The sequence below is a fragment of the Prionailurus bengalensis genome, chromosome A1 (genome assembly GCF_016509475.1).
Source record: "Prionailurus bengalensis isolate Pbe53 chromosome A1, Fcat_Pben_1.1_paternal_pri, whole genome shotgun sequence".
In the NCBI taxonomy this organism is placed as follows: Eukaryota; Metazoa; Chordata; class Mammalia; order Carnivora; family Felidae; genus Prionailurus; species Prionailurus bengalensis.
The window spans coordinates 96931127-97003215 of record NC_057343.1 but is presented as its reverse complement, the minus strand read 5'-3'; the positions used below and the strand labels follow the sequence as shown (position 1 = coordinate 97003215).

Here is a 72089-nt window from a genome sequence, read left to right as displayed (position 1 = left end):
TGTAGAGAAGCACCATTACCGCTAACCTCTTTACTTTCTTAGGGTGGTGAGGAATTTCTTTGTGTAGCCACACTCCTAAAGTAATTGCCCAAGGGTAAATCTGTTGATAGGACAATAAGATGATGTAGAGGGCCGAGTGCTCGCCTCTAAATTTTCCGTAAACCCGCTGAGCTGTGAAGACTAGATCTAATGTACTCTGTTGTGGCTTGAACCTCTGCTGGGAGTACATGATTAACAGTGTTGTGAAACAATGCTGACGAGGACTGTGGCCAAGAACCTCCCTGTAGTATATGGTAGCTAGACGAAGACTGGGCCTGCCGATGCCAAATCAACTGACGTGCTCTGTCAAAACTGCGAGTCAAGCTGTTTATTTGCCATTGGGGAGAGAAAATGACCTGAAGATTGCCTGGATTTTACTATTTATGACTGCCTCTCCTGGCACCGTGAGGACAGACTTCCTGCTGGAGTCTGTGTTTCAACCTTTTGTTCCCCTAGCTAATCGTTTTTGTTAACAGAGAAGTGATTAAAAACATGGCCTTTGAGGTCAGAATTCAGTCCCCATCACTTAGTTCTGTGCCCTCGCCCAGAGTATTTGAATGCTCAGTCTCAGTTTCCTCCTCTGTAAGTGGGTATCATCATAGTACCTCACTCTGAAGAGGAGAAGGTAATGAAGATAAAAGGGGAAAATATATGGAAAAGTCTTAAAATACTGGCTGGCACATAGCACTTAAAGTGAATATTAGTATTTGTACTATTAATATTACTAATAGCTCTTAATTCTATAAAACTACCTATAAACTTCAGTGAAAACTCCTTTTTATGAGCAATCATGTTGGAATTCTGCTTATCTTTACTTTCTTAGGATATTGAGCCCTCTTAAGAGGCTATAGCTCTGACCACAGTTGAGGCTTTAATTTCAAAATTAAAAATATATTATTAAAGTTAAAGTAAAAATTGGAGCACCTGGGTGGCTCAGTCGGTTGAGCATCCGACTTCGGTTCGGGTCATGATCTCGGGTTTGTGAGTTCGAGCCCCACGTCGGGCTCTGTGCTGACAGCTCAGAGCCTGGAGCCTGCTTAGAGTTCTGTGTCTCCCTCTCTCTGCCCCTCCCTCATTTGTGCGCTCTCTCTCTCTCTCTCTCTCTCAAAAATAAATAAACCCTAAGAAAATAAAAATGAAAAATAAAGTTAAAGGCAAAGTTAAATAAATAATCCCAAATGTACTGTTAGTACTTAACTCTAAAACTTTGGGGTCTTCAATTATATGTTTCTAGATATGGATTTTAATTTAAAATGTAACAACTTTACATGTGTCAGTATTAAGTACTTTTCCATTTACCGGAAGCCAATAGATTTGGGCTCTCCTTTAGCTTTGAAAAGAAGGTGTCCCAACTATAAAAATAGATGTTTTATATAGTTTGTCTTCAAATAAATTGTTCTTATTGCTTCATTTATTACAAATTAAAAAGTTTTATATCTCCCCTTTACATCTGCATGGATGAGAAATCATGTGTTCAAAATGCAGGGACATACCCCAAGCTTATGATGAAGAATAGGTCGAAATAGCCAGATATTTATTTATCTGCCAGCATGATCAGCATTTAACTGGGGATCCTAAATTAGTTTCCTCTTTTTTCTTTTCTTTTCTTTTCCCCATCAGAGATGGTTAACATTGAACCTCCCTCCTACGTGAGAGTCAGTGTAGCCATAATGTCCTTCTCCTGTTATGGTGTATGCACCCTAAATTTAGATGAGGAAATGCAGGTTGGCAAGCAGGTCTGGAACCTTAGAGGCCTTCACTAGGTCATTCCATTAGTCACAGAATCTGGCTGATTAAATTTTACTTAGGATTCTTGATTTAGTTGCACTTACCATGATGTGGGCAGTAAGGTCTTTGTTTTATTCCAAGAATATCTTTAAAACTATCACATATTTTGAGAAGAAAACCTCATCACAGTCCATCTTCCTTGCAAATGAATATGTGTCAGAATCATTACTGTAGTGACAGAACCTCCTAACCTTTTCTGAAAATAGAATTCTAGTTTAAAAAATTCGCTTTAATTTCCATATGTACTGACAGCATTTGGAACAGCCCTGGAATTTAGAATGGTTCTCAAACTAAGGAATGCTTGATATCTCTACCAATCACAGCAGCTTTGGAAAGGCATTTACCCAGGAGGGATATTAAATAAACAGCAAGTGGGGGTGCCCGGGTGGCTCAGTTGTTTAAGCGTCAGACTTCGGCTCTGGTCATGATTTCGCGGTTTGTGGATTTGAGCCCTGCATCGGGCTCTGTGCTGCTGGCTCAGAGCCTGGAGCATGCTTCAGATTCTGTGTCTCTCTATCTCTCCGCTCCTCCCCTTTTCATGTTCTCTATCTCTCTCTCAAAAATAAATAAACATTAAAAAAAATTAAACAGTAAGTGAATGTTCTAAATGTATTCATTTTAGAGGCACCTGGGTGGCTCAGTTGGTTAAGTGTCCCATTTCGGCAAAGATCACGACCTCATGGTTTGTGGGTATGAGCCATATAACAATGTTGTGGATCTCTAGTGTATCGTAAAATATTAGGCTACTATATAGTTCACACCAAAGGTAACTCTATTGTTATTCCCCAGAAAATGTACTCTCAGAAGTTGACTCATTAGTTACATCATTCATTCAATGATGATTTATTTAGTCTGACAAATTTGTTGAATTATTTTGTGTTCTGTAATTATAGTAGTGAACAAATACTGTTTCTTTCATTATGGAAATTCTTAGGGGAGGAGAAGAACCAAAAAAGTCAACACATCTCATGTCAGATGGCACAAAATGGAACGGGAAAAAAAGCAAAGGTTTCAGGAAATAGGAATATGAGAAGGGAAGGGGAGGGTGCTGTAATGAACATAGGTATGATCTCCACCAAGTACTATATGTTGGAGCCTAGACAGAAATGAGGAGGCTAGTTCACATTTAGGATATGCCGCTAGACAGGAGCATGATTGGCTTGATGAAGAACCAGTGATAAGGCTAAGTGTGGCTGAAGCAAAATGAGCAAGGGAGAAGCAATAGTGGATGAAGTGAAAGGGTTACAGGTGAAGGTGTTGCCATATTGGACCTTGAGGGAAATTATAAGGACTCTGGCTTCTACTTAGATTGACCTGCCAAACATTGGACGCTGTTGAACAAAGGAAGGAGATGACTTATCTTGTGTTTTAAAGGCATCGCTCTCATTGCTTTGGGAAACTACACTGAGGAAAATAGGGTGTGAAGAGAAGCTCAAGGCCAATTAGTAGTCCAAGTAAGATGAAAACCGAAAATTGTCCATTGGATTTAGCAGTGTGAAGAGCTTTTTGTGACCTTGACAAGAAAACCATCCCATGGCATTTGATACAAGCACACCCGGAAATGGGTTTTGGCATGCTGTATTAGGGATCAACTCCTGTGGATGGAAAAAAAGAAAGCAGGATAGAGGATGAATTTCAACTGTCATGCGTTTGAACTGTGAGGTAGGCTCCAAAAGCCTTGGGCCATTTTGTGGAGTGCTATGAACATGAAGGGAGTCTGAAGAGTGTTCTGCATTAAATATCTGGGTTTTTATGACCCAGAAAAAATCAGCCATGGGATTTGTGCCCACAAGGAGAGACACGTGCTTGGGTAAGGCAGCTCTCTGCAACTGAGGTAGCTAGGGGCGGGAGTCTATTTGTGCAATGATTCAGTAGCAAAAGAAAATGCCAGCACCAGACAGGGGGACGTTGCTGGACTGATGTTACTTTGGAGGTGAAAAAAAAATGGCATCTAGCTGACCTTTGTGCAAAGTAGTTATGATCAAAGTATAATCAAAGTGTGCATATAAGTCAATCTCTTTTTCCGATTTCGTATCTTTAGTGACATCAAGCTTATGTTTATTGGCGGAAAACTCACAGAGGAAATCTTAAGCCTATTTTTTGATACTCAGTTGAACAAGTCCTCTCTTTAGTGGGTGATTCTAGAAGTGTTTCCTTTCCAGATTCCTCAATGAATTATTCACTTCAACAACATGTAAAAATATCATGCTGCCATTATGCTTAAAACTTGATCGAACAGAAATGCATCAAGATGAACAATGTTTTTCTACTTGGTAAAGTTTGGTTCTTAAAGTTTCCTTAAATGCATAGCAGCAGCATCTTTTCCCCATAATGGGGAGTGAAATGTAGGTGGGCTTTAGGAGGGGAGATGTGCTAATAGAAAAATCCGGAGTGGAACAACACAGTAAAGGTCAGTGACTCCCACTGGGATGGCATTTATTTTCCTCACCACCTCACCTGCCATGGATCATGGTGGATACATGGACACAGCAAACTGAACAGAAACTAAGCATGTAACATACAAATCCTGTGTACATTAACTTTGCTATATCTTAGTTCATCGCTTCAAGTCTAAAACAGAGATATTACTAAAGCCTCCTAACTTTGTAGTGAACATGGCTTTAAAATTTATATTGGAAATAAAGAAAATGAGCAGTACTGTGTGTTTCTGTGCAGGCAACGGAAATTACTAAGAAACTTGTCTGTTGGACTGCTGTGTACTCTGGTTAAGCGGGTTGGTCAGGCAGGAGCAGTTTCTGGTAGAGTTAACTAATGTGGGCTTGTAAACTCTTGATAGGTTAGTGAGAAAGGACATAGAAATTTCTCGTGTGGCAGGCGCTGAATAATGCATTTAGCAGACAAATGAGAACAGCAATTGATGACCTCTGAATGTTTCTTCCAACCTTAGGATTCTCTTCAACACTGTCCCTGAAGCGCTGTTTGCTTGCTGAGAACTGAACCACTTTATTTCTCTATGCCTCATTTCTCTTCCTGATAAATTTGTGAATGTTCTTCTAACACATCTGGTGAAATGGTTGTAAGAAACCTATGCCTAAAAGACTATTTCCACCTAGTTTTGATTCAGCTAAGTTTTGTCAGCTGACACTAGAACACCCCCATAGTTTCTCAAGTCTCTTTCTCAAAATGTGAAAGAGGTTATAAATGTATCAAGAATTCATCAGTATTGCTTATCAGGGCCATGGCCAGAAAAAGAGGAATCATCAAACTCAGGCAGTAACAAAGAAACCACACAGAATTCACACTGGATTCCAGTGTCTTCTCCCTTTTTGTTCAAATCCATACTTACTTCCAATACTCAGCAACCACTCCATTTAGGGTGTTCCATTGCCAGAAACACTCTTTTTGCCATAAGTTGTGCAAATCACTCCCTCCCAATATACATTCTTCAGTTATTTCAGATTTCATCGATTTTTTTTCTCACAAATCCAATAAAGATTTATAGTTTGTAAAAGATTCTTCTAGATGTAATTACACAAGGACAGGTACCTCTCACAAGTGTTTGAATTGTCTTATTCCATCACCAACACCTAACTCAGTGTCTGCCATTCAAAGACTCTAGGTAAATGCCCTCCACATGCACTGATACAGTCATGAGTTTTCTAAAGGGATACTCTGTGCATCCTTAAAGGGTGCAATCCAGGTCTGGTCAAATATATGGCTTTTAAATCAACATGCACCCTTTTAGACCTTTAATCAATTATATTTCTAAGGATTGACTGCCGTTTGCATTTTTCAAAGAGCTTTGGCCTAGATAATTTGGATCAATTATCCTGAAAGTGAAATTGGCAGCCACTGTTTATTTATCTGGGAAGCTAGTGAAAAGGAATTAAAAAAAAAAAATTCCTCACAAAGGAATACAGTTTTTCCCTTTAACTTAATCTTAAAAGAGTTCAGAAACAAAATACAGCAAAAATAATTATCTGCTTGTTTAAGAAATACTCTTTGATGCTCCAGGGTTCTAAACAGTAAGCAAAGCCATTCGTTTAAAACTAAAATCTTGAAGAGAATTAACATAGATGATTGTATGCATATATGGACAAGGCACCTCTAAAAGAGTTTTGGGTATAATAGTGCATCTTAAAAACATGATACTACCAAAGTTAAAACACAAATGAGGAGACATACCAAATCCAGGACAGTAGCTCTTGAAGGGGAAGGACAGAGGGAAATGGGACTGGGGAAGTTTGTAAAGGGCAGTCCAACTAGATCTGTATGGTTTATTTCAAAAGAAAAGATCTGGAGCAAGTATGGCAAAAGGAGAATATTTATCAGCTTGAGGTTAATTACCAGATATGGAAACTTATATTTTTCCATGTATTCCTTGTATATTACTCTGAAGTTTTTGTTGAGTAAAACATTTACCATTCTGCTACTTTTCTGTAAGTTTCCTGTTTTGAAAGGTAATGGCTGTCTTTCATTGTAGACTGACACTTTGATAACAGTCACTTAAATCTCCCGAATGTGTATTAAACACCTAATATATACTTAGTTCCATGATAATAACATAGACCAGTAACTTACAAATTTCTACTTTCAAGAAGCTTATGGACTAGAAGGAGAATAAATCAATGAATTACCTAAATAAGAAGGACTCAAGGATTGTTAGGAATATTACTATCTGGAATAATAGGAACAGTGGAACGTGGTAAGGTGGGAATTCTGGAGAGGAGGAAGGCTGAAAACAAAAAAAAGCAAATAGGAAACTCAGTACAGGTTTGGGAAATACTGAATTACACAATTTAATTTAAATACTGGCACAGGTGTGGAAGCAGAAAGATCTGAAGCTGGCATGGTTGCTTGTGACATTAGGCACACATTTATCTACAAATTAGCGGAATTAAAAACTGGATTCTAACTTCCAAGTCACAGTAGGAAATAAAAGGAAATGAAAACTTGTTTCTAAGTTTTTTCCTTTTTTTTTTTTTTTTTTTTTTTTTGCTTTATAACATAGTTCACAGCTAAGGAGGAGCATGATACTCATAGTGGATTTTTTTAAATTTTATTTAAAAAATGTTAATGTTTATTTATTTTAGAGAGAGACAGACAGCGTGTGAGTGGGGGAGGGCAGACAGAAAGGGAGATACAGAATCCAAAGCAGCCTATCAGCTCAGAGCCGGATGCGGGGCTCAAACTCATGAGCTATGTGATCATGACCTAAACCAAAGTCTGAAGCTTAACCAAGCTACCCAGGCGCCCCCTGGTTTTTGCTGGCTACAGAGAAATAGGACAAAGATGAGTTTGGTGATCAACAAAAGTCACAAGTCATTCTGAAGTTATTACAGCTTCCCGGTTTTATGCATGAAATAAATTGGGAATGTAACATTTAAGGAAAGACTTAAAAATGCAAGTGTGAATTAACAGGAAGCCAATTTATGGCAAATTTTAATATATCCCTTTTAGTTCCTGCCAGGAAATAAAGCATGCAAAAAGGCTGTATTATAAGGTTTCTCAACGGATAAAAATGAGTATCTGTACCTTATAAAGATAGTTCATGCCTCTGTTCAAACACTGACTTGGTATAGATAAAATTGGAATAAAAGTTAACACATATCAAAGTCAGTCGAACAGAGAAGCTGATACTGGCAGCTGTAGCTCAGGACCAGTAAGACATTCTGCAATGATGAATGTTGTGTGCTTTCACTCTGCAATGATGTAGGTAGTAGACACGTGTGCCTACTGAATACTTCAAACGTGGCTAGTATAACGGAGGAATCGAATTTTTCATTTTATTTCGTTTTAATTGATTTATATGCAGTCACACGTACGGTAGTAGCTTATATACTAGATCACCCACCTCTAGCGTTTTCTGTGTTTACGTTTCCAAGTGTTTGAATTTTAAAATATATTCCGTCTATTGTTAATTTCAGGCTTTGCTGAAAGGCGGATTCAGGAGCCATGTGTGCTATTTCTGACATTAATAATAAATGAATGGGGGCACCTGGGTGGCTCATTCAGTTAAGTGTCCAACTTCAGCTCAGGTCATGATCTCACAGTTCATGAGGTGGAGCCCCACATAGGCTCTTTGCTGACAGCTCGGAGCCTGGAGCCTGCCTCTGATTCTGTGTCTCCCTCTCTCTCTGCCCCTGCTTGGCTCAGGCTCGCTCGCTCTCTCTCTCTCTCTCTCTCTCTCTCTCAAAAATAAATAAACATTAAAAAAATTTTTTTAATATAAAAAAAATAATGAAAGATTTATTTGTGGCCCTAAATTCCAGCCTTGTAAACATTCTTTGGAAGCATACAACTCATGTATATAAGGTTTTGTAATGTTAGTCAACAATAATAGCCCAATTGCTGAACACAGAGTAGATGGGATTGCAGAAAATTTTCATATTAACACTGTTGTGTTAAAAAGGATTTCTGGCTAGAGTCTGTAACAGGAACTGTGCATTTAAAAATGTTTGATTGGAAATAGTTTTAGTAGGTCACCAAAAAAGAATGAAATGGCGCTGGGTTAACGAAGCTAATAATAACTAAGATAGAGATCTTTTAACTAAAATGTTAATCTAATAGTAACCTGCGCGAAAGCTTCTTCGTTTTCTCCGAGCTAGTGAAAAATAATTTAAGGATTTAAACATATTATTTCTTCATTTATTAAATATATTGTACGGATATAAATGCATCTTTTAATCACCTGACTAAACAGAAAAGCAATGCATCATTTCAAATGCCCCGACATGTCTGAAACTGGAAATTCAGCTTAATAGCAGCACTGTTTAGCTCTGATTAGCTTTGGAAAGCAACAGGCAATTTATTATGACAGCAATTTAAAGGAACTCACTCAAGATTAGTATCCTAAACTGAACATGTAACACATTCCTCCTTGTAACACTTTTGGAATCATGTGTTCTTTTTCCAAAGAAACATAAACACGAATCTCAGCCATCAAGAAAATAAATGAACCAAATCATGCCAGTGACCCATACGCAAAGCTACTATCATAACAAATGAGTTTACATCATTGAGAAAAACCATAGACATTCAAATGTGGTCGGGAAAACAGAACAAAAGTGCAAACAGTATCCAAAAACTAGTGTGGGGATACTATTTCAGAACCATCAAAGGCAATTTGAGAAGATTTATTTTCTCAAGATGAAAACTAATTGTAAAAATTAAGTAATTCTGCTACAGGGAATTTGTACTTACTGTAAAAGTACCATGTCTAGAGTATTTTCTAAAGTGTGGAGCAAGTATAAATTCTAATTTTTCAGCAAGTCTTCTGAGGATAATAAATTGGAAACAACCTAGAGGTACCTTCATACTTATCATAGAGCTATCATATGTTACACTACTGAATGAGCATTAATGGTACCGTATAGTATGCTCAATTTCAGTTTTACTGTTTGACTTCTTTGACTAGACTAAGATTACATAGCAAACCCAAAAAAGTGGTAACTAACATTCTTTGGTTAGTATACAGGTTGGCATAGTAGTTTACATTAAACTCCTGGAAAATAGTTTACTTTTAGGAGAATTTAGGGAAGCAATTGGTTGTGTATTACACAATCATTTATTGATGTTATATTTAATATTCAAAATAAATATAATATTTTGTTTAAAGTTAACTAAAACCTGGAAACAAGGCACGGAATGGTTTTCTGTTCCTTCAGTGTCCTACTAAAGCACTGAATTATCAATCTAGGTCATCTGAATTTCTAAGAGAATGTGACTTACCGGACTTACTGTTGACTACTAATCAGCACCCAGATTCTGCAAAGTTAGAGATTAACTTGAGGAAAATAGATAACAGGCAAGTTGTTTTTCAGACAGGGTTGATGTCATTGATTTCTGTCTTTCAGAGAAGATAATCCCCAAGGTTATGATTTTAGTAATCATTTTTAAAATCCAAGCTATGTTTTTCCAAAACTTTTTCACTTATTATTTTATATCTTTTTTTTTTGCCCTCTTAAACCTTTATGGTCATTCTGTTGGTTCATTGTTAATGACTCAAACAACACTTGGACACATGCTCACCGGAATTCATATGACCGTTATCCTTTTAACATTTTGTTCCTGATCGCTGTTATATTTTGTTGATAAGATTTTTAAAAGCTAGCAGCATTCTTTGGAAGGCCTGGCAATATTTATCATTCAAAAAAACCCCACAAAAACCATAAGGTTATGTGATATTTGAGGCTGAGGTAAGCTGCGAAAGAGTATCATCTCTGTGTGAAATAGCTTATGAATCTCCACACACCATCTGTTCATCACAATCAATGCAATGACCATCAGACGTAAGAGGAGGCAAATCTGGAAACTTCCAATTTTGTAGTGTTTTTAAGCCATCATTATCATTAAGGCAAAATTCATTAAATTATCTGTTGTGTTGAGTCGTAGAAGATCAATTTAACATGGTTCTTGCCTCCTAGGAAAAACCAATTTAAATAGACACTAGTGATAAATTCAAGGGCAAAATGACATACATGTAAATTTATCACCATTCATCAACTAAATGAATGAGAGGAACGTTCATTTTAAAAACAAGAGACTATGTGTGGTCTCATTCCGAAGTTACAAACAATATTGTTTTTATTCATTCTGGGACTGAATTACAACTCCAAAATCTTGGAATTTGAATAAGAGATTTGACTGAAGACAGTTTTGTGATTTTTTTTTTTAAAGCTCTAATACAGCAGATCAGTGGCTGTGGTCGGGAATCTACTACTAAGCACTTGGTGGAGGAAACACTAAAGACTGTGAGTTGATTTCTGGACTTAACCCAAATAATATGTTACAGTCTTGTGTCAGTTATGTTATTCTTTTTCTATGTGACCTGCTTGTGAGTAGTGATAAAACTCTGCAACAGCCTTTGAAATACTTGTTTTGAAACCGAGATCTCGGTGCAAGGTGGGCTCATTCATACTGGGCTGTCATTGCTTCTAGACCCTTCCAAAGGCCAAAGCTAAGAGATTTAGCTGTGACTTGGTACTGATACTAAATCAGTGCATCCCCACAGGCTTCTCCCTTACCTTCTCCTGATGCATAGTTTTCTCCCCTTCTTGCATAGTGAGGACCATGACCATAAACCTTAGTGATGTTATTATTATTATTTTTTTCAAGAGAGAGCAAGTGGGGTTGGGGGAGGCAGAGAGAGAAGGAAAGAGAATCTTACACAGGTTCCACACTCAGCCATGGAGCCCAATGAAGGTACCGATCTAATGACCCTGAGATCATGACCTGAGCCGAAATCAAGAGTTGGATGCTCAATGTACTGAGCCACTCAGGCACCCCTGATGTTACTAATATGTATCTTCTCTTTTATTTCCCATTTAATCTGTCTAGGGATTTCTCTTTTTGCTCTGAAAGGATCCATTTTTCGTCATTTAAGGCTTGTGGCTCACATGAGGTAGAGAAGTGACATAAAAAGATCATGCTCTGGGCTGTAGTGTTTTTCCTCTTTTTAATTATTATTATTATTATTTTTTGATATTTAGGAATCCTGTATCTTCAGGTTATTCTGAAAGCACGATCTTCATATTTTTTTCCTTCTTTTCAGGGTATACTTGAGAGATATACAGGGGCCGCTATTTCCTTTGAGTATGTGGAAATCCAGGATGCAAATTTTAACCTATTCATTCAATGTTGGTTTAAGAATTTTTTTTTAAATTTTTTGTAATGTTTGTTTATTTTTGAGAGAGAGAGAGAGAGAGAGAGAGGCAGAGACAGAGGGAGACACAGAATCCGAAGCAGCCTCTGAGCTGTCAGCACAGAGCCTGATGTGGGGCTTGAACTTATATGACTGTAAGTGATGTCATGTCCTGAACCCGAAGTCAGACACTTAACTGACTGAGCCACCCAGGTGCCCCAAGGATATTTTAATATAAATTTATTACTAGTTACATTACTATAGTCATTTTATTAATAAATGCTTAAAAACACTTGAATTATTGTTGATTATTTTAAGAGTTTTAATGTTAGGAATAATGGTTATTTCTTTAACATAACAAATGATCTTTATCCCAGTCATCCTCACATACAATGACTCTAAACTCAGCATTTCCATTAATATCAGTAATAAGTTGAGTATACCTGCTAATGATATTACTATTTAATATTGCCTTAGAAGGTGTACAGAAAGCAATAAGTCCTGAACAGCTACAGAGGTATAAAAGTGAGGAAAAGTGTATTATTTCAAATATTATTTCAATATAATTGGAGAATCAATACCTTAAAAATTGTAATTGTTTAATGTAGTAGAAACACTATAAATACAGACATTCCATAGGCTTTATTAAAATTGTAACAACCCATTGGACATTTACTGAAAGATTTCTTCACAATAGCAAAACTACATTACACATATTCCAAAGAAAAGGAAAAATAAATATGATACCAAAAACAAACTAGCAGAAACTGAAAACAAAAAAAGAAGAAAATGAAACATATATATATCTATATATCTCAAAGTTGAAAAACTTAGTATTGTAATGTTATAAATCCTTCCTCATTAAATTTAAAATAATTTTGGTAAGTTAAAAACAAGGGGTGCCTGGGTGGCTCAGTTGATTAAGTATCTGACTGTTGATATCAGCTTAGGTCATGATCTCACAGTTCATGGGTTCAAGCCCCGTGTCAGGCTGTGAGCTGACAGTATGGAGCCTACTTGGGATTCTCTTTCTCCCCCTCCCCCCCCCCCCCGCATGCTCTCTCTCTGTCTCTCTCAAAAATAAACATTGAGGGGCGCCTGGGTGGCTCAGTCGGTTGAGCATCTGACCTCGGCTCAGGTCATGATCTCACAGTCTGTGAGTTCAAGCCCCGCATCGGGCTCTGTGCTGACAGCTCGGAGCTTGGAGCCTACTTCAGATTCTGTGTCTCTCCATCTCTCGGCCCCTCCCCTGCTCTGTGTCTCTCTGTCTCTCGATAATAAGCGTTAAAAAAAAATTAAAAAAAAACATCGAAACAAATTTAAAATAATTACTGATAGGTATATACTTACTGCCATTTTGTTAATTGTTTTACTGTTATATTTGTAGTTCTTCTTGTCTCTTTCTTCTTGATTTCTCCTTTGTGATTTGATGACTTTCTTTAATATTATGCTTGGATTCCTTTCCTTTATTTTTGTGCCCTACTGAAGTTTTCAGTTTGTTTACCATGAATTTCATATATAACATCCTAATTATACAACAGCCTACATTAAGTTGATAATTGCTTAAGTTTGAACGCATTCTAAAAGCACTTAGTTTTTATTCTTCCCTCCACAGTTTATGTATATGATGTCACACTTTACCTTTTTATTTTTTGTGTCCCTTGACTAATTTTTATAGATATGAGTAAGATTACTGCTTTTAACCTTTGTACCAGGTTTATAAGCAAATGATATACCACCTTTATTGTTGGTTTGTTCTCACCAGTGAACAATTTTCATTTCATAGTTATTTTAGTTCTAGTTATTGCCTTTTCTTTTTGCCATTTAAATGATTATGTGTTTGGGCGTGAAGCTCCTTGGGTTCGTCTTTATGAGGGTATTCTGTGCTACCTGGACCTGGATGTCTGCTTCCTTTTCCAGGTTAGGGAAGTCTTCAGTTACTAGTTCCTTTCAAATCAGTTTTCTGCCCCCTTCACTCTATCTTCTTTGGGGATCTCCACAGTGTGAATGGTATTATGCTTGATGTGGGTGGAGAGGTCACTTAACCTATCTTCATTTTTATTTTTTTATTTATTTTTAATTTTTTACTTTTCCCTATCTTCAGTTTTTAAATCCTTTTTTTTTTTCTTTTCTCTTCACCTTATTTGCTTTCCACTACCCTGTCTTCCAGATTGCTGACTCATTATCTGGCATCCTGTAATCTGCTGTTGATTCCCTCTGCTGTATTTTCCATTTCAGTTATTGTATGCTTCTGCTCTGAGTAATTATTGGCTATTTTTTTTTTTCTATCTCTGTTGATATTCTCAGTGAGCTCATCCATTCTTGTCTCAGGACTGGTGAGAATGGTTATGACCATTAGTTGGAAAGCTATATGAAGCAGGTTGTTGATCTCCATTTAGCCTGTGTTTCTGTCCTATTCTTTCATTTAGAACATACTCCTTTATCTCATTGCTTTGTCTGACTCTCTGTGTTTGTGACTGCATATTAGGTAGGTCAGCTCTGTCTCCTGGTGCCTTATGTAAAAGGCCTCTTGTGATGGCCAATAACAAAAGTGCTCCAAGGGTGTTGTCTGTGTGGGCTCCTGGCACCCACCTGTTGTGCCTGTGCCCTGACTGGGGCAGGCACACTGGTGGGTGGTGCTTGCTCCTGATTCCGCTTGCTGAGACGTCCTCCGGTAGCAACACGTTGGTGTGTTAGTGCATGGGGCTAACTCCTCCCCTGCACAGGGTATCCCTTACTTTGCAGGGCTCTAGCCCCTGCTAGGTGCCTGCTAGGTTTGGCGATATGGTAGTCACTCTCGGGGGACACTAGTGCCAACTGAGGCTCCCCCCCTGTGTGTGATAGGGCGGGAACCGCTTTCCAGGAGCACCTTCCAGTGCAAACAAATTGGGTGGTACCAGTCTACAGGGGAGTATCAGAGCTGGATAGGCAGATAGATGGAGAGTGTCAGAATGAACTCTCAGCAGCATGTGGCCAGCTAAGCAGAAGGCGGGCAAGAAAACACGGTAACTGCCAATACTTCCATTTGTGAGGAAACTCCTGCACATCCCTGCTCTTCTGGCATGTGTTCTAAAATTAATCCATAAATTTTCATGTATACCCTCGTTTGAAAACTGCCTCTTCTATTCTGGGTCTCAGACATAATGATGCAGTGTGCTTGTCCTTTAAGAGTGGGGACTTGGTTTCTTATCGCCTCCTGGCTCTCCAGGAGTGAAGCCCCACTAACATTCAAAGCTCCTGGAGCAAAGACTCACCAATATTCAAAGCCAGAAAATGTAAGGTCTCATTCTCCTGGTGCGGGTCCCCGTGGTAGTGCCTGAAGCAGGGCTTGATCACCTGGCCCCTTTAAGCCCGTGTTATCCCTCGTGCTTGTGGGTCACTATACTGGGTGTTTGGTTCCCAGATGTATCTCTGCCACTTCTTACCTTCTCCATGAGGGCCTTCTCTTTATGCCTCAAGTTGTGGAAGATCTGTTAGGCCAGCTCTCAGGTCATTTTCAGAATGATTTGTGTTACATGTAGTTGTTGCCTTGGTGTGTCTATGGGAGGTGGTGAGCTCAGGATCCTCCTACTCTGCCAGCTTCCCTTGCTCTCAATAATGTTACCTTTTCTTTGTTAATGTTTATTTACTTTTTTTTTTTTAATTTTTTTTTTCAACGTTTATTTATTTTTGGGACAGAGAGAGACAGAGCATGAACGGGGGATGGGCAGAGAGAGAGGGAGACACAGAATCGGAAACAGGCTCCAGGCTCTGAGCCATCAGCCCAGAGCCCGACGCGGGGCTCGAACTCCCGGACCGCGAGATCGTGACCTGGCTGAAGTCGGACGCTTAACCGACTGCGCCACCCAGGCGCCCCTGTTTATTTACTTTTGAGAGAGAGAGAGAGAGAGAGAGAGAGAGAGAGAGAGAGAGAATGAATGGGCGAGGGGCAGAGAGAGAGGGAGACAGAATCGGAACTGTCAGCACAGAACCTGATGCAGGGCTTGAAGCCACTGACCGCAAGATCATGACCTGAGCTGAAGTCAGACGCTCAACCCACTGAGCTACCCAGGTGCCCCAGTAATGTTACTTTTGAAAGTAAACTTTCAAAGTCCCCTTAATGATAATTTCAAAACACTGAGTGTAAAGGCAGTGCACATCAGTATATCTATCGATAATTATAGTAATAATAGAACTGAAAGCAAAAAAAAAAAAAAGAACATTAATTGTATTCTAGGTGATTAAGAATAACTTTGTGAATTAACATTCTAAAATAAATTGTATAATGTATGTTATCAGGAATACAACCAATAACTGATGTTTTATTTAAAAGAGTGATAAATGAATAGTGTCACATACTGTAAACACTTTACTAAGACAGGGGTTGAAATGGATCCTTAGAAGTTAATAAAGAGAAACACTGTGAGACCCTGGTCACTGGAGCCTTCTGGCAGACATCGCATTTCCGTAAGCAGCCTGTGCAATGAATGAGTGTTAAAGAGGCAATCTACTCTTTCAAGTACCTTAGCAGTAGAGTTAAGCGTATGAAGGCAATGGTGGAAAACATAGGGTAATAATCAAAAAGAGTTTTGAGCTTAGATGAAATGTTAGTGGAAAACCTCATGTAAGAGAAGGGAAAAGATAGGAGAAGGGCAATGTGATTGAGAAAATGAAGTTCTTGAGGAGAAAGAAGAAAATAATTGGGATGTCGATTATCTGTGAAGGAATTAAATAAGAAGTTGAATATCTCTGTCAAAATACCGAGGAAAGGGGATGAAATATTAAAAAAACCCCACACATACACATATTTCAGTTGGGGCCAAAATATTTTTCTGATATGTGTAACTTTCTTTATGAAATAACAGCAGCTTTGCTTAAAAGATAGTCCACTTTCTCCCACTAGTTGGTAATGCTGTAAGTTTCCAGTCATAAATATTCATACTATAAAAATAAATATCTGTTCACACTCATTAGGATTTCCAGAGCACTTAAAGTAGTATGTTGTATCATAAATGCAAAAATAGGAACCTTCTGCATTCATGGATGATGGGCTAATAATCCTATTTTTTCTTTTTTTTTTAATTAAAGCCACAGTTTTGAACTTGGATGTTTAAGCCATGTAGAAGTTCCCCTTCGCATCTTACCCTCCCCCCTTTTTTGTAACTACAAGTTGTAGGACTGTCTCCGATTCAGTGCTGTGGAAACACACCATTACCCCTTCGTAGTTGAACAACAAAGTGTTTTACAATGTAAAATATTGACAAGGTTTTGAGAAATGAGAACACTTGCATATTGTCATTTCAAGTAAAATTAGTGTAACTTCTCTGGACAATAATTTGAAATTCTTAGTAAAGTTAAAGACTGCACTTCATAGTTTTACTCAGCTTAATTTAAACATCCAGGAATAACAGTGTTCATTGTAGCATGGTTATATTAGCAAAGACATAGAAGCAGCTTAATTTTTACTAATAGGTGAATGGATAACTCTGGTTTATTCACTGGTGAAATGTTACATAGATATAAAAATGGCTTTATTACACAGAAATAACTGCCATAATGTAAAATAAAGAATCAAGTTGTAAAAGGATACAACATTATAGAATGAATATCTTATTTATGAGTATAAACATTAACTCAAAAAATATAAAAATATATATGGAAACTTTAGAGAGCAACTTGAGGGAAGTGAGTACTACCTGGCAAAAAGGGGCAAATGGTAAGGAGTGGAGCCTTAGCTACAACTGTAACTTTTATCAATTAGAAAATTCTTAAAAATAATAGAAAAGCTACTTGCATAAATCAAATACAGGTATTAATCACACACACAAATGCATTTAGTTGTGTAACTGCCCATGTACCAGACAGCTTAGACTAAAATTGTTGTCCACCAGTTGGGGACTTAAGAATTAATGAGCACTATAAAATATTTTTATAAGTAAGATTATTTATTTTAATGTTATTCATTTTTTGAGAGAGAGAGAGAGCACAAGCAGGGGAGGGGCTCAGAGAGAGAGGGAGACATAGAATCTGAAGCAGGCTCCACGCTCTGAGCCAGCAGCACAAAGGCCGAGGCAGGGCTTGAACCCAAGGACTGTGAGATCATGACGCCTAACTAACTGAGCCACCCAGGCACCCCAAGAATAAGTATTTATTAAGTAAAGTATTAGAAAAGATAAATGAGGCAGCCAAGTAGTCAGATATGAAAACAAACTCCACTCAGGGTCTGTCAAAGAACTCAGGAAGTGACCCTTATGTAAGAGTTAGGGTCTTGGAATTCACACTGAACTCAAAAGTTCAAAATTCTAGTGATGCAATGCAAATTAAATATTTTTGTGCTGTTATATAAAGAATTAGTGTTATTTATTAGAAATTATGGAGAGTTAATCACAAGCTACAAGAAAAACTGTCTGATGATTAGGGATACATCTATGTGAACATATTTGGAGATGGAGAATTTTTTATGTCCTAAAACATCAGTTCACTTGCCCAGTACTTGGAACCAGAGGTTAAGATTTGATAGAAAATGTAAACAAATAGTACCTAGGTACTCAAATATTTCAGAATGCTTTTCACTGAGGTTAATGAGTGTAGAGTCTGATTCATTAACTATAAAAATGGTAGTTCCATTTAGATAAAAAAATAATGGAAGGCAGAAGAAAAGGCGGGAAAGGAGGAGGAAAAAAAGCCATCTTTTTTTTAATGTTAAAAAAAGTGATGCTCTGAAGTGCTGATGTGTTCTATTTATTGCATTGGTTGGGCTTTCACAGTTGTGCTCAAATTTGTGATGATATATTGAGGTATCTCTTTATGATTTGTGCAGTCTTTGTACTTGTACTGTACTTGAACAAAAAAAGGACCTTTGTGGAATTTAAATTTTTGAAGTTCAGAGATCACATTGCCAGTCAAAGTCAAGTCGATAAAGTAGATGTTCTGGATAATACTGTAGATGTGAAAAGTCCCATGACCTCAAAAGTTATTAAATCTAATTTTTAGTCTTTGAGATTCATAGATGAAAAGCCCGACGTGAATAAGATAATGAGTCTATAAAGCTTCTCTGGTGGCTTAATGAATTCAAGGAGAGAAAGGACGTTTCATAGTTACTATTACTAAAATATTAATGCTAATATTTAATCAAGAACAGCAACTTTTTCCCCATAGTTTCCAATTTCTATTGATCATGGTGATGAGATGCTGTCTTTCCATTATTATCTGGACACAACTTGTCCATATGTTGCCCAAAAGCACTCACTTCTTGGCTCTGAGTAAACAGGAAATGATATTCAAATGAGGACTACAATATGGAAATGAAGCCTATTATACTTGCAGATGTGCAGACAGTAGAGAGCTACAAAAGTCCACCTAGAAGATTTGGATGTGAACTAATAACTATAATTACCAACGTGATACCTTTTGTGAAAGGCTTTATGAATTTTCATTTTATCTCCTTTCAGAACCACTTACCTTAAATATAACTTAGATTCCAGCCAGCTATGATGTATCATAGCCATTTTCAGGGGCATATCCCTAGCACACTTTTAATGGAGGGCAGGAGAGAAATTATTTTCTTGATAATTTACAGTGACTTGTACCAGGAATCTGCTTGGATAATCCTGTAGGCTACTTGTGCTGTGAACGTATGTGACTGATACCTGGGCTTCTTTCTAAAACTCTTGGTTTTTTTTGAGTGTCATAATCTTATAAGGCAATTAGGATCACTTAACCTTTTTTTTTAAGGAGATGTTAATTGAGAATTCTGGAAGGTAAGTAATATTCCAGCCCCCAAAACAAAACTGTTTCTACCATGAGCTACTCCTTGGCACCTCTTCCTGTACTTTTTTCTTTTAAGTAATGGCATGTTTAGTTTCTTAATCTGTAGGTTTAAATCCTAGGGACTTCTTTGAGTCATTATTCCTCAGACTCCATATTCTAGTTGTATAAAAATTACAAAGAACAAAAAATAAAGACAAATCACAGATATTTTAGTAAAAACCCCCACAGATCTCACAATGAGAAAAGCCTTTCTAAGTATAACATGAGATATTTAATCATAAATGAAAAGACTATTAAATTTTTTTTACTGGAGGGGCGCCTGGGTGGCTTATCGGGCTAAGCATCCTACTCTTGATTTTGGCTCAGGTCATGATCTCATGGTTGTGAGAATGAGCCCTCCATCAGGCTCTGCACTGGTCATAGAGCCTGCTGAAGATTCTCTCTCTCTCTCTCTCTCCCTCCCTCCCTCCCTCCCTCAAAAAAAATTTGACCATAAAAATTATAAATGTAAAAAAACAAGAATACATCTTTGTATAGCAACAACATCATATAAAAGTCAAGACAGAGATAAACCAGAAAAATATTATTATAAGGTGAAAAACTAATTATACCAATAAGAATAAACTCTCAAAATCAAGTAAAGAAAAAAAATTCTAATAAAAATAAGCAAAAGGCACGTACTAGGCTGATAGGGGAAGAGGAAATAGATATAGCCAAGTTTAAGTGAAAAAGAAATGCTCAATATCACAAGTAAAGAAATAAAATGAGACCTCAAGATTCATCTATCATAAAGAATTTAAAATGGTCATACAAAGTTTTGGGAAAAGCAAAGGGGAAGAGGCTTTACTAATTAAAGATTATTTTAAAATTAGATTAAAATATTCATGTTGTTTTTCTTCCCACTGAACAATTCTAGAGAGAGCATCCAAAGGGAAAGATTCGGACACAGTCATTGTTGGGGTGCCCGGAAGGCTCAGTCGGTTGAGCGTCCGACTTCGGTTCAGGTCATGATCTTGGGTTTGTGAGTTCGAGCCCCGTGTCGGGCTCTGTGCTGACAGCTCAGAGCCTGGAGCCTGCTTCAGATTCTATGTGTGTGTCTCTCTCTGCCCCTCCCACACTCACACTCTGTCTCTCTCTCCTTCAAAAATAAATAAACATTAAAAAAATTTTAAGACACAGTCATTGTCATAAACAACAAACAGGTCATGCATAATAGCAAAAAAGTGGCAACTATACAACTGTCTAGTAGTTGCAAAATGAAAGGAAACAAAAATCTTGTACCAAGATGTACAAGGCTGTGTGTTCTGCATTTGCTCATTGCTTCGGCTTTATGCCACTGTCCAGTCACCATCCACTGTCGTCTCAAGCTTTATGTCCTTTTAGTTCTCCAGAGGTGCTGTTTATTTTCTCATTCAATCCAACACTTTTATCTCTGCTTAGTAATTCAGCTTCATTCGCTTCTCACCACCCTCTATCCCATGCCCACTGCTCCTGAGCATTGATAGTAATTTAGGATTGCTCATTCCCTTTCTCATCCTGTATATTTCCCTGTTGTATTTCCAGTTCAATCAAGGCAGAATCCGTAGCGGAATTTCTGGGCTGCCTCCCTAGCATTTGCGACTGGCACCTTGTAGGCATTTAATAGTGCTTATTGAGTTAACTTTGTGAATTATTTTGTGTCTATACAATAGAATACACTTCATCCATTACAGTGAGGTCATAGCATATTTGATGACTTCAGTAATGGCTCTTGACATAGAGCTAACCAAAAGCAATTATCCCCTCACCCACTACACTTAATTTTTTCACTGAACTGTACTTGATACAATGTTACCTTGGTTTCAGGTGATCCAATGTAGTGTTTCAACAATTTTATGTTATGTTGTGTTCAACACAAGTGTAGCTACCATGTATCTCCATACACTGCTATTATAATACCTTTGACTCTATCCCCTGTGTTGTACCATTCATACCTATGACTTATACATTTCATAGTTAGAAGCCTGTAATTCCCACTCCCATTCACCCATTTGGCTCCTACCCACACCCCTGTTCCATCTGGTAACCACCACTTTGTTCTCTTAAGTTATAGCTCTGTTTTTGCCTTGTTTTGTTTTTTCAATTCCAGATATAAGTGCACTCATAGGGTATTTGTTTTTTTCTGCACAACTCACTTAGTATAAGGTCCACCCATGTTGTTGCAAATGGCAAGATCTCATTCTTTTTTATGGCTGAATAATATTCCATGGTGTGTGTGTGTGTGTGTGTGTGTGTGTGTGTGTGTGTGTGTGTATTACCTCTTCTTTATCCATTCATTTATTGCTGGAGTCTTGGGTTGCTTCCACATCTTGGTTATTATAAGTAATGTTGCATATATCTCTCTGAATTAGTGTTTTTTTTTTTTTTTTTTTACCCATATCCTTGCCAACACTGGTTATCTCTCCATGTCTGTTACTAGCCATTCTGACATGTATAAGGTGACAGCTCATTGTGGTTTTCACATACATTTCCCTGATGATTAATGATGTTGAGCATCTTTTCATGTGTTGGTTGCCCATCTCTATGTCTTCATTGGACAAATACCTAGTCAGGCGCTCAGCTCATTTTTCAATTGGATTACTTGTGGGTTTTATTTTGTTCTGTTCTGTTTTGGTATTGAGTTGTATGAATTCCTTCTATACTTTGGTTCAGGAGGCTGACTTTTTGTTTGTTGATGGTTTCCTTCACTGTTGAAAAGATTTTATTGGGGCACCTGGGTGGCTCAGTCGGTTGAGCATCCAACTTCGGCCCAGGTCATGATCTCACGGTCCGTGGGTTTGAGCCCCGCATCGGGCTCTGTGCTGACAGCTCGGAGCCCAGAGCCTGTTTCAGATTCTGTGTCTCCCTCTCTCTCAGACCCTCCCCTGTTCATGCTCTGTCTCTCTCTGTCTCAAAAATAAATAAACATTAAAAAAAATAAAAAAAAAGAAAAGCTTTTTATTTTGGTGTAGTCCTAATAGTTTATGTTTGTTTGTTTTTTCCTTTGCTTGAGGAGACATACCTAGAAAAATGTTCCTCAGGCCAATGTCAAAGATATCGCTGCTCTCATTACCCTTAATTCTTAACTTGCAAGACAACACTGCCTTGAGACCAGTAGGACTAACGGTAATTGTACCATCAGGATAATGGTTATGTCAGTGATTGCCAGAAGCTCAAGACTTCCAGTTATTTCATTATGCTCTGGATTCTAACATATTTCAGGCTTTTAATACCACCCTTTTTATTTTTTTGAATCCCATCTCCCTCCATTCTCTAACTTCTTTAATCCTTCCACTGTGCTCTTTAAAAGCCAAAATCAATAACTAGTGAACTCCTCTATATTTTACCGTTCTTCTCTCTTCTGACTCTAATAAAAACCTGCCCTTTTCCTAAATGAACTGTTTTCTTCAAAGCTTCTCAAATGCTGGCTCTTTTTTTTTTTTCCCCACATCTCTCATACTGTTGGATCCAAAGTAAAAGAGAGATCCTCCCTGTTTGCTCATTACCATATCCATATTATCCTTCCTCCCTTCTCCCAAAAACCTTCAGCTCTGAATGTCATATTATGTGGCCCACTATCTCTCAGTCATCTACTGACCCCAAGCTATACCCCCTCAGACCTTGAAGATTTTATCTCCCGACTCTCTCCCATGCTACTTCTTTCCTGTGGTCATAGTTCTGTGGTCATAATTTAGGTCATCATATAATCTGTGATACAATTTTAAAATAATTTTTAATTGAAGTGTAGTTGACATTATTTGTAGGTGTACAACACAGTGATTCTACAATTCCTACATTATAAAATGCTCCCCACGCTAAGTGTAATTACAAACTGTTATAACCAAAGTTGTTACAGTATTCTTGACTATATTCTCTATTATGTACTTTCATCCCTATGACTTACTTATTTTAAAACTGGAAGTTTATACCTCCTAATCTCCTTCACCTACTTCACCTATCCCCTCACCCTGGGGGCAGCTGCCTATTTTTGTCCTCTGTATTTATGGGTTTATTTCTGTTTGTTGGTTTGTTTTTTTTTCCCTGTGTGTGCGTGTGTACGTGCGTGTGTGTTTTGTTTGATTGTTTTATTTATTTTGAGATAAAACATATAAGCGAAATCATGTGGTATTAGTCTTTATCTGATGTATTCACTTGCCATAATACCTTCCATGTCCATCCATGTTGTCACAGATGACAAGATAGCATTCTTTTTTATGGCAGAGTAATTTTCCATTGTATATATACTACATCTTCTTTATCTTTTAGTCTATTAATGAACACTTAGATTGCTCTGTTTGTTGGCTATTGTAAATAATGCTACAATAAACCTAGAGGTGCTTATGTCCTTTTAAGTGAGTGATTTCATTTTCTTTGGGTAAATACACAGAAAAATATTTACTAGATCATATAGTATTTTTAATTTTTGAGAAACTTTCTTACTATTTTCTATAGTGGCTACTCCAATTTATATTTTTACCAATAAGACATGAGGGTTCCCTTTTATCTATATCCTTGGAAACTCTTATTATTTCATACGTATTTGATACTAGCCATTGTGACTAGTATGAAGTTATATCTCACTGTGGTTTCAGTTTGCATTTCCGTGGTGATTAGTGATGTAGAACAAATTTTCATGTGATTGTTGGCCATCTGTAGGTCTTCTTTAGCAAAATGTCCATTCAGGTTCTTTGCCCCTTTCCAATCAGATTATTTGTTTTGTTTCCTGTTGAGTTGTCTAACTTTTTATATTTATTGCATATTAACTTTTTTTATTGGACATACCATTTTCAAATACCTTCCATTCACTTGGTTGCCTTGACATTTTGTTGATGATTTTGTTAATTGTGCATAAGCTTTTTAGTTTGATGTGATCCCATCTGTTTGTTAAAGCTTTGTTTTCCTTGACTGAGGAGACAGATCTGGAAATATATCACTAAGGGTGATGTCCATAAGTTTGTCTATATTTTCTTTTAGGACTTTGATGGCTTCATGTCATACATTTAGTTCCTTAACTATTTTAAGTGTATTTTTGAATCTGGTGTAAGAAAAGTGGTCCACATTCATTCTTTGCATGAATTGGTATAGTTTTCGCAATTGAAGAGACTTTTTTTCCATTGTATATTATTGTCTTTTCTGTCATAGTGTAATTGCTCCTATATGCGTGGGTTTATTACTGGGCTCCCTATTGTGTTTTATTGATCTGCGTATCTGTTTTTATGGCAGCGCCACAGTTTTGATTACTATAGCTTTATAGTATAGGTTGGAAACTAGGATCATGATACCTCCAGCTTATTCTTCTTTTTCAATATTCTGTGGGTTATTTGGGGTCTTTTATGGTTCCATACAAATTTTAGTATTATTCGTTTTAGTTCTGTGAAAAATATTCTTGATATTTTGATTGAGATAGCACTGATTCTGAACATTGCTGTGGGTGATATAGGCATTTTAACAATAGTAATTTTTCCAATCCATGAACTTTGAATATCTTTTCATTTATTTGTGTCCTCTCCAATTTCTTTCTTCTACATTAAATTTATTCCCAGGTATTTTCTTCTTCTAAATAAAATTGTATGTGGGATTGTTTTCTTAATTTTTCTTTCTGCTACTTTGTTATTGGTGTATAGAAATACAACACATTTTTGTTTACTGATTTTGTATCCTGGGATTTTACTGAACTCATTCATTAGTTCTAAGGGTTATTTGTTGGGGTCTATAGGTTTTTCTATGTATAGTGTCATGTCAACTGCAAACATTGACAGTTTTATTTCTTCATTTTCAATTTGGATGACTTATTTCTTTCTCTTTGATTGTTGTAGCTAGGAATTCGAGTACTGTGTTGAATAAAAGTGATAAAGGTGGACCTACTACTTTTGTTCTAAGCTTAGAGAAAAAGCTTTCAGCTTTCTACCATTGAGTAGGATGTCAGCTAGATTCATCATATAAGGCCTTTATTATGTTGAGGTATATTACCTCCATACCGTCTTTGTTGAGAGGTTTTTTTTTTTTATCATGAATGGGTGTTGAATTTTGTCAAAAGTTTTTTCTTTATTTATTGAGATGATCATATGATTGTTACCTTTCATTTTGTTAATTTTCTATATCATGATTATTTTTCAAATATTGAACTATCCCCTCATAATCATTTACATCCTACTTGATTGTGGTGATGGATTCCTTTAATGTATTTGAGTTGGTTTACTAATATTTTGTTGAGAATTTTTACATCTTGTTCATCAGGGCTATTGACCTATAATTGCTTTTCTATAGTAGTATATTTGGTATTAGTATCTGGGTAATGCCTTATAGAATTAATTTGGAAACATCCAAATTACATCCTTCCTCTTCTATTTTTGGAATAGTTTGAGAACGATAGGTATTAACTTTTTAAATGCTTGGTATGACTCACTTGTGAAACATTCTGATAATGGATTTTAGTTTATTAGATTTTTTAAAATAATGATTTAATTTCATTACTAGTAAGCAGTCTGTTCAGATTTTCTATTTTTTTCCTGATACAGTATTAGAAGATTGTATGTTCTAGGAATTTATTAATTTTTCATTGTAATATTTATTGCAGTTTTTAAAATATTTTTTGTATGTAATTTTTCATTGTAGTCTTTAAAATATTTTTATTTCTGTATGCCATTTGGAATTTTCTTTTCTGAATTTGATTTTAGCCCTTCTTTTCTTCCTGTGATGAGCTGTAGACAAAAGTTTATCAATTTTGTTTATGTCTTCAAAAAACCAGCTCTTAGTTTCATTGATTTTTTTACATGAAAAAAAAATTTTTTTGGTCTCTATTTCAACTCTGATCTTTATTAATGTGTGTTCTAATAACTTTAAACTTTGTCATTGTTTTTATTTCTCTAGGTTTCAGGTTAGATTGTTGGAGATTTTTCTAGTTTGCTAAGGGAGGACTTAATCAGTACGAAGTTTCCTTTTAGAACTACTTTTGCTGCATCACTTTTTTAAAAAATGTTTATTTATTTTTGAGAGACCAAGATGGAGACAGAGAGTGAGTGGGGAAGGGGCAGAGAGAGGGCGGGACATAGAATCCAAAGGAGGCTCAGGCTCTGAGCTGTCAGGACAGAGTCCAATGCTGGGCTCAAACTCACAAACCTTGAGATCATGACCTGAGCTGAAGTCCAATGCTTAACTGATTGAGCCGCCCAGGCACCCCTGCTGCATCACTTTTTGAACCATTTTTTTTTCCATTTGTATTTTTCTCCTGGTAATTTTCGTTTTCTTCTTGATTTCTTGTATGAAGCATTGGTTGTTTAGTGGCACATAGTTTAGGTTCCACATGTTTCTATTTTTTTTTTGTCCTGTTTTTTTTTTTCCATTTTTATTTTCATGTAATGATTTTGAGTTTATATTGTTGGGGTTAGAAAAGATGCCTGATATGATTTCAGTCTTCTTAAATTTGTTGAAACTTGTTTTGTGGCCTAATACATGATGTATCTTGGAAAATGACCCATGTGTACTTGCAAAGGAGTATATTAAGCTGTTTTTGGATGGAATGTTGTGTGCATATATGTTATGTCCCTCTGTTCTAATGTGTCATTCTAACCCTTTTTCATACTGCTTTTGTATCTGGATGAAATATCCATTGGTATAGGTGGAGTGGTAAAGTCCCTTACTGTTATTATTGTACTGTTAATTTTTCTCTTTATATATATATTAGTATTTGCTTTTTATATTTAGGTGCTTCTCTGTTAAGTGCATAGGTATTTACAATTATTATATTCTCTTGTTGAATTGATCTTTTTATCATTATGTAATATCCTTCCTTGTATTTTTTCGGTCTGTGTTTTTTTTTAAATTTTTAACATTTATTTATTTTTGAGAGAGACAGAGCATGGAGCCTGATGCGGGGCTTGAACCCACAAACAGTGAGATCATGAGCTGAGCCAAGTCGGACACTTAACCAACTGAGCCACCCAAGTGCTCCTTTCAGTCTTTGTTTTAAAGTGTATTTTGCCTGATATATGTATTGTTCTCCCAGATTATTTTTCTCTTCATTTGCTTGGAATATCTTTTTCCATCTCTTCGCTTTCAGTCTGTATGTGTCTTTAAATCTAAAGTGAGTTTCTTGTAGGCAGCATATTGATGGGTCTTTTCTTTTTTAATCCCTTCAGTCACCTTCTGTCTTTTGAATGGAGTATTTATTCAATTTATATTTAAAGTAATTGCTCATAGGTATGTACCTATTGTCATTTTGTCATTGTTTTCTGGTTGTATTTGTAGTTCTCTCTTTTTTTATTTGATCTTTTCCTTTGTAATTTGATGATTTTCTTTAGTGTTATACTTGGATTCCTTTCTTTTTATCTTTTTTATACTGCAGTAGGTTTTTGGTTTTTGGTTACCATGATGTTCATATATAACATCCTATGCATATAGCAGTCTATAATAAGTCAATGGTAGCCTAAGTTTAAACACATTCTAAAAGCACTACATTTTTCCTCCTCCCTCCCCACTTCATATATATGATGTCATATTTTCCATCTTTTCACTTTGTGTATCTCTTCACTAGTTTTCATCAATATAATTGATTTAACTACCATTGTCTTTTAATCTTCCTAGTAACTTCATAAGTGATTGATCTACTACCTGTAACGTATGTTTGTTTTTGCTAGTGAATTTCCACCACAATAGATTGTGGGAAATATCTAAGAAGAGCAAGAAAGCCAGGATGGCAGAAACAGAATAAGTAAGAAAGGCAAGAGCAGCAACCCTTACCTTATCACACTTAACTTCATCTCCATGCTTGGCATTCACTTGCTTCCAGGAATGTTCTGTTCCAAAATTTGCCCATAATTGTCTCCCTTACCTTTTTAAAGCCTGTTCAAATATTCCCTTCATACAAGTGATGCTTTCCTAACTGACTTATTTTAAATTACACCATTTTCCCACCATCTATTGTTGCCTCCTTGTTCTTTTACGTTGCTTTACATTCTTCATAGCACTTAACACTTCATAGCACATAGCACTTATTGTACTACTTACCTGTCTCTTTATCACACACACACACACACACACACACACACACCCTAGCATATCTGCTTCCACTGGAATGTAAATTCCAAAAGAATAAGAATTGTTACCTGCTTTTTCTATTGCTTTTTCCTCATCTCCAGGAATAGTGCCTAAAGCATAGTAGATAGTCAAATGATATGTTGGATGAATAATGAATATACGAATGGCTGATCTAACACACTATCAAGTGGCCTAAATGTAGCTATAACAACAATGATGAGTATTGACATTGCTGGTCACTTTTCGAGTGATTCTTATATTTCATATATATGTACATTATATTTTACATATATATGTATATATGTAATGTTTATTTGAGAAAGAGAGAGTGAGAGAGGGGCAGAGAGAGGAGAGAGAATCCCCAAGCAGGCTCCACAAGGTCAGCACACAGCTTGATGTGGGGATTGAAGTCATGAACCATGAGATCATGACCTCAGCTGAAATCAAGAGTGGTACACTTACTGACTGAGCCACCCAAGAACCCCATATAGTCTTATATTTTTAATCTAATATGTGTAGGGAAGAGTCAGGGTGTGCATAAAACTGTTAAAATTTATCTTTGAGTGTTGAGAGTATAGAAGATTGTTTTATGTTGTGTTGACCTCTCTTTTCTAAATGTTCATCTGTAAACCTATCTTATCATTATAATAAAAAAGATATATAGGAGATAGTTCCTCTTTTTGCTCTTTTATTTTGACTTGTAATCAGGCTCTTAAAGACACCATGTGATTTAGGAAAAAGACATTTCAAAATAACATTTCACAAACAATGGATATCTCTAATCATGGCTTTAAGTGTATATAATGTTTGCTTACTGTATTCTAAATACTTGCTAGTCTTAAAGAGAAAAGAAGTAAATGAAAAAAATCTCTCCATAGAGTTTCTGGACAGCAAGTAAAAACCTACTTAAGGCATTTCTAGCTTACACAAGGCAAGAAAAACTGAATCATAGTTTCCCTGATTTCAGCACTGAAAGGAAGTCATTAAAGAGTGCAAAAACTGAAAAGGATCAAACAAAAAGCCTTCAGTCCCCCAAATATCCAATAGTGCAATACTCATGATAAAAAAATGGACTAATCTATTCCTGGAAATGAAGTAACAATTTAAGAAATAAAGCAAAAATATAATCTCACACACCAAAATATACTTAGGCTACTTTAAAATAGGCTTATAGACTCAAGTTTTGCTTATAATGTGACTTTGCAAGAATCGAAACTAATTGAATTTGGGAAGTGTCAAGCACTATTTATAAGCAAAACCAAATGCTATGAGCTTTTGAAGCTCAAATCCAGTTTAAGCTTGAATGAACTCAATTTACAAATTCAGACTTTTAACTTGCTGTATAAAATTCATATGGGGGGTAACATGCTTTCATCAGCAATTAATTGGGAGTTCATACCTATACATTCTATTCTTTTTATTTTCTTTTTTTGCAAATTATAGAGATATTCTGTAACCTTGAAATAAAGATGGAAAAGTGAAAGCATTTAGAGTAAGTCACCCCAAAATCTGCCACTTTGGCATGTGGACTATTTTGAACTGAAGGCAATTCAAACCCAGAAGACCCAAGAAAAAACACTTTCACCCTTAAAGTACTTAAAATAATTTAGATAGAGAGCCTCATCCAGAAAGAGAGCTAGTACCAAGAGATAACTTTTTTTTTTCATCTGAATGGCCTATCTGTATGGAAAGAGAAACATTTAATTGCCAAACATCTGCTCTTGTTATTGTATGTGAATTACCCTCTTCCCATTTGAAGGCTGGGCTCTATCCCATTCCTTACCTCAAAATGGCATATAAGCCTCACTTGGCTTCTTCTTGGGTATTATATAGCTTCTTCTATATAGAATATAGCTTCTTCTTGGGTCTGACTTTCTTTTGGGGCCCCTGCATGTGTCATTAAATTTCTTTTTCTCCTGTGAATCTGTGTTAGGTTAGTTTGATTATTGGACCACCCAAAGAATCTAGAAGGGTAGAAGGAAATTTTTTTTCCTCCCCATGAAGGTAAAGGATGGAAAAAAAAGGGAATCTAGTTGGGTCAGTTTGTCTCCTATCCTTCAAAAGATGTGTCTAGGAATGTAAATGGGGACTGAAACATTCTTATACATTTCTCATGAGAATTAATTTAGGCTGGAACTTCCAGAATGGGTAATGCAACCTGATTGTTCATCTATCATAACTGTACAATAAAGTGTCACTATCAGGAATCACAATGCTTTAAGCACATTTAAAGGAGTCTTACTCCCAGTTCCAAGAGATTCACCTTGGTATAATGAGAAGCCAGGATCCTGGATATGTGGCTGCAAAGAGCGAAGGCTTAGTACACAAACCAAGATAGGCAAGCAAGATAATAGTATTAGCAGGAGCCTGTGTGCTGGCAGTGTGAAACAAGATGAGTGACTATTAGATCTAAAGTCTTGGATGCCAATAGAAGTAATACAAAACGATGACAGAAATCAACTAGAAGGACTGAGCTGACATAGCTGTTTGATGACAATACACCAAGAAAGGATACTCTGTCTGTGAATCTAGTAGTACTGTTGCTATAAACTTCAGCACTAGTTCGTGCAATTGTCAGCTAAGATTGCTTGGTTTTATGAAGGATTGCTGCCATGGTGCTACAAGAGTATGATAATTAGAATGCCAGTCCTTTATTAGAAGGCTGATGGGCAACAACAGATACCCCCACAGGGACAAGAAGTGGTGAGAATTCCACAAGAGAAGAGTTACTTTCTTTTCAGAAGACTTCATGTCTTCTGTTCAGGTTCAGTCACCTGTTCCTATATATTCACCTTTCCTCAAGGACACTTTGTCCTACTTGTTAATGGTTTACTTGATGTATTTCTTCTAATACGTGTCCTACTCTGTTCACATTTAGTTCTCCGACACAGTCAGAAAGATATCTTAGTACCTCTCTTCTCTTTATGGACTCCTCTCTGTCGTTCCATCAATGATTTCAGTATCCAGCCCCAGGCCAGTGTCCATTTTTGCTGACCCACTGCAGCGTGATCTGTCTTGACTTCTGCTTCACATATTCCGGGCCAACATCTTGCCAAAGCTGCATGGTGTGCAGAACCCACGTGGATCTAGGCATCCATTCTAACTCAGGCATGAATTTGCAAGTATGAGCTAATTATCGACTTACCAGAAAATTCTTAATTAATAGGGAACTACAGTCTCCCAGCTGGACAATTCAGCATTTTTTTTCTCCATGGTTCATGGAAGAATGCCAAGAAGCATAAATTCCAAGTTGCCCATGGCAGTGAGCAACTCATTGCATCCTTGAATTGGTTATTTCAAATGCCTTACCAGTTTTATAATAACTAGTTTTTCATTCATATTCCCTGGGATAAGTTCCCATAATATATTTACCTATTTAAAGAAGACTGTCTCGGGCTCCGGTTTACAGAGGGACTCAAACTTTAATAGTCTTCATTTTATATTCCCTGGTCTGGGGGGAAAAATTGGAAGCAGCTTTTCTCAGGATGTTAGGTAGAACACATCTTTCTCAAGATAATTTTTTAAAGTTTTATTCCAGACTAAATTAGGAAAGCACTAATATTGTGCTATATTTAAGGATTTGAAAATTTCGCACATAAATTTGTCTGTTTGGTTTAACTCTTAATTTCCTCAGCTTTTTGGACCAACAGAAAACTTTAAAAAAAACATAACTGTTTTTTAAATTTATTTATTTAACTTCAAGTTAGTTACCATACCATGTTGTATTGGTTTCAAGAGTAGCAATAACTATTAGTGACCAATGGCAAAAACGACATTGATAGCCACAGGAAAAACAAAAATAAAAACCAAAGAAAAAACAGAATTCCATGAAATTTGTCATAAGAAATACTGTGATGAATTTCTTTTTTTTAAACATGTAATTTATTGTCACATTGGTTTCCATACAACACCCAGTGCTCATCCCAACAGGTGCCCTCTTCAATGCCCATCACCCACTTTCCCCTCTCCCCCAACCCCCATCTACCCTTAGTTTGTTCTCAGTCCTTAAGAGTCTCTTATGTTTTGGCTCCCTCCCTCTCTAACTTTACTTCTTCCCCTTCCCTTCCTCTATGGCCTTCTGTCAAGTTTCTCAGGATCCACATAAGAGTGAAAACATATGGTATCTGTCTTTCTCTGTATGACTTATTTCACTTAGCATAACACTCTCCAGTTCCATCCACCTTGCTACAAAAGGCCGGATTTCATTCTTTCTCATTGCCACGTAGTATTCCATGGTGTATATAAACCACAATTTCTTTACCCATTCATGTGATGAATTTAATACTGATATATCACTGGGTTATCTCTGAAATTGCAGATTATGCTAAAAAAATGCATGCCATTCATAAGAGACACCTGCCTTTAGGAGTCACTTTCTATGTTTTCCTATAACCCCTCAAGCAAGGACCTTGTGGGAGATTTTAACGATGAGAAAGTTTAGTTGCATCCAATCGAGTGTAATCCAGCTTGCCAGCCTGTCTGCCTGCCTTCCTTTTTTCATTCTCTCCTTCCTTCTTTTATTTCTTCCCTCCATTTCTCCCTTCTTTCTTTCTTCCTTTTTTCATCTTTCTTAGAAGACATTATTGAAGAGGAAGGTATTGAATGCACAAAGGAAATAAAAATGCTATTATAGAATGTATCAAATCAAACCTGAAATTAATGTATCAAAGGGATAGAATTCTTAGAAAGTTTTTATTCCCCAAATAAGGAATTTTGAGACTTGTATTAAATAAAAATGTCAATTCATATATTGATGTAGATTGGGGAAAAAGTCTTTGCTACTCCACTAATAATTCTCTTTTTTTCTTTTATAACTTTATTTTTTATTATAATATTTTCAAACATATGAAAATAATTATATAATGAGTAACAATATACCCAACACTGGCTTAGCAGCTGTTAACATTTGGCATATTTGTTTCATCTACTTGCTAGAATAATTTTATAGTGAGGTACAAAAATCATAGCATTCACCTTATGTACTTCAGTATGGGATCAATAGGAAATAAGGACATTGTGTTAAGTACCACTTAATACCTTTATCATACCTACCAGTAATTCCCTGACACCATCTAACATTTACATCATATTCAGTTTCATGCAAAACCTCTTGATCATAACATATTAATGTTATAATTAATTTGTGTTTCTCTTAATTTTAAAAATACCTTTTTATGACTTTCATGGAGTTTTGAAGAAACTCCACCAGTTGTCTAATAAAATGTCTTACATTCTAGATTTCTCACATTGTTTCTTTTGATGCCCCTGAAAGTGTTCCTCTATCCTTTGCATTGTAAGTCAGAAATTGAATGTAAAGGATTTATAGAATTCCGGTTAAATATTTTCAAAAGGGAAGTTCCATAGTAGATGTAACATGATAAGATTTTATTTGAAACATATATTTATTGAGAGTCTATTCTATAGTAAACATTGCGTACACCAGTGTAAATGTATTGGGAATGAAAACATTAAACCTTTGCTCATAAAGATCTCATGATCTTCTATCAAGTTCTCTGAATAGATAGCACTTTTCCAGCTGAAAAGATAAGTTTTAGGCTTATCCTTTCTCTTTAATATAAAGACTGCTTCTCCTTTTCTATTTGTATTTTTAAATTTTTAATTCAAATATAGTTGTACAATATTTCAAAAACATAGTGATTCAACAATTGTATCCATTATAAAATGATCACTGTAAATCTAGTTACCATCTGTCACCATATAAAATTATTATAATATTGTTGACTGCATTTCCCATGCTATACTTTAGATGCTCATGAATTATTTATTTCATAACTGCAAGTTTGTACCTTTTAATCTCTTCTATGTATTTCACCTATCCCCCCACAGACTCCCCTTCTGGAAACCACTGCTTTGTTGTCTATAATTATCAGCCTATTTCTATTTCTGTTGTGGGTTTTGCTTTTTAAGTGTACAAATAAGTGAAATCCTACTGTCTCTGACTTTTTCTGTCTCATTTATTTCACTTAGCATAATATCCTCTAAGTCAGTCTGTGATGCTGGAACTGGCAAAATTATATCTATTTCTATGAATAAGTGATGTTTCATTTGGTATACCACATTTTCTTTATCCATTTGGACACTTAGGTTACTTTCATATTGTGGCTATTGCAAATAGTAAGTAATGTTGCAGTAAACATAGGACTGCATAGATCCATATATATTTTGAATTAGTATTTTCATTTTTTTTATTGGCATTTCCATTTTCTTATGGCAGATAACCAGGAGTGAAATTACTGGGTCGTATGGTATTTCTATTTTTACTTTTTTGAGGATCCTCCATACAGTTTTCCATACTGGCTTCCCTAGTTTAATATTCCTGCCAACAGTTCATGAGGGTCCCCTTTTCTCCACATTCTTGCCAACACTTGTCATTTATTGTCTTTTTGACACTAGCCAAAAGAGTGATACTCAATTGTAGTTTTGATTTGCATTTCTCTGATGATTAGCGATGTTGAGCATCTTTTCACGTGTCTGTTGCCCATCTGTAAGTCTTTGGAAATATATATATTCTCGTCCTCTGCCCATTTTTTAATCCTTTCTTTTTTTGAGTTATAGGAGGACTTTATATATTTTGGAAATTAACATCCTATCAGCTAAATCATCTTCAAACATCTTCCATTCAGTAGGCTGCCTTTTCATTTTGTTGATGGTTACCTTTGCTTTGCAAAACTTTTTGGTTTGATGTAGTCCTAATAGTTTATTTTTGCTTTTGTTTCCCTTGCCTGAAGAGACAGATTCAGATCAATGTTCAAGAGATTACTGTTTATATTTTTTCTTCTAGGAGTTTTATGTTTTAGGTCTTAATACAGGTCTTTAATACATTTGGGTTTATTTTTGTCTGTAGTGTAAGAAAATGGTCCAGTTTCATTCTTTTGTATGTAGCTGTCCAGTTTTCCCATAACCATTTATTAAAGACTGCCTTTTCCTATAGTAGATTCCTGCCTCCTTTATTGAAGATTAAGTGACCATATAAGCATGGGATTATTTCTGGTTTCTCTATTCTGTTCCACTCATCCACATGTCTACTTTGTATAGTACCATACTGTTTTGATTGCTATACCTTTATAAAATAGCTTGAGTTCTGAGATTGTGATAGCTCTCTAATTTTTTTGTTTTGTTTTGTTTTGTTTTGTTTTGTTTTGTTGTTTTATCTCAAGATTGCTTTAGCTGTTCAGGGTGTTTTGTCCTTCCCTATAAATTTTAGGAATTTTTTGTTTAGGTCTGTGAAAAATACTATTGGTATCATGTTAGGGACTGCACTGAATGGTTTCAGTGGAATAGGTTTTTAATAATATTCTTATTAGTGGTATATATTTTTTAATTTATTTGTGCCATCTCTGACTTGATTTATCCAGGTTTTATAATTTTCAGAATACAGGACTTTCATCTCCTTTGTTAAATTTATTCCTAGGTATTTTATTTTTTATGATGCAATTGTAAATGGAACTGTTTTCTTATTTTCTCTTTTTGCTACTTTGTTTTCAGTGTGTAAAAACGTACCAGATGCTGTACATTGATTATTGATTCCTATACTTAAACTGAAATTATTTATATGTTTAGTTTTCTGATGGAGTCTTCAGGATTTTCTATATGGAATATGTCACTACAAAGAGTGACAGTATAACTTCTTCCTTATCAATTTGGACACTTTTATTTATTTCTGGTCTTACTGCTGTGTCCAGGACTTCTAGTACTATGCAGAATAAAAGTAGTAAGAGTGGGCAACTTTGCCTTGTTCCTAATCTTAAAGAAAAATCTTTAGCTTTTCACCATTGAATACAATGCTAGCTGTGGGTTTTTCATGTATGGCCTTTATTATGTTGAGCTATGTTACTTCTAATCCCACTCTGTTGAGATTTTTTTTTTTTATCACAAATCGATGTTTAATTTTGTCGTATGCCTTTTTTCCATTTGTTGAGATAATCATGTGATTTTTTTTTTATTAATGTGATATATATGTTAACTGATTTACAGAAATTGAACCATCCTTGCATCCCCTGAATAAAACCCAGGTGATGGTGGTGAATGATCCTCTTAATGTATTGTTGGATTTGGCTTGCTAATATTTTGTGGAGGATTTTTGTAACTATGTTCATCAGGGATATTAGTCTGTAATTTTAATTTTTTTAATGTTTTATTTATTTTTGGGAGATAGAGACAAACTGTGAGCAGGGGAGGAGCAGTGAGAGGGGGAGACACAGAACCTGAAGCAGACTCCAGGCTCTAAGCTGTCAGCACAGAACCCAGTACAGGGCTCAAACTCACAAACCATGATATCATGACCTGAGCCAAAGCTGGACACTTAAATGACTGAGCCACCCAGGTGCCCCTGATTTATAATTTTTACAGAGTCTCTTTTAATATTTGTATTTCTGTTTCTGGGTGTCAGTTTTAGCTTTGAGTCTTCCTTTTTTTGTTTGTTTGTTTTTTGTTTTGATAATTCTGGATAAACATTTATCAGTTTTGTTTATGTTTTCAAAGAACCCAAGCCAAAGTCTGGAACTTAACCAACTGAGTCACCCAGGGGCTCCTGTAATTTTAACTTTTTTTTTTTTAATGTTTATTTATTTTTGAGAGAGAGACAGAATGCAAGTGGGTCAGGGTCAGGGTCAGAGAGAGAGGGAGGCACAGAATCTGAAGCAGGCTCCAGGCTCTGAGCTGTCAGCACAGAGCCTGATGTGGGGCTCGAACCCACGAGCCCTGAGATCATGACCTGAGCCGAAGTCAGACGCTGAACCGACTGCCACCCAGGTGCTCCGAATTTTAACTTTTTTTATAGTGTCTTTGTCTGGTTATGGTTTCAGGGTAATGCAGGCTCATAATAGAAATTGGGAAAAGTTTCTTCCTCAAATTTTTGGAATATTCTGTCAAGGATATATATTAGCTCTTCTTTAAATTTTGATAAAATTAATATGTGAAGCCATCTGGTCCTGGACTTGTGTTCATTGGGAGCTTTTGATCACTGATTTTATTTCATTACTAGTAATTGGTCTTTTTAGGTTTTCTATTTTCTCCTGATTCAGTTTTTAAAGATATGTTTCTAGGAATTTATCAATTTCTGCTAGGTTTTCCAATTTGTTGATTTAAAATTTTTAATGATTATTTGATTTTGAGAGACGGAGAGAGGACGAGCAGGGGAGGGGCAGAGAAAGAAGGAGACACAGAATGTGAAGCAAGCTCTAGGCTGTGAGCTGTCAGCACAGAGCCCAATGTGGGGATCAGACTCACAAACCCTGAGATCATGACCTGAGCTAAAGTTGGACACTTACTGAGCCACCCAGGTGCCCCTGATTTATAATTTTTACCGAGTCTCTTTTACTATTTGTATTTCTGTTTCTGGATATCAGTTTTAGCTTTTATTTCTACTTTTATTTGAGTCCTCCTTTTTTGTTTTTTTTGTTTTGATAACTCTGGATAAACATCAATTTTGTTTATGTTTTCAAAGAACCAACTCTCAGTTTTGATTTTTTCCTATTTTATTTTTTTTCAATGTTTGTTTATTTTGAGAGGAAGAGAAAAGGAGGCAGAGAGAGAGGGAGAGAGAGAATCCCAAGCAGGCTCCATGTTCACCATGGAGCCCTATGCAAGGCTCAATCTCATGACTGTTGTTATGACCTGAGCCCAAATCAAGTGTTGGGCAGTCAACTGACTGAGCCACACAGGTGCTCCCCTATTGTTTTCTTAATAGTTTACATGATCATGATGATTTCCTTCCTTCTCCTAACTTTGGACTTTGTTCATATTATTAATTCCTCTAGGCAAAGTTTAGATTGTGTTATTTTTGAGATTTTTCCTTATTTTTGAGGTAGGCTTATTTTGCTATAAATTTCCCATTTAGAATAGCTTTTGCTGCATTCCCCCAAATTTTAAACATTCTGTTTCTTTTTTTGTCAGTCTCTAGATATTTTTAAATTTTCTCTCTGATTTTGCTCCTTAGCCTCTAGGTTTTGAGTAACATTTTTTTTTGCCTCCGTTTGTATTTTGTTGATTTTTTTCTTCTTGAAATTTATTTCTTGTTTCATAACCTTGTGGCCAGAGAATAAGCTTTATTAGTTCAACCATTTAAAAATGTTTGAAACTTTTTTTGTGGCCTAATGTGATACATCCTGGAGAATGTTCCATATGTACCTGAAAAGAATGTTTATTATGTTGATTTTGGATAGAATGTTCTGCATATATCTTTTTAGTCCATCTGGTCTAAGGTGTCATTTAAAGCCATTGTTTCCCTGTTGATTTTCTATCTGGATGATTTATCCATTGATACAAGTGGGATGTTAAAATCCCTACTATTATTATATTATTATCAGTTTCTTCCTTTATTAATCTGTTAATATTTACTTTCTATATTTAGATCCTCCTGTGTTGGAAGCACAGATATTTACAATTGTTACTTCCTCTTGTTGGACTCAGCCTTTTATCATTCTGTAATACCCTTCTCTGTCTCTTGTTACAGTTTTGATTTTAAAGTCTATTGCTGGGGTGCTTGGGTGGCTCAGTCAGTTGACTTCAGCTCGGTTCATGATCTCAGGGTTTGTGGGTTCGAGCGCCACTTCTGGCTCTGTGCTGGCAGCTCAGATCCTGGAGCCTGCTTTGGATTCTGTGTCTCCCGCTTTCTGCCCCTCCTCTGCTCACGCTCTCTCTCTCTCAAATGAGCAAACATGAAATAAATAAGTACATACATACATACATACATACATGATGTCTATTGCTAATCCAGCCTTATTTTCCTTCTTTCTTTTAGGTGGAGTATATTTTTCCACACCTTTACTTTCAGAGTGTATGTGTCTTTAGTTCTGAAGTGAATCTATTGTGGGAAGAATGTACTTCGTTTTTGTTTTGGTTTTGGTTTTGTCTTATCCACTTAGATACTCTTTTGATTGGATCATTTATTTCATTTACATTAAAGTGGTTATTGATAGATAGGTACTTACTGCCATTTTCTTAATTGTTTTCTGGGTTGTTTTTTTGTAGTTCTCTGTTCCTTCTTTTTTCTCTTCCCTTGGGATAGATATGATGATTTTCTTTAGTGTCATGTTTGGAATCCTTTCTCTTTACCTTTGTGAATGAATCATAGGTTTTCGTTTTGTGAACTGTGAGGTCCATATATAAAATCCTAGGTATATAGCAGTATGAACACCTTCTAAAAGAGCTATGTTTTTATTATCCCCCTCCGTATTTTTAAATATAACTGTCACATTTTATGTCATTTTGTGTACCCTTTATTTTTTTAGATAGACTTGATTTTACTATTAGTGTATTTTAATGTTATACTACCTTTGTAAGTGATTAATCTACTACTTTTATTGTATATTTGCTTTTACCAATGAAATTTTTTTCTTTTCATAATTTTCTTCTACTGATGACCTTTTCTTTTCCATATAGAGAAGTCCCTTTAATGTTTCTGGTAAGGCTGGTTTAATGGTGATGAACTCCTTCAAACCACGTTTTTCTTTAAAATTCTTTATTCCTTCTTCAATTCTAAATGATAATCTTGCTGTGCACAATATTTTTGGTTATATTTTTGTTTTTGTTTTTTCTTTCAGCCCTTTGAATATATCATGTCCCACCCTTCGGGTCAGCAACGTTTCTACTGAACAATCAGTGATAGCCTTATTGGGTTTCTCTGGTATGTAACTTTTGGTTTTTTGTCTTTCCACTTTTAGATTGTCTTTTATTTTTGCCATTTTAATTATTATATGACTTGTTGTGTACCTCTTTGGTGTTAATCTTGGAAAAGGCTTTCTGTATTTCATAGGCCTGGATATTTGCTTATTTTCCCATGTTGGGGATACTTTAAGCTATCATTTTTTCAAATAAGTGTTTTACCTCCTTTGTCTCTTCTTCTTCTGGGAGGGCCATAATGTGAAAGTTATTGTTCTTGACTTCATCACAGAATTTCCTTAAGCCATCCTAATTTTTAAATTCTTCTTTCTTTCTGCTGTTCAGCTTGGGTGCTTTCCACCACCCTGTCTTATAAATCACTGATCAGTGCTTCTGCATGGTCCAATCTGCTGTTGATTCTTTCTATTCTAATTTTCATTTTATTCAAATTTGATATTTTTTTTCATATTTTCTGTCTCTTTGTTGACATTGTCCCTGAGTACATCCACCTTTCTCTCAAGTCCCTGGAGCACCTTTGTGATCATTACTTTGTACTTTTTACGAAGTAGATGGCTTATCTCCATTTCAGGTGGTTCTTTCTAAGGTTTTGTTCTTTCATTTGGAACACAGTTTTATGCTTTCTCACTCTGTGTTCTTTTCTATATTTGTTTCTATGAATTAGGTGGAACAGCTACTTTTCCTGTCTTAAACGAGGTGCCTTGTGTAGGAACGTACTGTGTAGAAATTGTACGTACCTTGTGGTTTTGGCTGGCTGGTTAGAGCAGGTGTAGGATCTGGTTCCTGGGTTGCTCTGCACTATGGCCACCCCAAAAGGATAGCTGGAGCTGTAAGAGCCCCAAACCAGGCATCTCCAGGATGCTTTGCACCAGAGCCACAATAGCAGAAAGTCTAAAGCTGAAGCGGGCAATGCCTGCAGTGTTCTTTACACAGGAATAGCTACAGCTGGAGCTGGCATGTGCTGGAAGTCCTGGCACACTCCATATGGGGGCCAGCCTAGAGGGCCAACTGGAACAGATGCCTGATGGGGTGTTGCATTCACCTTGGCAGGGTGACTGGAGTGGGTATGGACAAGGGTACTCCATGCCTGGACCATGCTAGCAAGATAACTGGAGGTAGGGCAGGCATAGGCTGAGGTACTCCATACAGTGGGTGCTGTGGTGAGACGGTTGGCATTTGAGTGGGCACTGGCCACATGCTTCTCAGGTGTGTGCAGGCCACCTGTTAAGGTGGCTGGAGTTAGACTGGAAACAGGTTAGGGTTCTCCTCATGAAGGTCACACTATAGTTCCCTTGGTGGGCCAGCTGGAGCTAGTATGGGCTGGGAGCCCAGGGATCACTGTGGCTGCCCTAGAAGGCTGGCTACAGCACCTAGACTGTTCTGTCTGTGCTATCATGTTGGAGGGGGAACATAAACTACGGCACTTGCCAGTGCCTGTGATGCTGGGAGAAAGATCCAGTAATTCTCCCACAAGTGGGGAAGTTCTAGGGTTAGTAAATGGATTCCCTTCACTTAAAGTGTAACTGTCCTTCAAATCACTTTTTTTTTTTAAGGGCAAGAAATCTACACATGGGCCCCTCACTGATCTCCCTCTGTTCAGCATTTTGCAGCAACAGTGATGGGTTACTGTTTCTCTGTCACCCTGCCTTTCTATGTATCTTCCCTCTACTTTCTGTTGTGCAGAAGCATTCAATCACCCCTTAGTTCTTCCTCAAGAGGCATTCCTCCATATGTAGTTGTAGGTTGTGTGGCTGCCATCTTGGACCTCGAAGGCCCATTTGAACTTTTAATACAAGGTTGTTTTGTACCTTTTGTGTTGTGAGGGTTCAGAATTAGTACACATTTGCTTCTGTTTCCTGAATACATTCATAAAGATTTTACCTTTACCTTTCCTCTCGGCGAGGAAGCAATTATATGGGGTCTGGCATTTTGGAGCCTAAAGTATATGGTTGTAGTCAGATGTAACAGTTTACTGCACAATCATTTAATTACAGTAAGGACCTTAGGCTTGTTGACGGTTGGGTTATCAGGGAAGGCATTTGTTACTGTGTTGACCAACTCATTAAAGAATCCCACATATTCTTCATTCTTATCAGTAGGGTTCCTCTGATTTAATCTTTTCTCTATCACTTTTTTCCTTTTTGGAACAGTCCCACTTACTTTTAACTATGAAATTTATCTTCCAATACTTTTCCCTGTGTATTTGTCTCTTTAGTAAGGTAGTATACTTTCCTCACAGATATTCAATTAAAAAACTCAGACCTGGTTTTATGGATTTAGCATACAGTTGCTAAATCCTGACCCTCCAGCTACTTTCTAAGCATCATATCCATGCCAAAGCAGTGTAGACATTGTCTTCTTTTCACTTACTAATATTAAGTTAATAAGTTAATAAGTTAATATATTAACTAATAATATTATGTTTTAATCAAAGTTGACTTTTAAATTTTGATACAAATTTTGATATAATGTTAAAAGTGGGAGTAAACATAATGACTTTATTTTCCTCAAAATCCTAGGAAATGGACCTAGGTACTTAATCAACATTAAGGCATGTTTTTAGGTTTTTTTTTTCCAAAATAATATTATCCAATATATTTCCTCCTCTAAACAAGATTATTTCTTCCAATGTACTTTCTCATGTTTTGTTGAGCCTAATTTATTCAACTGGTTAACATATTTGGTTTTCCATAGAAGTTTTCTATTTTCATTACATTTGGATTGAAAGTATCCCATTCTGAAACATGTTTAAGCATTTTATCTGATGTGGTTAGAGGGATCTTTGACTTCTTATTTTTCATTTACAGCTTTATTCAGCCCCTACCCCAGTGCTCTTTTTAAAATAAGTTTGTGAGGCTAGGCTTCTTCATTTTCTCCTCAGTATTTTTTTTTAAACTATCTAGCTGAAGCAAAACATGCAATTAGAGGGTTGAGGGCAATATAAAATATGTCGGAGTATTTCCAGTATTGAGATGAAACTAAAGCACAACAAAACAAAATTCACTTTTTAATGGAATTGAACAGAACCTTGAATTGCTCTGAAAAATTTTAGGCCGATCCAAAATAGTTTGAATGATATTCTTTGAGTAGTGGGGGTGATAAATGTGCAGTTCAGTTGTACATGCCTCAGACTTTCTTTCTGTGGTCATTATCCCTCTATTTTACACATATTTATTGAATACACTTCATGAAACAAAGGTCTTTACTTATAGCTATGTACACTTACGTTGTATTCAACATCGCTATACTGCAGTTTTGTCTGCTGTAAAGTAGTAGCAACCCCATAGAACTAGTGAGAGAAGTTGATATACGGCATGTGAAAATGCTTACAACAGCTTCGGCACACGGTAAGTAAGATTTAGATAGTAGCAGCATCACTATCATCTCTGTGAAACAGCTGGACAGAAAGTTTAATCACCATCGAGAACATCCTTGTTTAATAAGGACAATGGTATTCCTAATGAAGATCTAATTAATAGTGCCAACTGTCCTGTGTCTCCAACTTGGTATGTCTTCTAAAATCCATAAACAGTGAGTAGTATGCAAATGCTTGTATGTACATATGCATGAATGCTGGGTTGTATGGTCTGGGAAGACTTGGAATATTCCGCCGATGAACATAGCTCCGGGGAATGTCGTATTGAAGCTAGTTTAGTGGCAAACCAAGCATTTCTAAAAGCCTTGGAAACAACGGACTCATTGCACAAAGAAGACTTCCACATCAGATTAGCAGCTGGTCAGTTTAGAAAGTCAGGCCTGCAATTTAAATAATACACAAAAAGAATTTTAAAATATATTTTCCTATTTCCTCCATTTTATGAGTGGCTATTAGAAGCGGACAAGTATATATGTGATTTCATCACCTCAAAGTTTGGTTTTTCATGTTTGATATATTGGAAATAACACGATCGTAGTATGAATCTTTCTAATCTATTTTTTAAACCCAAATATGGTAACATTTTCAAGACGTCTGGCTTGAAATGGGAGCTATAGAATGTTTGCTTCTAGTACTTTGTACTATAGACCATGTCTAATTCCATTTCTAACTACCAGTTTTATTTGGTACATCATTGATCCCTGCCACAGAAATTATAATGTGATCAGACTTGGAAACAGAATGACCCAGTTACTTCGAAGAGTAACACAAAGCCCCCACTTGTAGGAGTTTTCACATAATCACTTGATTTGCAGAAGCTAGATGATCAGTTACTGCCAGATTAATGACCCCCAAAATTATAGCACTATTTTTTCTGCTGTTGTCACTGACTGGTTCACTGTAGTTCCATCCAAATTAATTATTTTTTAATTTGATTTTTAAATTTTTTTGAGAGGCAGAGAGAGAGAGGGGGACACAGAATTTGAAGCATGCTCCAGGCTCTGAGCTGTCAGCACAGAGCCTGACAAGGGGCTCAAACTCACGGATGAGATCATGACTTGAGCTGAAGTCAGACTCAACCGACTGAGCCACCCAGGTGCCCCTAAATTTTATTTTGATTGAAGTGTAGTTGATATATATTGGCTTCCATGTACAACATAGTAAGTCTACAATTATATACATTATAAAATGTGTACCACAGTAAGTGTAGTTACTGTCACTATACAAAGTTATTAAAATATTTTTGAGTATATTCCCTGTTTTGTACTTTTCATCCCCGTGACTTATTTATTTTATAACTGGAAGTTTGTACCTCTTAATTCCCTTCCCCTACTTCATCTGTTTCCCCACGAACCTCTCCTTTGGCAAGTTTGTTCTGTGTATTTATGATCTCATTCATTTTTATTGTTCATAAAATAGCTGTGTTTCTCTTTCTGATTTCTTTCTCTTAGTAAAATGCCTTCTTGGTCCAACTATGTTGTAAGTGGGAAGATAACCATTCTTTTTTATGGCTCAATATTATTCCATTGTGCTTATATACCACATTTTCTTTATCCATTCACCTGTCAGTACACACTTAGGTTGCTTCAATATCTTGGCTGTTGTAAATAATGCTACAAAGAGCACAGGGTACACATATTGGAGTTTTTGTTTACTTTGAGCAGGTAACTTCCAGTAGAATTCCTTGGTCACAAGGTATGTTTTTCACAGTGGCTACACCAATTTACATTCCTACCATCAGTACATGAGAAATTTATTACTCAGGTACCTGAGTAATACTTAGTATTACTCAATAATACTCAGTATTTCTCATAAATATTTACTCAATAAATACTGAGTTATTTCTCTCTCCTCTCTTGCCCACCAACACTTGCTATGCCTGATCTTCCCTTAGCAAATATGGCTGGTGTGAAATTTTACATATCTTTGCAGGTGTTTGTTGACCATCTGTATGTTGTCTTTAGAAAAAAGTCCATCCAGGTCCTTTGTATGCATTTTATAATCAGATTCTATGTGTTTTTGTTTTGTTCTGGCATTGAGATGTGTAAATTCCTTATATATTCTGGATATTAACCCCTTATTGAATGTATCATTTGCAAATATCACATCCCATTCAGTAGGTTGTCTTTTTGTTTGGGTTATGGTTTCTTTCACTGTGCAAAAGATTTTTAGTGTGTGTCCTGATTGCTTATTTTTGCTTAGGTTTCTGTTGGTTGGGGAGTTATATCCAAAAAGATATGCAAAAGCCAATGTTCAAGACTTAGCTGCCTACACTTTCCTTTAGGAGTTTCACAGTTTAGGGTCTTACATTTAGGTCTTGAGTATAATTTGAATTAATTTTTGTGTAGGGTGCAGGAAAGTGACCCAATTTCATTCTTTGGAATGTAGCTATTCCATTTTCCCAGCACCATTTATTGAAGTGACTATTTCTCATTGTATATTCTTGCCTCCTTTGTCATAGATTAATTTACCATATAAACATGGGTTTATTTCTGGGCTCTCTTTTCTGTTTCATTAATCTTTGTGTTTATTTTTGTGCCAATACCATACTGTTTTTATTAATGTAGCTTTGTAATAGAGTTTGAAATCTGGGATTGTGAGAATCTCCAGGGCTATTGTTCTTTCTCAAGATTGCTTTGGCTATTTGGCATCTGTTGTGGTTCAATACAAGTTGTAGAATTATTTGTTACAGTTCTGTGAAAAATGCTATTAGTATTTTGGTAGGGACAGCATTGAATCTGTCAATTGCTTTTGATAGTATGGACATTGTAACATCATTCTTAAAATCCAGGCGCATGGTTTATTTTCCATTTATTTGTGTTGTCTTCAATTTCTTTCATCAAAGTCTTACTGTTTTCAGAGTACCAGTTTTTTTTTTTACCTCTTTGATTAAATTTATTCCCAGGTATTGACTTCTTTTTGATGCAATTTTAAATGTGGTTGGTTTTGTAAATTCTCTTTCTGCTACTTTGCTCTTAGTGTATACATACTAAAAAATTCTTCCCTCTAAATTTGTTAATATTTGCTTTATGTATTTAGGTGCTCCAATGTTGGATGCATAGATATTTACCACTGTTATATCCTATTGTTGCATTGAACCTTTTATCATTATGTCATGCCCTCTTTGTCTCTTTTGACAGTCTTTATTTTGAAGCAGATTTTGTCTGGTATGAATATTGCTACCCCAACCTCCCCCCGCCCCACAACACTGGCATGAAATATGTTGTCCCATACCTTCACTTTCAGTCTGTATGTGTTTTTAGGTCTGAATTAAGTCCCTTATAGGCAGCATCATTGGTTTTGTTTTTTGAATATATTCAGTCATTCTATATCTTTTAGAGCATGTAATCCATGTACATTTAAAATAATTGTTGATATTTATGTATTTATTGCCATTTTTACATGGGGATTTTTCTGTTATTTTTATGGGTCTGCTCCCTTTTTTCTTATCGTGTTGTTTTCCCTTGTGATATGATTTACATGATTGCTGTGTATCTACTGTAGGTGTTGGGTTTGTGGTTGCCATGAGTTTCATATAATATCCTATGTATTTAGCAGTCTGTCTATATTAACTTGATGGTTGCTGAAGTTCAAATACATTCTAAAACACTGTACTTTCACTTCCTCATCCATGTTTTCTGTACATGTCATACTTTACCTCTTTGTGTATTGTTTCATTTGACTACTTTTGTAGATATAAGTGACTGATATACAATTACTCCATGTTTGCTTTACCCAGTGAAATTTACTTCTAGCTATGGCATTTTCTTCTCCACTCTTTAACATCTCATACACTTTTGTCTGGGAAACTGTTTCTCCTTCAATTCTGAATGAATTGAAGTTAGAGTGTTCTTGGTATTAAGTTTTTCGTTTTTCTTTCAGCACTTTGAAAATGTCATGCTATTCCCAGTGGCCTATAAAGTTTCCTTTTCTCTTGCTGCTTTTAAGATTATGTCTTTACATTTTCAACATTGTAATTACTATGTGTTGTTGTGTGCCACTTAGGTTCATCTTGTTTTGGGCTCTTTGTGCTTCCTGGATGTCTGATTTTTCCCCAGGTGGGGAAGTATTCAGATATCCTTCCTTCACATGTGTCTTCTGCCCCTTTCCCTTCTAGGACCCTTAATATGTGAATTTTAATATGCTTGAATTTGTCCCTTAACCCATTTCTTTTTTTTTTTTAATTTGGCTTTTTGTTCAGGGTAGTTGCTTTCTAGGACCCTGTCTTCCAGCTGTATTCTTCTGTGTCCTCTTAATCTGCTGTTGATTCCTTGTAGTATATTGTATATTTCAGTTATGGTGTCTTTCAGATCTGATACTTTTTCTATTTTCTCTTTGTTGAAGTTCTCATTCAGTCTTCTCTCACGTTTTAGTAGCTTTATGGCCATTACTTTGAACTCTTTATCAGGTAGATTGCTTATATCTATTTCTGTAAGCTCTTTTTCTGAAGTTTTGTTCTTTCATTTGCAACATATTCTTCTACTCCTCATTGGATCTCTGTCTGTGTGGCCTTAGGTAGGTGTCTTGTGGTGCCTGGTTAGCAATCCCCTCGGGTCACCAGAACCAAATGCTCTAGATGTCCCCAGTGGCTGTGTGAATGCTGGTAGGCAGGCTCATCCTGGCTGTCAGCAGTGACTCACCAGACCACCCTGTGTGCACTGGCAGGCAAGACTTGCACCTGGTACAGCTGCCTGAGAGGCATGAATTTCACTACTGGGGCCATGTTGGTAGATAGGACTAGCTTCCCCATCCCTAGAGCAGGAATGATTCTCTAGAGGCTCTGGTGCTGGCCACTGAGTGAAGCATTGGGATGGTCACCCCGAGAGGACAATAGTCCTAACTGAGACATATGGGATGTGTGGTAAGTTGGCAGTTGTTTTGCAGGGGCCCCTGCCTGAATGGGGCAAAGAGTGCTAGCAAGGTAAATGGAGAATGTCAGAACAGGCCCTAGTAAGTTTCCAGGTAGCTACGCTGAAAAAGGGCAATACAAATAGTACCTTCCAGCTCTTCCATCCTCAGGATAAACTGCTGATACATGTCTCTCCGGCACACATTCTAAAATTAGTCAATAAATCTCTGTCTTGTGTAACTCAGGTGCGTTACAAACTGCTGCATTGGAGCTGAGTCTTGGACCGAATGATAAAGCACTGGCTCCTTATGAGCAGCTAGTCAGTGTTCTATACCCCTCTGATGTTCCTGGAGGTAAGCCCAGCTGATTTTGAAATCCATACATCAGGTGGGGGGGGGGCAGGGGGAGAGGCTCATCTTCTTTGTGTGGGTTCCCAGGTGTGAGGCTTGATCCCTCTTATTCCTCCACACCTGTGATCTCTCTCCTGTGTGTACATTCCTGCTCTAGGAGTGTGGTTCCCAACTGTATCTCATCCCATCCTGTGCTTCTCTCTGTGGCCTTTCCCTTATATCTGTAGCTGTGGAAGAGGTCAATTTCAGAATGAGTTGCAATACATGTAGTTGTTGCTTTGGTGTTTCCATGGGAGGGGGTGAGGTCAGGATCCTCCTACTCAGCCATCTTTCCCCACTCTCTCCAACTAGCTTAATTCTTAATGAAACACTGGACAGTTAACACTATCGCCAGATGGCTATCCAAGGTTCCCCCTGCCTTTGCTTTTTCCTCCCTAGGAAATAAAATATGTCCTTCCAGTACTCTAACTAGGCTTGAGGAGCATGTGGCTAAAACTTTTTTTTTTTTTTTTAGCTTAGCAATATGAGGAGTTAGGGTAGAATTTGAAAATAGCTGTATGAAGAAGAGTGGTATTCATGAATGAACTTACCAATTGATTGGTGAGCTAAACAGAATCTTTAAAACTGGAAACATTCTTAAGGTATTCTCCTTTTGTAAATACATTTCAGTAGTACCAAAATGTGACACTATGGTCTAGTGGTGCCCACGCTGAAGATACTGTGCGCTACAGAACTGCATGGTCCATGTTATGTACTTTGCTATCTTACACAGTCACACTGTTATTTGTTAAAGCATGGCCAGGAAAAATACACACACACATTGTTATATCGTGAAGGAATCCCTGTCAGTAATGTACTCCCCATTACACAGTTTGAATATCCATTGTGACTTATTTGCAAACTGATAACCATATATTATGATTCCAAAGGATAATGAAGAGAATGGGGAAGATGACTGAGTAGGAGGATGCTGAGCTCATGTCCTCCTAGGACCCAAGAAGGATACAACTACATGTAATAAACTCACTCCCAAATAACCCTTAAGTCTAAGGACTAGGGACATAAAGAGAAGACCACATCAAAAGGATAGGAAGGGGGGACACATGATTAGGAACCAGAATGGGTATAGTGTGGCCAGTCCAAATATGGAAAGGATATCACAGGCAGGGACGTCGTCCCTGAAAAGCAAGCTGGTCAAATCCCACATTGAGTACCCCCAGCCATGGGACCCTGCAGTAGGAAGATGACCCCTAAAATGTTTTTTTTAATTAGTATGTCTCATCTCTAGGACTTTTGAAAATTAGAAAGGTTTGAGTCCAAGAGAGCCAGAATGTTATAGTAAAATGATTCTTGGCTCGTAAAGAACCAGCATGCTATATCACTTAGTCTGTGACCCAGCACCAAAGAAAAGATTTGAAAGATCATGGGGATTTATTATGTGCTGGAGGGAGAGGGATATTTTCTCTCTCCCATTGCTCTTGCCCTCCAGCCTAGGTGGTTGGACACTTGTAGGAACTAATTGTGACACTCTTCATTTATTTTGCTAACAGGCATGCCCTGCCCTAGTACTCCCCCATGAACCTGCCCCACCTAACACACCTGCCAGGCAGACATAGTTGAGTCCTGAAACCCCCCAGTTATTGCTGCCTTTCTCAAGCAACTTCTGCTTTGAGAAAGTGTGTGTGTGGGGAGGATATTCCGATCAACACACCTAAAGTCTTTGCACTGAGTCACTGCAAACAGCCAGGCTGAGGTCTATCCTCAGCCACAAGTGCTCCCAAAGCCCCTGTAGCCGGGCCTCTCAGGCACTTAACTGGGGGGCAAGCCCTGCTGACCAGTGCACCTGCAAACAGTCACAGCCCAGGCATAATAGGAGGGTGCATACACCTCACAGGGGGGGATGCCCCTAGAACACCTGATTCTGATAACCATGGGGGAATTGCACTGCTGGGCACTACATTATACTTCCACCTAACGTCAATACTTCCAAGACTAGGAGACTTAATACACAGGAACAAGAACAAGACAAAACTCTGGTTATTTCTGTTTCTTTTGGTTCTTTCCTAATCTATCTGTTAAAAAGCTCAAAAATGGTCATGTACATACTCACGAGACTTGAGAGAAGACTGGATGAACAGTCGACTAGAGGATGCAGAAGAACGGATCAGCAATCTGAAAGAATAGTGGAGAGAAACCAGAGTGAACAGCAAGAAGAAAAAAAAAGGATAGGTTAAAAGACCTCTGTACCCAACATCAAGCATCCTAACGTTTGTTGGCGCTATATAGGGGTTCCCAGAAGAAGAGAGAGAGAAAGGAGCATAAAGCTTATAAAAAATGGCTGAAAAATCTCCCTAATCTGGGCAAATGAACAGACATCCAGGAAGCAGATCCAAACAATACGAAGTTAAATAATTCTGTAATTATAATAGCAAAAATTAAAGAGAGAATGTTACAAGTAGCAAGAGAAAAGGAAAGAATTACATAGAAGGAAAATCCATAAGACTATCAGCAGGATTTTCAGGAGAAACATTGAATATATCATGCCTCTCCTTTCTGGCTTGCAAATAGCTAAGGGGGAGAAAATCCCTACAACCCAGAGTACCCTATGGATCAAGGTTATCATTCAAGATTAAAGGAGAAATAAAGAGTGTCCCAGACAAACAAAAGTTAAAGGAGTCAATTACCACTAAATTGATGTTGCAAAAAATATTAAAGGGGATCTTTTAAGCGGAAAAGAAAAAACCATAATTAGAAGAAAAATTATAAAAGGAAAAAAAATTCACTTGTAAAAGCATAAACACAGTAAAGGTAGTAAATCAATCATTTTTAAAGCTACTATGAAGTTTAAAAGACGACAGTAGTAAAATCAATTACATCTATAAAAATTAGTCAAGGGATACACAATTTAAAAGATGTAAAAAATAACATCACATCATAAAACATTGATTTGCAAATAAAAATGTGCTTTTAAAATGTGTTCTTACTTAACCTACCATCCACTTAATAAACACTACTATATACATAGGATGTTACATATGAACGTCATGGATACCACAAACCAAAAATCTAAAATAGATACACAAAAAAATAAATCTAAACATGATGCCAAAGAGACTATCTCAAGGGAAGTAGATCAGTAGAAGAAGAAAGGAAAAGAGAACTATGAAAACAGTAGATCAACAAAATGGGAATAAGTAATACCTATCAATAATTATTTTAAATGTAAGTGGACTATGTGCTCCAATGAAAAGACATAAGATTAATGAATGGATGAAAGAACAAGGCTCATCTATGTGCTGTCTACAGGAGATTTGCTACAGACCTAAAGACATACAGACTAAAAGTAAAGTAATGGAAGAAGTATTCCATGCAAATGGAAGGAAAACAAAACAAAAGATTGGCTAGCATTACTTATATCAGACTAGATTTTAAATAGACTCTAATAGGACATAAAGAAGGGCATTCCATACTGATAAAGTTATCAATGCAACCAGAACATACAATGGTAAATACCTGTGAACCCACTAGTATAGCTTCTAAATATATAAATCACATATTAACAGTCATAAAGGGAAACATTGCAATAATACAACAATAGTAAAGGACTTTAACACCTCACATCAATGCATAGACCATCCAGAAAGAAAATCAATAAGGAAAAAAGTAACTTTGAACCACACATTAGGACAGATGTACTTTAACACCTATATACCAAATGTTCCATCCCAAAACAGCAAACCGCAGGAAACATTTCCCTGTGATATAGACACAATCCAGGCCACAAAAGAAGTCTCAGTAAATTTCAGAAGTTTGAAATCATATCTGTATAATTTCAAACTATAATAGTATGAAACTAGAAATCAATTTTAAGAAAAAAAAAAGATACTAATACATGGAAGCTAAACAACATGCATCAAGAAACCAATGTATCAATGAAAGAATCTAAGAGGAACTCAATACCTTAACACAAATGAAAATGGAAACATCAGTTCCAACCCTTTGACATTATCAGAGTTCTAAGAGGGAAGTTTATGGGGATTCGGGCTTGCCTCAGGAAATAAGAAAATTTTCAAATACACAATCTAACATTACACCTAAAAGAACTGGAAAAAAGAAGAACAAATAATATCCAAAGTTAGTCGAATAAAGGAAATAAGAAATATCCTAGTAGAAATAAAGCCTATAGAAATTTCAGAAGATCAATGAAACTAATAGCTTAGACTTTAAAATACTTACACAATTAATAAAATATTGCAAAATGTTTACAAAATTGATTAGGAAAAAAAGAGAAAAGATTAAAATAATATCAGAAATGAAGCCCTTACTCTTAGGAGCAGGAAACATAACAGGCTTTTCTAACACAGAAAAGAAGACAGAGAGTCAAAGTGCTAATACTGTAGCATTCATGGTGCATGAAACAAGATAAAGTTACAGCCAGAGATCTAATTGAAAGAGAGATAAGTAATATGCCTGATGGAGAGTTAAAGTCATAATTGTAAGGACACTCACTGGGTTTGAGAAGAGAATGGAAGTCTTAAGGGAGGCCCTTATGGCATAGGTAAAAGATTTTAAAAATTCAGAAGTGAAAAATAAAGTAAGTGAGATTTGAAACAGACTGGATGCAGTGTACATAAGTATGGTTAAAACAGGATAATGCATAAATGAAATAGAAGATTACATGAGTGAACAAAAGAGACAAAGAAGAATTATGGAACACAAAAATAGCCTTCGGGAACTCAATGACTTCACCAAACATAATAACATTTGTCTTATAGGAGTCCCAGAAGAAGAAGAAGAGAGAGAAGGGGGCAGAAAATTTATTTGAAGAAATCAAAGTTAAAAGCTTTCCTAATCTAGAGAAGGAAACAGACACAAATCCAGGGGAAACAGAGAACTCCCATCAAAATCAACAAAAGCAGGACAACACCAAGACTTATTGTAATTAGATTTGCAAAATGTAGTGAGAAAGAAAAAAATCTTAAAAGCAGTCTCTAACTTAAAAGGGAAGAACAATAAGGCTAGCTATAGATCCCTCCACAGAAACTTGGCAAGTCAGAAGGTAGTGGCATGATATATTCAACATGCTGAATGGTACAAAATCTGCAGCCAAGAATACACTATCCAGCAAGGCTAGTAATCAGAAAAGAAGTAGAGATTAAGAGTTTCCCAAACAAAAACTAAAGGAGTACATGACCACTAAACCAACCCTGCAAGAAATAATATTAAAAGGAACTCTTTGAATGAAAAGGAAAGACCAAAGGGACAGAGGCAAGAAAGGATCAGGGAAAATCTCCAGAAATTGTGACAAAACAAGTAACACAATGGCACTTTTGTTACACACATACATACACACACACACATAATTACTCAGAATGTAAACGGACTAAACCCTCTCATGAAGACTTAGGATGTCAGAATCGATTAAAAAAAAAACTCAAACAAAACAAAACAAAAACCCAAGACCTATTGATATGCTGCCTTTAAGAGAATGATTTTAGACTTCAGGGCACTTTCAGATAGAAAGTGAGGGGATAAGAAACATTTATCCTGCAAATGGACATCAAAACAAAGCCAGAGTCATAATACTTATATCAGATAAAATAGATTCTATTTACTCTATTTGAGAGAGAAAAAGAACACAACCTATAGAGGGAGGGAGAGAGAGGGAGGGACAGAGGGAGAAAGAAAGAAAGAATCTTAAGCAGGCTCTACACCCAGCACAGAGCCCGACACAGGGCTTGATCTCATGGCCCTGAGATCATGTCCTGGGTCAAGACCAAGAGTCATACAATCAACTGAGCTACCCAGGGGCCACAGACAACCTAGATTTTAAACCAAAATCTGTAACAAGAGATGACGATGGACAATATATAATAATAAAGGGAACCATCCAACAAGAAGTTCTAACAGTTGTAAATATTTATGAATCCGACATCTGGGCAGCCAAATATATAAAACAATAACAAACACAAAGACACTTATTGATAATAATACAATATTCTAGGGGAATTTAACATAGATGATGTGTCCATTAATGTAAGCACTAAGCAGAAAATCAACAAGGAAACAATAGTTTTGAATGACTTCCTGGACCAGATGGGCATGACAGACATATTCAGAACTTTCATCATGAAGCAGAATACACATTCTTTTAAAATGTACATGGGACATTCTCCAGAATCGATCACATACTAGGTCACAAATCATCAAAATGTTCAAAAAGATTGAAATCATACCATGCATGAGATCACAATGCTATGAAACTGAAGCCAACCACAAGAAGAAATCTGGAAGGACTATAAATACATGGCGGTCAAACAATGTACTACTAAACAATGAATGGGTCAACCAGGAAATCAAAAAAGAAGTAAAAATATATATGGAAGCAAATGAAAACACCACAGTCCCAAACCTTTGGGCTGCAGCAAAAGTAGTTTTAAGAGGAAAGTATATAGCAATACAGAACTACCTCAAGAAGTGTAAAAAAAAAAAATCTCTAACAACCTGTCCTTAACACCTAAAGGAACTATAAAAGAAACAACAAATGAAGCCTAAAGCCAGCAAGAAGGGAAATAATAAAGATTAGAGCAAAAATAAATGATAGAGAAACTAAAAAACAATAGAAAATATCAATGAAACCAGGAACTGTTTCTTGGAAAAAATTAATAAAACTGATAACCTCCTAGGCAGAATTTGAAAAAGAAAAGATAAAGGACCCAAATAGATAAAAACATGAAGGAGAGATGAGAAATAACCAACACCACAAAAATATAAACAATTCTAAAAGAATGTTATGAAAAACTATATGACAACAAATTGGACAATCTGGGAGAAATGGATAAATATCCAGAAACATAAATGATCACAACTGAAGCAGTAAGAAAGAGAAAATTTGAACATAGTGATAACCAGCAAAGAAATTGAATAAATAATCAGAACTTTCTCAACAAACCAAAGTGCAGGCCAGATGGCTTCAATGATGAATTATACCAACATTTAAATCAGTTAATACTTACTCTTCTTGAATTATTCCAAAAACATAGAAATGGAAGGAAATGTTCCAAACACATTCTATGAGGTCTGAATTATCATGATATGAAAACCAGACAAAAACTCCACTAAAAAGGAGAATTACAGGTCAATATCTCTCATGAAAATGGATGCAGATATCCTCAAAAAGATAGTACCAAACCGAATGCAACAGTACATTAAAAGAATCATTCACCATGATCCAGTGAGATTTATTTCTGGGCTGGAATAAATCCAAGGGTGTTTCATTATTCCCAAATCAATCATTGTGATACACCACATGAATAAAAGATAGAAACCATATGATCCTGTCAATAGATGCAGAAAAAGTATTAGACAAAATACAGCATCCTTTCTTGATAAGAAAAAAAATCCTCAACATCATAAAAGCCATATATAAAAAACCCACAGCAAATATCATTATAAATGGGGCAACCCTGAGAGGTTCTCCTGTATGGTCAGGAACAAGACAGGGATGTCCATTTTCACTGTTTTTATTTAACTTTGTATTGGAAGTCCTAGCCATAGCCATCAGACAATACAAAGTAATAAAAGGAATCTAAACTGGCAAGGAAGAAGTGAAACTTTCAGTATTTGTAAATGACGTGATACCCTATATGGAAAACCAAAAGACACCACCAGAAAAATTTATACAACTGATACATGAATTCAGTAAAATCACAGAATGCCAAATCAACCTACAGAACTCTTTTGCATTTCTATACACAAATAATGGAGCAGCAGACAGAAAAATAAAGGAATTGATCCCATTTACAGTTGCACCAAAAATCTTAAGATACCCAGGAATAAACCTAACCAAAGAAGTAAATGTCTATACTTTTTAAAATGCTGATAAAAGAAATTGAAGACAACACAAAGAAATGGAAAATATTCCATGGTCACAAATTGGAAGAACAAATATTGTTAAAATGTTTAAAATACCTAAAGCAGTCTACACAGTTAGTGCAATTTCTGTCAAAAACCACCAGCATTTTGTACAGAGACCATACAATCCTAAAATTTGTATGGAATCACAAAAGACCACAAATAACCAAAGCAATCTTGGAGAAGAAAAGCAAAGCTGGAGGCATCACAATTCCAGACATCAAGTTACGTTACAAAGCTGTAGTCATCAAGACAGTATGGTACTGGCACAAAAACAGACACAGAGTTCCACAGAAACTGTCATCTCAGGAACCATAATGGTAGTAACAAGCTCTCACTAATAATCTGAATTGGCTTTGAAATAAATATACTAGCCATTATCCCCGTTCTTATAAAAAAATTAACGAGCCATAGAAGTATCCACAAAATACTTCCCAACACAAGCAACCACATCCATACTCCTAGTGATAGGAATTATTGTTAACCTATATTCAGGACAATGAAGGATATCAAAAAAGTCTCGACCCCATAGCATCGATTATAATAACCTCTGCTTTAGCAATAAAACTGGGCTTGGCCCCATTTCACTTCTGAATTCCTGAAGTTGAACAAGGAATCTCCCTATCCTCAGGCCTAATTGTATTAACATGACAAAAAATTGCACCATCATCTGTCCTCTACCAAATTTTGCCCACCAGCAATCCCAATCTACTCCTAACAATAGCTATCATGTCAGTCAATTAGGGGGATGAAAGGGACTCAACCCAACACAACTGTGAAAAATCCTAGCATACTCCTCAATCGTCCATATAGGTTATATAACAGCAACATTAGCCACCTTCATAGTACTCATACACAGCTCTGCTACAACAACATTATCCCTATCACAAACATGAAGTAAAACACCCCTAATCACCTCACTCATCCTGATACTAACACTATCTGTGGGGGGATGCCTTCCAGCACTCTCAGGATTCATCCCCAAACGAATAATCATCCAAATATTAACAAAAAAATGATGTGGATGGAGCTACAGAGCTATTATGCTAAGTGAAATAAGTCAAAGAAAGATAAATACCCCATGATTCCACGCATATGTGGAATTTAAAAATAGAACAAGTGTACATAGGGTTGGTAAAAGAAGAGAAAGGAAGACCAGTAAACAGATTCTTAACTCTAGGAAACAAACTCATGGTTACCAGAAGGGAGGTGGGCAGGGAGGATGGGTGAAACAGGTGATGGTTAGTAAGGAGGGTACTTGTGATGAGAACCAGGTGTTGTATATAAGTGATAAATCACTAAATTCTATACCTGAAACTAATATTACACCGAATGTTAACTAAGTGGAATTTAAATTAAAACTTGGGTAGGAAAACAAAATAAACTTAGGAATGAAAGAGAAGTTAATCAAAAGGATTACAAGAGTACTATGAAAAAAAATGCAAACAATTTAGACACATGAGAAGAAATGCATCAACTTATAGAAAACTAGAATGCTCCAAAAGAGAATCAGGAAGAAATAGAAAATCTTAAAAATTTGATTGCTAGTAATAAAATTGACCTGGTAATGAAAACATTTCCAACAAACAAATGTCTAGAATCAAATGGCTTCACAGGTGATTTACCAAATATTTAATGAAGAGTTAATACCTATACTTCTCAGGCTCAAAGTAATGCTTACAGATTCATCCTGTAAGGCTAGCATGACCCTGATACCAAAACTAGACAACTCTACCACAAAAATATCAAAGGCTAATCTCCTTGACAATTAAGATGCAAAAATCCTCAACACAGTATCAGCAAGTCAAGTTTAACAATACATTAAAAGGATCGTTTACCACAATCACATGGGACTTATTCCAAGGTTGCAAGAATGGTTCATTATTTGCAAATCAATGTGTACACCACGTTAACAAAATGCATAATAAACATAATATGAACTTGTCAATAGAAAAAAAGCATTTGACAAAATTCACTGTCCATGATAAAAACTTTCCATAGAGTGGCTTTAGAGGGAACATCCCTTAACATAATAAAGACCATATATGACAAACCCACAGGGGACATCATACTCAATGGTGAAATGCTGAAGATTTCTCCTCCAAGATCAGGAACAAAACAAAGATGTCCACTTTCACCACTTTTATTCATTTAAGGACTGGAAGTCCTAGACACAGCAATCAGACAAGAAAAAAAAAAATGTTTTCACAGTGGTAAGGAACAAGTGAAATTGTCACTATCTTCAGATGATAATATATATAGAAAATAAACAGACCTGCCAAAAAACTATTAGGACAAATGAACTAATTCAGAAAAGCTATACAAATCAGTATACAGAAAACAATCCCATTTATAGTTGTATCAAAAGGAATAAAATACCTAAGAATAAATTTGACCAAAGAACTCTACTCTGAAATCCATAAAATGCCGATGAAAGGGATTGAAGATGACACAAATAAATGGAAAGATACTCATGCTCAAGGAATGGAAGAATTAATAATGTTAAGCTGTCCAGGCTACCCAAAGCAATCTGAGAGGAACAAAGCTGGAGGTGTCACAATCCCAGACTTGGAACTATAATAGTAGGCTCTAGGTATCAAAATAGGATGGTACTGGAACAAAAATAAACATAGATCATTGGAAAATAGCCCCCAAATAATCTTACATCTCTGGTCATTCTATCCAGGGCACAGGGGACAAAGGTAGAAAATCAGGAAAAGACATTCTCTTCAATAAATGGTACCCAGAAAACCGGACCGTTTTCTTAATCATACTCAAAATGGATCAAAGTCCTAAATGTTACATGTGAACACATAAAATACCTAAAAGAAAATATAAGTAGTATCTTTTTCACAGTACTTCTCTGGATCTTTCCTTACAGGCAAAAGAAACAAAGTAAAAATTAATAATTGGGACTACCTCAAACTGAAAAGCTTTTGCACGAAGTAAACTATCAACAAAATGAAAAGGCAGTCTACTGAATGGAAGAACGTATATAAAGAACTGCTACAACTCTACAGCAAAAAAAATCCCCAAATAATCCAGTAAAAAATGGACAGAGTACCTGAATATTTTTTTTTCAAAGGAAACATAGAAATGGCCACAAACACCTGAAAAGATAGTCAACATCAGTAATCATTAGGGAAATGCAAATCAAAATCCCAGTGAGATGTCACTTGACACCTGTCTGAATGGCCTGTGTCAAAAAGAGAAGAAATAAAAACAAGCATTGTTGAGGATGTGGTAAAAATGGAAGGAACCCATTTGTGTTATGGTGGGTATGTAAATTGGTGCAGCCACTATGGCATACAGTATGGAGGGTGCTCAAAAAATTAAAAATAGAAATCCCACATGACCCAGTAATTCTGCTTGTGGGCATTTGCCCAAAGAAAACATACACAGCTAATTTAGAAGAATATTCACACTCCTATGTTTACTACAGCATTGTTTACAATTTCCAAGATATGAAGGCAATCAAAATGTCTATCAGCAGATGAATGGATAGAAAAGATAAGGAATATATACACAATGGAATATTAGTCTCCTATAAAAAAAGAATGAAATTTGCCATTGTGGACAACATAGATGGACCCAGAGGGTATCATGCTACGTGAAATAAGCCAGATTAAAAAAAAAAACAAATAATTTTGCTTATGTGTGGAATCTAAAAAACAAAAGAAACAAATCAACCAACCAGCCCTCAAACAATACGAAACAGAGACAGGCTGATACATACAAAGAACAAACTGGTGGTTGCCAGCAGGGAGGGCTTGGGGGAGATAGGTGATAGAAGGGATGGGTTTAAGAGGTACAAACTGTCAGTTACAATATAAATGAGTCAAAGTGATGCAAAGTACAGCATAGAGAAAATTGTCAACAATACTGTAATAACTTTGGTGACAGATTGTAACTAATTGGGGTGAGCATTTCATAATGTATATAAAAGGCAAATAACTACCTGGAACACCTGAAACAAATATAATACTACATATAAACTAGATTTCAATTACAAATAAAAATATTAAATACAAGTACAAATAAAGATGGTTAAGATATGGAAATTATATATATTAAATATGTGTATATATATGTATATGTACCTATATTATACACACACACACACACACATACACACACACACACACGCACTCAGATACAAAAGCTATGCAGAATACAAATATACATCTTTATGCTTCTATGTTTTCTGTGTAATTTAAGAATAGGGGCTCCATGATGAATTTCCCTTTGAATGAGATGGCTTCTGCCATTGGCTAACCTGCCACTTTCCTTAGAAAGTGAATTGACTTTTTTGAGCAACAACGATATAGTAAATTCAGTATATATTTTCCTGTGTGAAAGATTAACAATTATTCCTGCCATGTAATGCAGTGATTGGTAAATAGGGTTCATTAAAATGTGTTCTTCAGGGGGAAAAAAAAGATCTACAGATGGCAAATAAACATATGAAAAGTTGTGCAACGTTGTGTGGCATGAAGGAATTACAAATTAAAACAACAATCAGATACTATTACACATATAATAGAGTGGTTAAAATTCAAAACACCAACAATACCAAATGCTGACAAGGATGTAGAGCAAGAGGAATTCTTACTCACTGCTCGTGGAAATGGAAAATGGTACAGCCATTTTGGAAAACAGTTTGGTAGGCTTTCTTAGTTTCTAAACTAAATATACTCAATGTACCATCCATCTATGACACTCCTTGGTGTTTACCCAAATGAGGTTAAAAACGGATGTCTGCCCAAAAACTTGCACATAAATGTTCATGGGTTTTTTTCTTCTCACCAACAGCAAAATTTGGAAGCAACCAAGGTGTACTTCAGTAGGTAAATGGATCAACTATTGTACATCCAGAGAATGGAATATTACATAGCAATAAAAATGAATGAGGTATTGAGCAACAAAAAGACATGGAGAAACTTTAAAAATATATTCATAAACCAAAGGAGCCAATCTGAAAAGACTGCACACTGTATGGTTCCAATAATATGGCATTCTAAAAAAATTCAGTAAAGGGTTCAGTGGTTGCCAGGAAAGGAGGGGCCATGAATAGGTAGAAAACGAGATTTTTTGAGACACCAAAACTATTTTGTACGATATGATAATGACGGACACATTATATACTTGTTCAAGTCTATAGAGCAGCACAAGTCTATAGAACTAATAGAACTAATGTAAATGATGGACTTTAATAATAATGTAGATATATTCATTGATTTTAATAAATGTACCACACTAATACAAAATGTAAATAATATAGGAAACTGTAGAGGGTCAAGAGAGGTGTATATGAAAATCTTTGCATTTTCAAATCAATTTTTCTGTAAATACAAAATAGCTATAAATAATAAGATTAATTTAAAAATATGTATTGATGAATGCCTCAACACATTTTTCTCAACTCCTTGTCCTGTCCATTCAACTGGAATATCAAATCCTGAGTTATCCTGGAATACTACATCCTAGGAATACTGCATCCTGAGTCAAGAAGTGACCTTTTTAATCTTTATGTACAGAATTCTGTTTGTCAATTATCCTAATAATCCTCTTTTAATTGAATAAAGTTTTAAGTTATTTCAAATATAAGACAAAAAAGTAGTAAATCTCTTTGGGCAAGTATGATTAGGGATTTCAAAGAAAAATTTCTTACAATGTTTGAGTGAATGATTATCACATAAAGCTTAATCTTTTTAAAGCCCATTTACATGGCAAATGAATCATAATAAGATGTCAAGCCCTGAGGAATCTAATAAATTGCTACCTTCTCGACATTTTTTGGGTGTTTTGTCATGCTTCACTGCTTCCCACCTAGAAATCCTATTGGAAATATTCTTCATATTTTAGAGAAAGCGTATTTAAAAACTGAACTCCAAAATCTACTAGAATGTCAAAAAGGTATACCTTGTTGAATATTTTGTAACGATACATACTTCTAGGTCCCAAGTATATATTTGAATAAAAACTAGAATTAATAAATGGAAAGAGGAAATCTTCATAATCTATATTTTAGTGTATTTTGTCGTATACCTTTTCCTGCTTACATTCTACAAAAAACTTGAAAATTTCCATACCATCCTATTGATCTATAGGTCAAAAACACAAGTGGCCTTTTAACCACGTAATTTCAGAAAAAGAGCATATAGTAGTAAAAATCAAACAGATTTGGATTCATGAAAATAATAATGGTGAGATGGAATGGAATTTTTTTCTTTGTGGAATTTTGCTATAAGGTCCTTAGAAATGCGGCTATTGAGGGGCACCTGGGTAGCTCAGTCGGTTGGGCATCTGACTTTGGCTCAGGTCATGATCTCAGTTCAAGCCCTGTGTCGGGCTCTGTGCCTACAGCTCAGAGCCTAGTCCTGCTTCAGATTCTGTGTCTCCCTCTCTCTCTGCCCCTCCGCTGCTCATACTCTTTCTTTCTCTCAAAAATAAACAAACATTAAAAAAATAAAAAAACAACAGGGCTATTGAAGGATAATATAAGGTCTAAAGAAGACTGTTTTAAGATGGTATAATTTATGACATGTTAAATATGCTCCTGGAAATAATACAGAGGAAATGGAAAAATGTTTAATCTGAGGAAAGGGAGACATGCTGGAGAGATACCCTTGAGTGGGTGAAGGGCATGAAATCCAGTATGTGAGTAGCAAGACTGGCATTACATGTGAGTGTAGACAATTCATTAGGAGTAACAGGAAGGGAGATGGAACACAGGTGCATTTGCAGGAAGATGAGTAAAGCAAGTATTGGGAAATGATGGATATCCTTTTTTTTTTTCTGGCTTTTTAAAGAGTTTATTTATTTTTGAGAGAGTGTATGTGCGTGAGCAGGAAAGGGACAGAGGGAGAGAGGGAGTGTAAAGCAGGTTCCATGCATGGAACCTGACACAGGGCTGGATCTCACGACCATGAGATCTTGGCCTAAGCTGAAATCAAGAGCTCAGACACTCAACGAACTGAGCTACCCAGGTGCCCCATGGGTATCCTTTTCTAAATGTGCCTTTTACTTTTTCTCTGCAAATGAGTCAGTGTGCTCAGTACATGAGTGAAGACGTAAGAGAACTAGAGGTGGGAACTTTGCTAAGAGGAGAGTTTAGACAGTTTGCCATAAGTAGGTGAGTGTAAACAGGCAGGGAAAATATAGGAAGCCATGAATTCTGTTGTGCATATTTTCAGATTTATACAGTCTAATCATAGCATTAAATACCTTGAATTCTAAGAAATACTTTCATGTCATTAATATTGAGGCTAGATATACAAATCAATAGCCAGACCACATATGACAACAGATCTCTGACCTACAGCTTCTGCAGCAATTGGCCCAAAAAGTCAAAACACCCCCTCTGTAGAACAGTCATAGCTTGGTCAATGCATGCCACCCTCTCTATAGATTACTCCTCATTCCAACTCAGAACCAAGGAGACAAAGCCAAATATGCTCCCCAAACCAAACACAAGGGGTGTCCCACTCTGGTTAGCTTGCCTCCAGCTACCTCATGTCAATGACCCTTCAACTGGAGTGTACCTGGAGACTTCCATCTTTTTTCCTATAAAACTCTTCTTCCAATGCTGTCTGCCTTGGAATCTCTGCCAAATGCAAGTGATGGTGATGATTACATTGCTCTAACAGGCTCTGAATAAATAGCCTCTGTTTTCATTTGGGTGGTCTTCATTTATTGCCTCAGTAACTTTGAAGCCATGTTGTTTAACCATCGCATTTCAAGGAAACCGTAAGTAATCAATTTATCATTTCAAAAGAAAAAAATTCAAACTGCTTACTATCCTATTAGTAACAAAACCAGTGGGCTTGTTGAATGATTCTTTACATTTTTTCTATTACTTGGAGAAGAGAACATGGTGTAGAGGCAAGAGGGTGGACTGTGGAAGAGGCCCACATAGGTTCAAATCTTTGTCCATATAGTAGCTGAATGACTTTCATTAAATTCGTCAATCTCTAAATGTTATGAGTTTCTTATCAGGAATAGGGTAATAACTGCTATCTCAGAAGACCTGTTAAGAATAATCCATGAAGTAAACATAATTCATGGAATGTAATGGGTATATAAACAATGCTATTTTCCTCTTGTTGACCGTCCCTCTCCCCCTTCCTCTAATTTGTTATATTGACAATTGTGCTTAAGTATCAACACCCTAAAAATAACACACACTTTAAAAAAATGTTCTCTGTCCCCAGTAATCGGAAAACCATTAATTGTCACTGGAACAAATCTGATAAGTAAAGACGATAGTGTGTCTGACTCTACCAATCCACAGTTACTTTTCTGGCAAAGGTTTATATGCTAGAAAAAGTTTAAACACTTAATTTATTTTTCATTTTATTTATTTGAGAGAGAGAGACAGAGAGAGACAGAGAGAGAGCGAGTGAGAGAGAGTGCAGGGGAGAGGGGCAGAGGGAAAGAGAGAATCTCAAGCAGGCTCCATGCTCAGTGCAGAGCCTGACACGGGGCTCAATCCCACGACCCTGGGATCATGACCTGAGCCAAAACCAACAGTTGGATGCTCATCCGAGGGAGTCAACCAGGTGCCCTTAACATTTGCTTTTAAAAGGAGCTAAATTTCTGTCTTTAATTACCATGTCCAGGGAAGAATTTCTTGTCTTATTTTTTTTTATAGCACCAGTGTAAGCACAACGCCTAAAATAAGGTTGGCATCCAGTGTGTTTTGCTTGGAAGTATATATAGGGAAATGAATACTCATTCTTTTCTCATTGTCTATTGAGAAACTCAGAGCCCATTCTCAAACCTCCTTTACAATTTGAGAAAGGGTTCTATGTAATTCATCGAAACACAAGTGATACCAGTATGTCTAATTCTCAGAATTGAATACCTAACAGAAAAGAGGCTTTGATAAGCAACTGATTATTATGAAAAAAGTTTGTATATTAGCTTCACCTATGTCTTATTAGAATATAAAAGTCCCTTTCTAGGACTTATAGAAATTCATTAATTTATATGTAGCTCGTACCATTGGACTAGCTCTGTGTATGCAGCAGCTATGTTTTCAGCATCTAAAATTTCCATTTCAGGACTCTCAGGGAGGATGGCAGAGTGGGAGGACCCTCAGCTCACCTCTTCCCACAGACACACTAAAGCAACAACTACATGCACCGCAATTTGCTCTGAAAATGACCTAAAAACTAGCAGAGCAAATATTTCACACCTAAGGACATAAAAAGAGAGGCCACCTCAAGAATGGTAGGAGCAACAGGAATACAGTTAGGAACCAGACCCTCAGCACTGTGACCCTCAAGTGGAACAGATATCTAGCCCTCAAGTGGGACAGATATCATAGGCATGGGGGAGAAAGGAAATCAAGCCCCACATCGAACAACCCAGCCCTGCACTAGATCATGATCCCTCATAACGCATGGCTTTGAAAACCGGGGGCTCACCCCTGGGAGCTTTAAAAATCAGTGGGGCTGAACTCCAGTAGAACCAGAGGGTTAAGGAAAAATGAGCCTCCTCTCTTAAAGGGCCAGCTTGCTATATTACTCCGTCCAAAGTACAGCAGAGAAGCAGCAGTTTGAAAAGAACCTGGGTTATACAAGAAGGAGATTTATTGACCAATTTTAGGAGAGCTGCTACAAAGGCAGTAATCTGCTGGAGATCCCTCTGGAAATGGAAGTGCTTGTGGGCATCATTTTTTTTTTGTTTGCCCCTCTTCTGCCCTAGCTGTCTGAATGCTTGCATGGGCCAGTTATGATGCTTTCCATCTACCTTGCTAGCACTAGTTGCCCTGCCCTGGCATTCCCCAGTGGATCTTCCCCATTCAATAAGCTCACGTTGGTGGGTAGCCCTCTAAACTGCCTCACACACTGCCACACCTGGCAGGCAGACTGAGTAGGGACTGGCATCCCCAAAGAGTGACTACCATCTTGCCACATTCACCAGGCAGCATCAATTGGGACTGGTGTCCATCCAGAGCGATTCCTGCCTCGAGGAGGGGGGAACCTACCCCTGACCACAGTACATTCACAGTAATCCCAGACATTCATTGCTGAAATTCAGGCTGAGGGTCCACCCCACCCAGTAATGCACCTGAAATAGCCACAACTGTGTGCCACAGCCATTTGGGCTAGGGGCTGGCCTCACCAACAAGGTCACCCACAGCAGATGAGTCCAGCCATAATAACAATGCACAGGCAGTCCAGACAAGGGACATGCCTTGGAGTGTGTGGTTCTTGTGACAAGGGGTGGGGGTGTTGTGCTGTTTGGCACTAAAGGATATCTTCTACATAAGGCATACATACTTTTAAGACCAAGAGATATAGCTGATGTAATACGCAGAAATAAACACAGAAAGGCAAGATGTGGAGACATAGAAATATGCTGCAAATCACAGAATACGACAAACCCTCAGAAAAAGAGTTAAACAAAATGGAGTTAAAAACCTGATAAAAAGTTCAAAGTAATGGTCATAAACATGCTCAGCAGGCCTGAGGGAAGAATGGATGAACTCAGAACTTCAACAAAGATAGAAAATAGAAAAAAGAATGAGTCATAGCAGAGGAGTACACTATCTGAAATGAAAAATATAGTAGAGGTAAGCAACACCAGATTATAGGAGGCAGAAGACAAGATCCCAGTCTAGAAGAGAGACTTGTGGGAAGCACCCAAGCTGAACAACAACAACAAAAGGATTAAAAAATGACAATAGGTTAAGGGACCTCTGGGACAACACTAAACACACAAATTTGCATCACAGGGATCCTGGGAGGAGAAGGGAGAGAAGAGAACCTCTACTGAAGAAACAATAGTTGGAAACATCTCTAACCTGGGGAAGGAAAGAGACATCCAGGTTCAGGAAGCATAGCAAACCCCAAACCAGATGAGCCCAAGGAGGACCCCAACAGGACATATAATCATTAAAATGGCAAAAATTAAAGATAATCTTAAAAGCAGCGAAAGAAAAGCAGTTACATGCAAGGGAAATCCCAAAAAGCTAACAGCTGATTTTCTAGGAGAAAATTTACAGGCCAGTAAGGAGTGATATTAGAAAAGCAAGCAAGCAAACAAAAACAACAACAACAAAAAAGAAGTAAATGATAAAATCAAATTGATAAAAAGAAAAAAAAACACATCCAGGAATAACCAAGATATCATTAAGAATTGAAGGAGAGATAAAGAGAGGAAGAATTTCCTGGACAAACAAAAATTAAAGGACTTTATCACCACTAAAATGACCTGATAAGAAATGATAAAAGGACTTCTTGAAGTGGAAGAGAAAAGTCCATAACTAGAAGGAATAAAATTATAAAAATAAAAAAAAATCAGGTCACCTGGGTTGCTCAGTCAATTAAGTGTCTGATTCTTGATTTTGGCTCAGATCTTGATCTTGCACTTAGGAGATGGAGCCCTGTGTGTGAATCCACACTAGGTGTGGGACCTGCTTGAGATTCTGTCTCTCTCCCTCTGCTCCTCTTCCCCACTCACACTCTCTGAAATTAAAAAAAAAAAATTACTGATAAAATCAAACATACAGTACAGGTGGTGAATCAATTACTTATAAAGCTAGTATGGGGCGCCTGGGTGGCGCAGTCAGTTAAGCCTCCGACTTCAGCCAGGTCACGATCTCGCGGTCCGTGAGTTCGAGCCCCGCGTCGGGCTCTGGGCTGATGGCTCAGAGCCTGGAGCCTGTTTCCGATTCTGTGTCTCCCTCTCTCTCTGCCCCTCGCCCGTTCATGCTCTGTCTCTCTCTGTCCCAAAAATAAATAAACGTTGAAAAAAAATTTTTAAAAAAAAGCTAGTATGAAGGTTAAAATAGTAGTAAAATCAATATATCTATAAATATTTGTCAAGGAATACACAAAGTAAAAAGATATATCACATATAGCAAAACATAAGAGTGCAAACTTGAGCAACCATGAATTTAATGCACAGAGCTATATACATAGGATGTTATATATAAACCTCATGATAATCACAAACTAAAAACTTATAAAAGATTCACAAAAGATAGAAAGGAACCTACGCATAACACTAAAGAAAGTCATCAAATAACAGGTAAAGAGATCAAAAGAAGTAGAAAGGAACAAATAACTACAAAAATAACCTGAAAACAGCAATCAGTACATACCTATCAATAATTACCTTGAATGTAAATAGACTAAATGTTCCAATCAAAAAATACAGAGTGACTGAATTAAAAACCAAACAAAAAGAGAAACAACAACAAAAACAAAAAGAAACAAGAACAATGTATTTGTTGCCTGCCAAAGACAGACTTGAGATATAAAGACATATATAGACTGAAAGTGAAAGATTGGAAAAAGGTAATTCATGTGAATACAAGCGAAAAAATTTTAGGCAGCACTACTCAAAGTAGACTTTAAAACTATAATAAGAGACCAAGAAGGGTATTATGTAATAACAAAAGGATCAATCCAGCAATAGGATATAGCAATTGTAAATATCGATGCACCCAACACAGGAGTACCTAAATACAAAAGGCAAATACTAACAGATAGAAAGGGAGAAATTGACAATAATACAATAATAGTAGGAGACTTTAACACCCCACTTACATCAGTGGACAGATCATCCAGACAAAAAATCACTAAGGAAAAATGCTTTAAATGACACACTAGATGAAATGGACTTAAAAGATACATACAGAATATTCCATGCCCTAACAGCAGAATTAATATCCTTTTCAAGTACATGTGGACTATTTTCCAGGATACTTCACACATTGTATCACAGAAAAAGTCTCACAAATTTCAAGGACACTGAAATAATATCAAACTTATTTTCCAACCACAGTGGTTATGAAACTAGGAATCAATTACAATAAGAAATGTGGAAAAAACATAAACCAACTATGGGTAAATAACATGCTCCTAAATAACCAATGGGCCAAAAAATACCTTGAGGCTAATGTCAATGGAAACACAACAGTTCAAAATCTTTGTACAAAGCAAAAGCAGTTCTAAGAGGGAAGTTGCTAGTGATACAAGTCTATTTGAAGAAACAAGAAAAATTTCAATTAAACAGTCCAAACTTATACCCAAAGAACTAGAAAAAAGAAGAAAAAAACAAAGCCCAAATTTAATAGAAGGAAGGAAATAATAAAGATTAGAGCAGAAAAAAAAAAAGAAATATAGAGTAAAAAAACAACAACGACAACGAAAGATAAAACTAAGACTTTGCTTTTCGAAAATAAACAAAATTGATAAACCTTTAGCTGGATTCATCAAGAAATGAGAGAGGACCAGAAATGAAACAGAAGTTAAAATTAATACCACAGAAATACAAAAGATTGTAAGACACTACAGTGAAAAATTGGACAACCTAGAAGAAAATTGGACAACTTAGAATAAATGGATAAATTCCAAGAAATCTAAAATGCCCAAAACTGAATCAAGAAGAAATAAAAAAATCTGAATAGATCAATTATTAATAATGAAATAGTGTTGGCAATAAAAAAGCTGCCAACAAAAACTCCAAGACCAGATGGCCTCACAGATGAAATCTACTAAGCATCTAAAGAAGAGTTAATACTTATCCTTCTCAAACTATTCTGGAAAACAGAAGAGGAATGAATGCTTCCAAACTCATTCTGTAGAGCCAGCATTACCTTGATTCCAAAACCACACAATGACAGTAGGAAAAAAAAAAATTACAGACCAATATCCCTGATTAACTTAGATGCAAAGATCCTCAATAAAATATTAACATACAGAATTTAAAAATGAATAGAAAGGATCATACACAAAGACTAAGTGGGATTTTGTTCAGGGATGCAAGGATGATTCAATTATGCAAATTAATCAGCACAGTACACATTATGAAAATGAAATATAAAAATTGTATTATCACCTCAATAGATGCGGAAAGAGCATTTGACAAAATACGACACCAATTCATGATAGAAATTCTCAACAAAGTACGAAAAGAGGAAACCTACCTCACCATAATAAAGGCCATATATTACAAAACCATGGCTAACTTCATACTTAGCAGGGAAAAGCTGAAAGCTTTTCTTCTAAGATCAGACAAGACTAAGAGATCTACTTTCACCACGTGTTTTCAACGTAGTTTATGAAGTCATAATCAGGCCAATCAGACAAGAAAAAGAAATAACAGGCATCCAAATTGGTAAGGAAGATTCAACTGTCACCATTTGCAGATGAAATGATTCCATATATGTAAAGCTCTAAAGACTGAAGAAAAATAAAAGTAGATGTAATAAATAAATAGGTTCAGTAAAGTTGCAGGATACAAATGACTATTTAGAAATCTGTTGTGTTTCTCTCCACTAGTAATGAAATGACAGAAAGAGAAATTAAGAAAACAAGGATGTTTACAGTTGCATTAAAAAGAGTAAAATACCGGGGCGCCTGGGTGGTTCAGTTGGTTAAGTGGCCGACTTCGGCGCAGGTCATGATCTCGTGGTCCCTGAGTTCGAGCCCCGCGTCGGGCTCTGTGCTGACAGCTCAGAGCCTGGACCCTGTTTCAGATTCTGTGTCTCCCTCTCTCTGACCCTCCCCTGTTCATGCTCTGTCTCTCCCTGTCTCAAAAATAAATAAAACGTTAAAAAAAAATTAAAAAAAAGTAAAATACCTAGGAATACATTTAAAAAAGGAGGTGAAATATTTGTACTCTAAAAACTTTAAGACACTGATGAAAGATATTGAAGACAACAGAAACAAATGGAAAGATATTCCATGTGCGTGGATTATAAGAATTAATATTCTTAAATGCCCATACTACCCCAAGTAATCTATTGATTTAATGCAGTGTAGATCAAAATACCAAGAGTATTTTTCACAGAACTAAAACGAACATCCTAAAATACATATGGAAGTACAAAAGACCCTGCCTAGCCAAGGAAAACTTGATAAAGAACAAAGCTGGAGGTATCATAATCCCAAAGCTCAAGATATACTAAAAAGCTATGCTAATTAAAACAGTATGGCACTGGCACAAAAGTAGATACATAGATCATTGGAGAATAGAAAGTCCAGAAATAAATCCATATTTATATAGTAAACTAAACTATGACAAAGGAAGCAAGAATATTCAATGGGGAAAAGACCTTCTCTTCAATAAATGATGCTGGCAATGTGACAGCTATGAGCCAAAGAATGAAACTGGACTACTTTTTTGACAGTACTCAAAAATAAACTCAAAATGGACTGAAAAAAACTCCTAAAAGAAAGCACATGCAATAAACTTTTGGACAGTGGCCTTAGCATTATTTCTCTTCATATGTCTCCCCAGACAAGGGAAACAAAAGCAAAAATAAATAGTTGCGACAACATCAAACTAAAAAGCTCTTCCAGAGTGAAGGAAACCAACAACAAAATGAAAAGTCAGCCTTCTGAATGGGAAAATATATTTATAAATGATATATTTGCTAAGAGATTAATATCCAAAACATAAAATATACTGTTATAACTCAACAACAAAAACATATGTTTAAAAAATGGGTAGAGGACCTGAATAGATACTTTTCCAAAGACAGAAAGGTGGCCACAAGGCACATTAAAAGATGCTCAACATCACTAATTATTAGGGAAATGCAAATCAAAACCACAAGGAGATAGCAAGTCACACTAGTCAGAATGGCTAGTATCAAACTGACAAGAAATAACACGTGTCAGAGTGAATGTGCTGAAATGAACCCTCATGCACTGTTAGTAGGAATGAAAAATGGTGCAGCTACCATGGAAAACAGTATGGAGA

The 72089-nt window shown here is 36.4% G+C and overlaps 1 long non-coding RNA gene across 1 annotated transcript; it reads left to right on the top strand.

The window, feature by feature from the left end:
- The first annotated feature begins 39571 nt into the window (after positions 1-39571).
- Positions 39572-48456, top strand: LOC122486528. The gene is made up of 2 exons (XR_006298181.1): positions 39572-39881; positions 48345-48456. It is a non-coding gene; the product is annotated as an uncharacterized LOC122486528 (long non-coding RNA).
- Positions 48457-72089: the final 23633 nt, after the last annotated feature.